Consider the following 72,089-nt stretch of genomic DNA (forward strand, 5'->3'; position numbering starts at 1 on the left):
ATTTGCTTCACAAATATCATCACCACCGAGAAGAAGGTAGTACGGGTCATGTTTTCACATTCCCGACATTTTCGGGTAATAGCACAAGCAATAGTCAGAATCTTGCTCCTGGTTCGGTCCTTTCCTAGGAGTAGGCGTTCTATATGATCCCCTCTAGCCTTCAAAACCGGAGAATCATGCAGATGTTGTTTCCGTAACTGCTGCATTTCATCTTTCATTGAAGCCATCAGATTATAGCAGTGTTTACTCTCGGTTTCAAAAGCCTTGGCTTGTTTAGCCGCCTTGCTCTCTAGGGTGATTACCTTTCTTTTTAGACCGGCAATGATCTTTTCATAATCCTTCCTCGCCTGCTATAAGTACCGTGTGCGCTCTTCGGTTCTTCTTGCCCATTGCGCCTGGAGTTGTGCTATGGTACCCTCCGATTGCTTCAAGTCATTCCGGCACTCACTGATTTCTTTTTTCAACCCTTTTATTAATCGCTCATCCGATCGACTCCTTTGTTGGTTGTCGGCATCTATCCTCATTTGTCGGATTTGGGCTTTCAGCGCCTCATTTTCTTGGGCCAATTTGTTCTTTTCTCCCTGATCGGCATCAACTTGCAGACTATTTTCAAATCCCAGGTTTTTAATCTGTTGCTTTAGCTGGCCTATTTCTGCCCTGTAACTCTCTTCTTTTGCCAACCAATCCCACTGTTCTTGCGACGCCTGGACGAACTCCTGGAGATGAGGCCTTTTGGCCGGTCTCCCAAACTTGATTTCTTTCCTAAACCAAGCAAGGTATTCCGGCGAAACTTCACCTTTGGACCGATCACGTACACATGTATTGTCCGTTAAGTATTGACACTCGCTCCAAATTTGTCGGATTGCTGCTTCAGAAAATTGTCCGTTGGGCCCGATCTCGACTACTTGGCCACTAAGATCTTCATCTCTCGGAACTATTTGGCATCTCCCCAACTGTCTCAAGACTCAATACGGGGCATAGGGCTGAATACTCCGGAGTCCCATCAAAAGGAAATGGGGCCCAGTGGCTAGTATATATATGATTTCATCCACAGGCAACCACCCTAGTGTCCACAGTATTTGGCTGGCGGTGAGGGTTCGAAAGAATGATGTCCACGTCGTAACTCCCTCGGGTAGACTGACCCCCTTGATTCTTGTGTAGAACTCTTCTATGCAAGTTTTCTTCGAAGAACCATAACTCAAAAGCTAGGAACGGTGGCAGAGATGCTCAGTCATCCATATTTGTAACAACAAGTTACACCCCTCGAAAAAGTTCCCTCTGGCTTTGCAGGCTATGAGAGCTCGGAAGATATCAGATACTATCATAGGCGCAAGAGAGTTTTTATCTTGAGTGAGCAAGGTACTGATGACCCCGGCTATTTTCAGATCAATATTTCCGTCTTTCCTTGGAAATACCAAAAGGCCCAAAAAGGTTATCATAAACGCCACTCGTCTATGTTCGTCCCATTTCTGACGGTTACTTTTGCTGCATAACTTGTTACCCGGGTTGTTGAATCCTCCGACATGACCGTATCTGTCGTATATGAAGCGCTGATTACAAAAACCTGCGGCCAAATATGAGTTATGGACCATCCTAGGTATCTTTAACGAATCTAAAAACCGATGCACAGTGATAGCTCTTGGAGCAACCAGGTATTTTTGCCTCAATGGAACTTCAGCATTTCCGATGTACCCGACTATTTCCTCCAAAGTCGGAGTAAGTTCGAAATCGAAGAAGTGGAAGACATTGTACGCCGGGTCCCAGCAGGTGACCAAAGCTCTTATGACATCCCCCGAGGCTGGATTTCCAACAAACCCGTAAGACCTTTTAGATATTTCTTGACCTCATCTTGCCCTTCACCACCTAGATCATCCCACCATAGCCGCAACTTGAAAGGGATTTTAGTCATTATTGAAAAAGGTTCATTTTGCATCGTGTTCATCCTGCACATTTATTAAGGTGATTAAGAAATAAAATTTATTTGACTCAACAAATTGACTATATTTTTTTTTATATTTTCACAGATTAAAAGGAAGATCCGGTTCTGCACACGGCTTTTCATCACTACGGGAACGAAGATTTTAAAGCTGGGTGAGTCAACCGGTCAAAAATCAAAAAATGACTAAAAGTGGTTGTTTATGCAGAGTCAGCCTTCCGGCGTCCCTTTCGGGAACATTCAGTTATTCTTGCCAAAAACGGCATCACCTGACTTATTTATGTTGACAATTAACATTTGACATTTTTTGGCTATTTTTGTAAAAGGGGAGGTTTGACCCGATGAGGGTTGCCTGCGTATCCCGCACCCTGTGAGAATCAAACCGGCGTAGTTCGGGCCGATAAAACAAACTCTTTTTGAAAAACAGACTTTTATCATTGGCAAATAAAACTATATATATATATATATATATATATATTATTTTTTATTTTTAAAAACAGGCGATTAACTCTCCTTAACCCTCATATTGCTATTTCACTTTCCTTAAAAAGTCGGTCAGCATGCAAGTTCGAAGCAAATAAATGCACAAGTAAAAGCAAGTAAGATGCATTAGGATGATCATTTTTATTTTTTTGGTACACCTGTCCTAGACAGACCCAACCCCTGTGTTGATCCTCCAAAGTCAAATGCACGTGATGCAAACAAACGTTCCTACTAGGGATCCAACATGAAGTTGAGTTATTCTAGGTTCATAACCTGGGTATTTGTTCTAGACTGTGTACCCGAGCGGACAACTCGAGTCGAGGAGGGGGCTACGTACCGGGAACCAAAAGGCCATCCGGCTTAGTAACTTGTCCGGCCTCTTTCTTATTTCAGGTATTGACACTAACAGAATAGGGAGTCTCGGCCAGCAAGCTCCTCCCCAGAGGTAAGAAGAAAAGGGTTTCGGCACAGTTTATACACAGTTCAGATAATATCAAAGCGGTAAAAGCAGCATTTAGCACATTAGGCCCAAACATGTAGCAAAATTAGATAAAGCCAAATATAACAATTTATCTAAGCTCGAATTTTGAACCCTGAACCAGAGGTTTTGGGTCCGGTCCCCAGCAGAGTCACCAGAGCTGTCACACCTCCTTTTTCAGCTACACCCCCGCAAAGGGGCGTAAAAGGGAGTTTTCCCAATTAAAGGACAATCGAAATGGGATTTATTATTTAATTTAGAGTCGCCACTTGGGAGATTTATGGTGTCCCAAGTCACCGGTTGAATCCCGAATCGAGGAAAATATTGACTCTATTTAACAGTCCGCGAACCAGAAATTCGAGTAAGGAATTCTGTTAACCCGGGAGAAGGTGTTAGGTATTCCCGCGTTCCGTGGTTTTATCACGGTCGCTCAACTGTTATATTTGGCTTAATTATCTGATTTTTATACAATTATGAACCTATGTGCAAATTTTAACTTTTGACCGCTTTTATTATTATCATTATTATTTTAACACAGAATTGCAACGTTGTGAAAATGTATCTCGAACCACATCACATCAATGTACCCGTGGTTATCGACACACTTCGACTCCGTTGAGATTTAGATTAGGGTCACATAAATGTGCACCCGAGTTTAAGAAAGTAAATTATTAAAGGCGCGCCTAAAGCGACTAGCGGATTATCATTTTGGGGAAGGCCATGAACTTTTGCTAAACAGCCCATCCCGAAGTCTAAGGAATTTTACAAAAACACTTATAGAGGGCCCCGCAACTTGTATATTTTTGTTTGTCGAGGCTCATCTCATATTTTTTAAAAGGAATTTGCAACGTCGTGGAAATGCATCTCGAACCACGTCACAATCGATGCACCCGTGATTAGCGACACATTCCGACTTCGTTGAGATTTGGATTTGGGTCACATAAATGTACACCCGAATTTAGGAAAGTAATATTATTTAAATTACGCGCCTAACAGTGACTAACGCGTTATTACTTTGGGGAAGGCCGTGAAACAAGCTAAACGGCCTATCCCCAATTCTATGCATTCATGATATCTATTTGATGAGGGCCCCGCAACTTGTGCATTTTATCTGGCGAGGCTCGTCTCACTTTTATTTAAAAGGGTAAACCTAAAGTAACTATGATTTGCTATTTTTATTGTCTCTAAAGTAAAAGGAGAAGTCCTAATTAATTACAAGCGTGCAATGTCCCAGCTTTTGTTTGTTCGAAACAACAACTTAACGGTGGCGCACCTCAACGACAATACATAACTTTTTTTTTGACAGACATGAACTCCCAAAATTCCTAAACTAATTTATCATACTCATTAACTATTACGAACTAAGGGTTTTAATGAACCGATTTAGTGTAAATGATCCTTTCTTTTCCTGACTTTTAACTGTTTTCAACACTAATCTACCAACGACATTTCAGGTTTTTCTTACTATCGAATTCAGAAACTGTTATTCAACGAAGACATCCTAATACACTGGCATGATGAATGATAAAATTACTAGCGAGTAGGGTGAATATTACTAGATCAGCTCATGAATTGGAATCTCATTACAAGTTCATTACTCTTTTAACCAGACCTTAATCTAGACCCGCCTATTACTGATGACATTCGAGTTCCTCCAAACTGATTCAACGATCCCATTTTCACAAACCTGTTGGACTGACTACACTTCATGCCATTCCAAGGATTCAATTTAACATTTTTCAATGTTATAAAATGCTTAGCAGATAACCCATCATAAAAAACAGTTTTGATTATACACATAACTACTATCTATGTAACAGGAAACCATGTAAACTAACATCAATTAAAATGCAGGCAGTCCTCAGTTGATCAATAAATATGTTCGAACATTTCCTTTCAAACTTCAACGAGCTTACATCAATGTAGTTCAGAGTAGTGTACCTGGTATTGGAATACAAGAAGAAGAAGAAAAGGATCAGCAGCAACAGTAGCAAAACAATACAGCAGAACAACACCAGTAACCAATATCTAGTATCGACTCAGGAAAACCAGTTGAAACAAAAAATTCCCAGCAAATACCAACAACAAACCAAACACCCAGTAATTGAACAAACTGAGCTCGGATAAGGTCAGAAGCAGAATCAATGGACTGCCGAATAGATTCAACAATCAAAAGAGTAAGAACCAGTGCTTGGAATCTATATTCTGCCTAGAACTCAATGGAACAATATCTTTAAACTCTCCCTTAGAACTAATTCAAAACTCAAAATGTTCCTCTCAGATTACTTTTTCCGCTCTTCAGATTTCCCTCCAGATTTTCAGAAAATCCTTTTTATCCTCTCCCAAAATCTCACCCTTTAGCTGTGTAAAAAAAACTGTATTCTGTAAAACGTGCCCTCTCCAAATTTTTAGCCTCTATCCTCTGTCAAAAACTCTGCCCCCTTCTGTCTATAAAAGACTCTATTTATATCCAAACACTGACCCTGCCCCCCTTACCTTATCAGATTTTCTGCCCATCATCTTCCCTTACAGCCCATTATCAAGTGTTTTGTCCCCCACTACACTTGTCTTTTCTTTATTTTAATTCAAATAGGTATGGGCACCTATTTCTTAATCCATTTTCTTTAAACCTTTTCCCCCACCATTATGTCTTGTTCCCCATTAGCACTAAACAATTGTATTAGTTTAATGGTATTTTAATACTTAGTGGACAGAACACTTAAACTACCCATTTCTTTCTGTTTTCAATTCCCAAATTACCCCTGAAACCCCTTAATATTATGCCCCCAATACAGTTATTCATCTGTATTTAAACTTTTAACTCTAAAATCTGTTCAAGCCAACAATTATCTAAAACTAATTCTGATTAACAGCTATAACCAACTTACTTCTGATAACTGAATGATTGAGGTTAAAATTTAATTGAAACAAATGAACTGAAATTAAATCAAAACCAAACTTAACATAATATAGAACTCAACAGAATCCTTAAAGCTGAAACTGAAAATTGAATCAAAAATGAACATGAATGTAGGTAACATAAATGCAGGTTCATTGTCAGCCTATTGACAATGCCCTGAAGCTAAATGTCCACAGATCAAGCACACACAACATTCGACCTTAAATCATTTAACGAAACTACTAATAAAACTTGACTTAATCGATGATAACTGATTAAACAATTGCCTACAACAATTGACAGCAATCAATCAGAAATAGACAATCGGGCAATTCAAATGGCATCGACATGAACATGGATTTATAATAAAACTTAACTAATCGATGAACTTATTCGAATCGACTACACAGCCTATAATTAACAACGAACAGAAACAAATTCTACCAAATAAAAAGGTCTGAGGGAGAGGAACAGAACAATCGACAAAAGAAATTGAAAAACCAATAAAGCTAAACTAAATAAATAAACAGAATAAACAAACACAAACTGGGACAAAATAGGAAATGGATAATACCTCAAAAACTCTGGACCTGAACGACCCTGATTCGAACTCAAACTCAAACTTTTTGAGGTCGAACTGACCTTAATCGAGTATTCTCAACTGAGAACACTTCGACTAAAGTCGGTTAGACCCCAAACCCTCCTTCAGTTGGGACAGATTTCAACCTCTAGTTTTCTACGGTTCTTGGGGGTCTGATTTGGGGTTCGAGTGGTTCTGGTCTGATTCGAACCAAACCCACGGTGGTTTGGTGATGAGGGAGGTCAGGGACATGTCTGGTATGAGTTTGGGACTGGTTGGGGTAGATCTAGTTCCTGCTCGAATCTTCGATTGAAGATTCGAGAAGCTGGGGGTTGATTCGAGGCAAATGGTTAACAGATCCATGATGAGGGTGATCAGGGGGTGCCCTGGTGTGGGTTTGGGGTTCATTAGATGAACTAGGGTTTTGGGTCCTGAGCTTCGATCGAAGATTCGAACAAGGCGGGGATGATTCGAGGACAACGGAGTGGGGATTCAGGTTGAGGGTGGTTAGGAGGTTCTAGGGTGTTATTTTGGTGGTCACCGGCGTTGTTGCCGCCGGCTTTCAGGCGATGGGGTACGAGGGCGGCTAGGGTTTGGTGAAGGGTCGTTTGGTCTCTGGTTCTTGTAGACGAAGGGGTGGAAATGAGGCAGGTGAGAGGGGGTTTGGGTGTTTTGATATATTGGAATCAGGTGATTAATCTGGGTCGTTGGATGATGGGAACCAACGGTCCAGATTAAGACTCTTAAACCAAACGGGGTCGTTTAGGCTTAGCTGGGGCGGGTGTGGTTCGGGGTAAGCGGGTCGGGCCGGAGACGGGTTATGGAGATTGAATCTCAGCCATTGGATCGATTTAATCCAATGACCTTGACTAAAAGTGACCAAACGACGTCGTTTTAAGACGCCTCTGGCCAGGCCACACTGGACCTGGTCCATGGGTGATTTGGGCCTGATTTTTGCCCTAAAACTGGCCCAAATTTCACTCTTTTCTTCTTTTCTTTCATTTTTTTTAATTCCTTTTCAACTAAAAATCCTAATTAAATTATAGAATTGACAATTAACTAAAACATTAACTCCTAACAATAGCTACCACACGAAATTAAACATCAAATAAAGATAAAAGTACACAATTCGGACATTAAATGCTAAAAATGCAAAGCATATATTTTTTTGTAATTTTTCTATTTTTGTAAAACAAACTTGCTTAATTAAATCCTAAATTTTAAATCCTAATTTGCAAAAAAAAAAATCCTAAATGCACACGCAGCACATATTTTTTGCATTTTTCTCATTTAAAATAGAAAATAGACAAAATACACATAAATTACAAACAACACAAAAACCATTTTATTTTGAATTTTTGGGAGTAGCTCTCATAGGGCAAAAATCACGTGCTCACATATACTATTTTCATGTTTTACCTATCCACTTTTACCTCTTGATTATTAGAAAAAATTAAAGAATATTTTTGAATAACAAGATGTCATAACCACACTACACAAGCGAATGCGTGATCGACGAAATTTATTATTTAGTCATAACGGCGCTATGCAAGCGAATCCGCAGTCATGACAGACGATTTTTAGCACATTATTTACTTTTGAAAAATTGCTGCAATTGTGTTGGAGGAAACATTAACCCTCTTTTTTTCATAAAATTTATTAAATGTCACTACCACGCTACGCAAGCAAATCCGTGATTATGACAAAAGATTTATAAATTAATTAAAACTATTGAATATGACATGAAATCGATGAATTAACTTATTAAAAGTTAAGCGTCACGCTACACAAGTGAGTCCTTGAAGTTAAAGCGCACCTACTATTTGCCTAACGTTTAAATTATGTAAGGGGAAACTAGTTAATAAAAATAGTAGAAAAATCTGATATTATTATTATTTTTTCGAGCTTTATAGTTGGGAAAAAATTATGCAAATAAATGTTGGACCAACTTTATCTATTTCAAAAGAAATGAACCAACTTCTTGTTAAAAAAAAATGGGCCAGCTTGTATGGAGCTTTTGGGCTGCTGGAATTTATTATTAAAATGGGCCAAGAAATGAATTCAATTGGCCCAATGCTATATAGAAGAAAAGGGGTAATTTTGTTGTTTAAGGTAAATGGGCCAACTTTTATCTTTGATTCAATAAGGCCCAAAGTTGATACAATCTTAGCTCTTTACTTAGTTTGAGTTCATGATCATTAACTACATAGTCACAATTGTATAAACTCCCACTTTACAAAAATAGCCATTTTTGCAAATCCGGCAAAATGGCCAGATTCACAAAGATATTATCACAGCATTCCTAGAAGCATATGTTGGCAATAAAATTTCAGCAACTAAAAGAACTCATGCTATGTGTTATACACCTAAATTCATTCATGACATACTTAGCATTGTTACTCGGATATAATAGCTTGAAAACATACTTTAAAAAATCCATAAACGACTTACATATCTCATTCAAAAACTTACAACTCAATATTCAAGTATTATGAAGGAATATATTCACTGTATCACATGCTTGATACATAACAATAACATACAAGCTCTTTTGTTGTCAAACTATTCATCACATCAAACACATTTAAATGGTGCAGCATGTTCAAGTTGTTCCCATTGCTGAAAATACGTACATTACGAGTCTTAAAAGATTACCTGGTAGCAAAAGAATAAACAGTAGTTCAGCAACTAAAACAGCATAAAAACAACAGCAAAACAGCAGCAAAACCAGCAGCAAATCCGTGTTAAAACAACCCAAAAACTTAGAGAGGGAACTCAGAAACGAACTCTAAAGAGGACTTGTACTTTTTTAAAAGTTTGCACTCTAAGATTCACTCCCAACGCACACCATTTCAGCTTACTTTTCATGTGTTCAACTGCTGAATTTTTTTGTTTTTGTGACAAAGCCATTATAAAAAAATGCCCCTGGAAGTGTGATGGAGTCCCCCCTATATATCAAAACAACCAGCTATTTCAAAAAAAATAAAAATCAATCTTTTTGACAGATTTTTCTACAAAATTTGCTCTTAAATTCAAAAGACCAGACTCTTTGGTTCAAATCTTGTCAAGTATTTCAAACAAATCTGCTCTCCACTATTCAAAGACAGACTTTTATTCAAACACTGTCCAAAGATCTACATTTTCTTACCAAACAATTTGACTTTTCAGTGTTGTACTTAAAGAGTCTTCAGCAACAAATAAACAACCCAACAAGTACCATATACTCTTAAGTATTTTTTACTACCTCACTTTTATCAATACAAAACTATTTTACTACTTCAACAAGTGCAAAAACAGAAAATTTAACATTTCAAACTTCAAAAACTAATGCTAAAATAATTAATAATAGACAAAATAGAATCTGAAAAATAAAAATAAAAATAAAAAATCAGCCGTGAAAAAGAATAGGATTTTTCCATTTTACAATTCAAGTGGCCGAAAAAATGGTGGTATGCCAAAAGAGGGTGTTCTGAGAGGTCGCCGAAATTTGGCCGGTTTTGGTCGCCGGATTTTCTGGGTGAAATTGGCATCAATAGCTAGGTCTTGAGGAGGTCTATCCATTGATGTAGGTATTGTGGGGTGGTAGTGGTTGGAGCTTCAATAATTTGGGCAAAAAGGTGACGGGAAAGTTTCCTAGATCTAAGATTCAAGGAGTTTGAGGGATTTTTGAAGGATTTGGTCTGGAGATATGGAAAGAGGAAGTTGTGGAGATTACATGGTGTGAATTTGGAGGTGTTTGGAGGTGGTCCGCCGGCGGCGGTGATTTCCGGCCGGGGGCGGTGGGGCCGCGGCAGTAGCTTAGGGGGGGAGAGAAGAGAGAGTGATGAGAGGGAAAGAAGAGAGAGGAAATAATGGGGAAATGGGGCAATTTTTTGGGGATTTTAGGCTTTAAATACCTAGGATGAAGATCAACCTAGGACCGTTGGATTAAATCAAGATGGGTGGATGAGATTGAATCTTGTCATTTAACCAAAATGACGTAGTTTCAAGACAAAACTACGTCGTTTTAAGCTCTTCTTGCCAGCCCCCTTTTGGACCGGGTTTGGGCTCAAAATTTAGGCCAATTTTGGCACAATTTTAATTAAATTACACTAGCTCAAACCCTACCCCATTTATCAAACCATTACTCAACTCTTAAAACCTATACATACACAAATAAGAACAAACACACATACACACACACACACACACACACACACATATATATATATATACACACAAACATATATATATATATATATATATAAGGCAAAAATTAGGCATTTACAGCTGCCCCTCTTTGCTCGAGAACATGAAGAGTTTTCGTGCAAAGACAAATAAATTCCATGGATAATTTTTTGCTCACATTCACTCTAGTGGAAGCATTTTGAAAAAGGTGGTGACCGAACCTTGCTTCTGAGGTTGCCTACATATCCTTGGCTATAAAGGAATCAAGTCACTGTAGTTCTGGGAAAATTTGGTAGGTGGGACTACCAGGCACTGGAGTTAAGACTGTTGTTGCTGCTGCTGTTGTTGTTACTCTTACCGTTACTGCTTCTTACATCAAAAGAAAAAGAGAAGAGCACTACATTTGTCTGCAAACTAAGTGTACAAAAATTCCTATCAACATGTCTTCTAGAGTCAAATCTTGATTCTTGACCTGCTCGCTTGTGTTGACCTTAGATTGGATCTTAATTCTTTTGAAGAAAAGATTATGACTCAATCTCGATGGCTTGCTTTCTGGATCAGAATTTGAGAAGATGAATCTTGAGAAGCTGGGCTGCTGACACATTATCAAAGCTAAACTCCGACTATCTTGTGATCGAAGGATTTCTTTCTTCTGATGAGAAACTGAAACTGCAAGCTTTAATCGTCACTTGTGCTATACGGCAGAGCCTGCAAAGCCATCAAAGACAAACAAAATTTTTTTCCCCAGTCTGGCACTAGGACAATTCTGTGAGTTATTAGAGAAATCTGAATCCCCCTAGGCGAAACGGTTCTACCTGGGTTAAGCTACGTAAAACACCCAGAGCGAAGAGTACTTCTACTCGGAAACTATGAGCTGAATCCCTATAGGAGAAATGGTTCTACCTGGGTTAATCTACGTAAAACACCTTGAGCGAAGAGTACTTCTACCCGGAAACTATGAGCTAAATCCCCATAGGAGAAATGGTTCTACCTGGGTTAAGCTACGTAAAACACCCTGAGTGAAGAGTACTTCTACCCGGAAACTATGAGCTGAATCTCCCTAGGCGAAACGGTTCTACCTGGGTTAAGCTACGTAAAACACCCTGAGTGAAGAGTACTTCTACCTGGAAACTATGAGTTGGATCCCCCTAGGCGAAACGGTTCTACCTGAGTTAAGCTTCATAAAACACCCTGAGTGAAGAGTACTTCTACCCGGAAACTATGAGCTGGATCCCCCTAGGTGAAACGGTTCTACCTGAGTTAAACTTCAGAAATAGGAGGTGTGAACAATAGTGATGCATGCTGAAAATAAAAGAAAAATGGAGATTTTAAGGATCTTACGTTTGGTGACATTCGTTCACTTAGGACCGACATTCTGCACTACTTTGTTCCTGCTTTAAACAAAGAAAAACTTGTGAGTTTTTAAAGTGGTGGTTGGTTTGTGGCCTTGATGCCCTGAGTAGCTTGATTCACGACCACTACTGTCAAAGAACCGATTCTGTCAGCGTGGTACTAAGATGTTATGCCGCTCTGTATCATTTTCTAGAGACCTTGGCTTCACAATATTGCCCCCAACTGTTTCATGCCCAGATGTACATGGTACCACTACCCTTGTCTCTAAGGCAATGCATTTTTCTCTAAAATGAAACTCAGTTGTCTTACCCCAGTATCAGTTTGTGTCTGTAGTGCTCATCAACTTTTCTCATAAAGCAGGTCTTGCTTAGGCGACCTTTTCAGCTCTTTTTAGACACTTTGTTTGTCTTATCGAATGAGATCAGAGATGGATTCGTGCCTTCGTCAATGCCATATATGCCCCAAATTGTGCTCGACATTACGGGGAATCTGTAGCCAGTTTTGCAGCCCTTTCTTTGCTTCGATTTTGATGCAGGATTAGACCGAAGGGGACTCAAAGAAAAATTATGGGTAAAAATAGAATAATAATTGGAAGCGAAAAAGAACTATGCTTAAACAAAAGGTGTCCCTTTCGGGAAAAGGAATAGTGAGACTTATCTGGAGGTATGTGCCGACTTTAATGAATCATGACATGCATTTTGGACTGGATGTCTGATCTGTCTGAGCTGTCTAATTCTCAAAATCTGCCACAAATGTTCATCTTGAATTTGTCTTGGTTGTGCTCATGCTGGAGAATCAAAGACCCTTATTCGGCTAGTAGCGCCCATTGCAGGTTTTCGCTAACTAACCTCTCTCATTTCTCTACTAACTGTCACCTTATGGTGCCCATCTGGGTTTTCACCAATAAGACTCTCTCATTTCTCTGCTCACTATCACCTTATAGTGCCTGTACGGGTTTTCACTGATAAGACTCTCTCATTTCTTTTCTTTTTTTTGACTAAGATACTATATGAGGGAGGTTATCCAATGCCTTTGGCATGGGGACTTCAATCATTCTTAAAAAACATCGATCAGAAGTTCTTGAAAGATAAAAAGGCGAAATGAACCTTGAACTGAATTACAACTTTTGGAATCATTTTTACAGAAAAAACCGTGAAATAAAACAAACTTCTGCCCCAGTTTTGGAGTATTGGGAATATGGATTTTTTTGTTCTGATGGGACCGAACCCAGGGTAAGGCTACCTACGTATCCTTTCGGAATCAGGTCGGACGTAGTTCAATGACTCAGAGATTTGTTGTTTTTTTACAAGTACACAAGTTCCAAGAAGTGAGAAACAAGGAAGACAAATACGACTCAAAAGGATTAACAAAAAGGGAGACACCTATTTGGAATAGCGAGCAAATGATAGCCTTCGCCACTTCAATCTGAGAAAATCAATGCGTGAAAATTCTACAATGGGTATATATCAGACATAATATCTTTTGACTGCATCTGCGTTAATAGTCATGTCTGGTACCTATCCTTCTTCATCTACCAAGTGCAAGGCCCCTTTTGGTAACACTTTCTTCATGATGTAGGGTCCTTGCCAGTTCGGGGCGAACTTTCCTTTAGCTTCTACCTGGTGCGAAAGGATGCATTTCAAAATTAGCTGGCCTACCTCAAACTGCCTTGGGCGCACTTTCTTATTGTAAGCGCGTGCCATTCTTTGTTGGTATAACTGGCTGAAACACACTGCTGCTAGCCGTTTTTCATCGATCAACATCAGTTGTTCTAATCGGGTCTTGACCCACTCAGTGTCTTCAATCTCTGATTCCACAATAATTCGGAGAGAGGGAATTTCGACTTCAGCGGGTATTACAGCTTCAGTTCTGTATACAAGCAGATACGGAGTTGCGCCAACAGATGTGCGAACAGTCGTACGGTATCCCAAAAGAGCAAAAGGTAATTTTTCATGCCATTGCCTGGAACCTTGGATCATCTTCCTAAGAATCTTCTTGATGTTCTTGTTTGCAGTTTCAACTGCTCCATTGGCTTTTGGCCGGTAAGGGGTAGAATGGCGATGCATGATTTTAAATTGTTCGCATACCTCCTTCATCAAATGACTATTTAGATTGACTGCATTGTTAGTGATAATGGTCTTTGGGATACCAAAGCGACAAATGATGTTGGAGTGAACAAAGTCTACCACTGCTTTCTTGGTGACTGCTTTGAAAGTGACGGCTTCCACCCACTTGGTGAAGTAATCAATTGCAACCAAAATGAATCTATGCCCATTTGAAGCCTTTGGCTCGATCAGCCCAATAACATCCATTCCCCAAGCAACGAAAGGCCAAGGAGAGGACATGGGATGCAACTCCGAAGGAGGCGAGTGAATCAGGTCACCGTGAATCTGGCACTGGTGACATTTGCGAACAAATCTGAAGCAATCTCGCTCCATGGTAAGCCAGTAATACCCTGCCCGTAGAATCTTCTTCGCCAAAACATATCCATTCATGTGAGGTCCGCATACCCCTTAATGCACTTCACTCATGATCCGCTCGGATTCTGTAGCATCTATGCATCTCAACAAGTTTAAATCTGGGGTCCTCTTGTACAGAATTTCCCCATTCAGGAAGAAACCACTGGCGAGTCGCCTTATAGTTCTTTTTTGATCTCCTTTGGCATACTCTGGATATTCTCTTGTTTTCAGGAATCATTTTATATCATGATACCATGGTTCACCATCTGGTTCTGTCTCAATTGTATTACAGTAACCGTGTTGATTCCGAACTTGGATTTCTAGTGGATCAATATGAGTGTTGCCTGGATAAGGGAGCATCGAGGCTAGAGTAGCCAATGCATCGGCTAGCTCGTTGTGAAACCGGGGAATGTACCTGAACTCGATAGATTTGAATCTTTTGCTCAAGTCTCGCACACATTGTCTGTACGGAATAAGTTTGATGTCTCGAGTCTCCCATTCGCCTTGGGCTTGCCTGATAAGCAAGTCAAAATCTCCTATAACTAATAGTTTAAGCACATCCAGATCAATGGCCATTTTCAAACCCACTTCATATTCTGCCGTATTATTAGTACAGAAGAACCGAAGTCGGGCCGTCGTAGGGTAATGGTGTCCAATAGGTGAGATGAGGATTGCCCCGATCCCAACTCCTTTGATATTGACAGCTTCATCAAAATACATTTTCCATACAGGGTGATCGTCTGGAACCACTTCCTCTATCGAGTTGACCTCTTCGTCCGGGAAGTATGTGCTAAGTGGCATGTACTCATTATCAACTGGATTCTCTGCCAAATGATCTGCCAAAGCTTGTGCTTTCATCGCGGTGCGAGTGACATAGATGATGTCAAACTCTGTGAGCAGGATTTGCCATTTTGCGAGCCTGCTAGTGGGCATTGGCATTTGGAAGATGTACTTCAAGGGATCCATTCTGGATATGAGGTAAGTAGTGTAGGCCAAACAGATAATGTCTCAACTTTTGAGCGACCCAAGTCAAGGCACAACATGTCCTTTCTAAAAGGGTGTACTTAACCTCATAATCGGTGAACTTCTTGTTCAAATAATATATTGCCTGTTCCTTTCTGCCTGTTACATCATGTTGCCCCAGAACACATCCAAAGGAATTATCCATCACTGATAGATATAAAAACAAAGGCCTACCAGGTTCAGGTGGGACCAGTATAGGGGGTTTTGATAGATAATCTTTGATCCTATCAAAAGCCTTTTGGCAATCGTCTGTCCATCTAACAGCGACATCCTTTTTCAGCAACTTAGAGATGGGCTCGCACGTGGTTGTGAGCTGAGCAATGAACCTACTGATGTAGTTCAACCTCCCGAGCAAACTCATGACCTCTTTTTGTTCTTCGGAGGTGGAAAATATCGAATGGACTTTATCTTAGATGGATCCAATTCGATGCCTCTCCGGCTGACTATAAAACCGAGGAGTTTCCCAGATGGGACCCCAAGTGCACACTTGGCTAGATTAAGCTTAAGGTCATACCTACGAAGCCGTTCGAAGAACTTTTTCAAATCACACACGTGATCGGCTTGTGTCTTTAATTTATGATGATATCGTCGACATATACTTCAATCTCTTTGTGCATCATGTCGTGAAAAATGGTGGTCATGGCCCTCATGTAAGTTGCCCCTGCATTCTTTAAACCGAATGGCGTGACCCTGTAACAATAAGTACCCTATGGCGTGGTGAAAGCGGTCTTTTCTGCATCATCCTCATCCATTAGAATTTGGTGGTACCCAGCATAGCAATCCACAAATGATTGGATCTCATGCTTTGCGCAATTATCTACAACAATGTGGATGTTTGGCAAAGGAAAATTATCCTTTGGACTTGCTTTGTTCAGGTCCCTATAGTCGACACAACCTCTGGTTTTTCCATCCTTCTTTAGCACGGGCACAACATTTTCCACCCAGGTGGTGTATCGGACAGCTCTGACCATATTGGCGCTTAGTTGCTTCATTATTTCTTCTTTGATTTTGTCGCTCATGTCTGTTTTAAATTTTCGTTGCTTTTGTTGGACTGGTAGAAAACAAGGATATGTAGGAAGCTTATGAACCACCAGATCAGCACTTAAACCCGGCATATCATCGTAAGACCAAGCAAACACATCTCTGTATTCAAATAAAAGTTGAATCAAGATATCTCCGATTTTTTGTTCAGTGTGAATGCTCATCTTCGTTTCTCTAAATTCTTCAGGACTTCCGATATTAATTGTCTCAGTTTCATTGAGGTTTGGCTTAGGCTTGTTTTCAAATTGTTCCAACTCTCTTTTTATTTCCTCAACAATCTCATCTTCCTCATATTCAACCTCTTGATGCGTTATTTCGATATTAGACAGATTTCCAGATCTGGGCATGAATTCCGCATGCATGTCATGTTATTAAAGTCGGCATTAACAAAACTGAAATGAAAATAAAATGACTGGAATTAGGAAAAGGTAAAGATAGGAAACTGAACTGCATTTTATTGAATTCGAAAGGATAGAAGGGTTAACATCAAAACAAAACAATCATCCTGAGATATTTGGATTACAACCATGAAAGTAACCCAAAATACAAAAAAGAAGCTGCAAAAGCAGACTACCAAGACTCCTTCCTTGTGGGGAGAGGAGTTGTTTCCCAGTTGGTGAGCATGGTGTCTGGGTCAATTAGTTGCACATCGGCACGACTAGTGCCTTCACCAGCCTGGATCATATTCACTTCAGAAAACATCTCGCTTAGGCCATGGCAAATTTCATCAATGTTTGCATGCGCCGAGGAATTTTAACCCTCTCGGAGTCGTGGCTTGACAAAAGTGTAGAAAATATGAGGGATAGGCTGTTGCAAGACCCATCCACTCTTTTTGCGGTGTTTGGATTTGTTTTTGTCTGTTTGTGTTTGCCTGAAGCTAAGCCAAAAGTACCCTGGTTGCCTAACGGAGAAATAGGCTCTGAAATTCCTTGCAATGATGCCCCCAAACCTTTTCCTGGCTCATAACCTTGTCTCATCATAACCGTAGCCACCATTACAGATGTGGCGGAAAGACGAGGATGCAGAATGGGCTTTCCTTCCTCGACATGGTCCACAACAACCACTTCAAAAGCTTGATAGATAATGGACTCAGACCCTTCCTTGGCCTCAATACAGGGGATTAATGGGTCTTTATAAATGGAAGACTCGTCTTCTCCGTGAACAATAATTTCTTACACGTCATGTTCGAATTTGAGCATCTGGTGCAAGGTGGATGGCACAGCTCGGGCTGTATGGATCCATGGCCTTCCAAGAAGAAAGTTATAAGAAGTGACCATGTCCACTACTTGGAAAACAATCTCAAAGTCCACTGGCCCAATCGTCATGGTGAGGTTGATTTCCCCATGGTATCTCTCGCTGAGCCATCGAAAGCCCGGATGTGAACATTGCTGGGTTGGATTCTATCCGTATTGATCTTCATGCTTTGCAAAGTAGAGAGAGGCATACATATACACTTGAGCCTCCATCAACCATGACTCTCTTTACATAATGCCCCTCATATTTGACCATCAAGTTCAAAGCCCTATTGTTCCCGGCTCCTTCCTCGGGAAGTTCATCATCGGTAAATGAGATTCTGTTTACCTCAAAAAATCTATTGGCCATCTTCTCTAACCGATTCACTGTGGTCTCCTCTGAGATATGTGCCTCGTTCAGGACCTTGATTAGTACACGGGCATGCTCTTTGGAATGTATGAGCAGAGATAGTAGAGAGATTTGGGCAGGAGTCTTTCTTAGCTGGTCAATGATTGAGTAATCCTGAGCTTTCATTTTCTTCAAAAACTCTTCTGCCTCTGCTTCAGTGACTGGCTTCTTTATTGGCAATTGGCCTCCTCTAATTTGCTTGGCCTTCATCAACTCTTTTGGAGAATAACACCACCCTGATCGAGTCAAACCTCCAGTTTCCCCCACTTCCTCTATGATTTCCTTGCCTTTGTAGGTCATCACAGTTTTGTTGTAGTTCCAAGGAATAGTTTTTGTGTTTGTCACATGGGGTTGCATGGCAGGTTTGATTATGATCGGCTCTGTTATGCCATTCGTACCGCCCCGATTCTACCTTGTGACGGGGTGGCCTCCAAAGACATACAACCTTGGGCTTGGAACATTGGAGCAAACCTCTAACCTCGAGACCTTGGGCACAAATAAAGTTACCTTTTATGAGTTCGGGGCACCTTTCACAATCAACGACACATCTCGGCTTGGTCTTACTTCCACACTTGTTCCTTCTTGAATTGCTCCCACTGTCATTTCTGTTTGGTCGACCGGCTTGTATTCTTGATCTCGACCAATCATTCCCACGAAATGAACATTGTTGTGTTCTGGAAACGGGTTGTTTGTCACATTAGGAGGATCCTCGCCATTCGTTACTACAATTAATTTTTCAGAAATGAGTCTTTCTATGGCTCCTTTCAGAGTCCAACAGTCATCGGTGCTATGCCCCGGGGCACCTGAATGATATTCACATCTAGCATTTGCTTGAACTCCATGTGAATTCGGATGCATATGGTGGGGAGCGATGGGTCCAATCACGCCCATTTGCTTCAGCTTCTGGAATAGACTAGAGTTTGATTCAACCAATAAAGTGAATTTTTCTGCCGGCCTCTACTCTCGACCATAATCTTGCCTGGGACGAGCATTGTAGGGTGCCCAAAAATTTTGTTGCTGAGGTCGGGGGCCCCTTGGAGCTGGTGCCCGTACCTGCTGATTGGGAGGCCGAGCATATGATTGAGCATTGAACACTGTATATTGTGGTGGGCCCACAGAGTATTGAGGAATTGGCGGGGGATAGTAATATTGAGGGTAGCTGGATCGCCCCTGTTGAACTTGCACATAAGGGTGCGATGCCGCTCTTTGAACTTCCCTAGATCCCGAGGTCATCATAGAACCTTCATCTCTCTTTTTCCTATTTGCAAAACTTCCCGACCTATTTTGGATCGCTTGGGTGGTGGCTTTGAGAGCAGCCTGACTTACAATTCTGCCAGTCTTTAGGCCATTTTCGACCATTTCCCCTATCTTGATTTCTTCAGCAAAAGGCCTACCCATTGCAGACATCATGTTTTGGAAATAATCAGGCTCTTGAACCTCCAAAAAGACAGTGATCAACTCATGATTATCCATGGGCGGCTTAACTCTGGCCGCTTGCTCCCTCCACTTGATGGCGTACTCCCTAAAGCTTTCCATCGGCTTTTTCTTCATATTGGATAGGGAATTGCGGTCTGGTGCAATATCAATGTTGTATTGGAATTGCTTGACGAAGGCCTGGGCCATGTCATCCCAAATATGCCAGTGAGAGATGTCTTGGTCAATGAACCATTCGGAATCTACCCCCACAAGGCTTTCCCCAAAGTAAGCCATCAGCAGCTCTTCCTTTTCTCCTGCACCCCTCAGTTGGTTGCAGTACCTTTTCAAGTGGGCAATAGGGTCACCTTGTCCATCATATTTCTCAAATTTTGGGGTTTTGAACCCTCATGGCAAATGGATATGAGGGAACATGCATAGATCACTGAATGAAACACTTTTGTGACCACCTAGTCCCTGTATGTTCTTTAAATTCTGTTCAAGACTTTTCATTTTCCTGGCCATCTCATCTGGCTCAATCGTCGTGACAGGCATTTCATTTTCCACTGGTGATTCGTATCGAGGAGTCTGATTGTATGGAGCTGAGATCCCAAAAGCCATATTCGGAGAATAGTATTGTCCATCATAAGCATGAGATGGTGGCTCATTATTTGGCCTCGTCACAGGAGGTGGTGGAGGGATTGTATATACCAGTGTGCCAGACACGACGAGAGGGGTGTTCCTGACCGGTGCGACTGGAGGTCGCATATTAGAGGTATTGGGGGCAGCATGGCGGCTGTAGTTCGGCACATACCCTGGTGGTAGAATGTGGTCGCTCATTGCATAGAGCGGTGGTTGAGTAGCCTGGGGTATGGTGTAAGTTCCCTCTGAGGGACTCTGGGGTGGAGGTCGACTGGAAACCCAAGCTTGATATACATCTGACAGTTGTTGTCTCAATTTTCTTATCTCCTCAGACTCTTGCTCAACTGACTGACCCTGCGGATTGTCACTGACCAACTCGATTTCATCACTGTTATCCATTACTACTGGTCCCTTAGATCTTGTGAAGTAATGATGTGCTGCCAGATTTACCACAAACCAACCACCTTAAACTTACTGGTTTAAGAGACAACAAACGTGTTAGGGTTAGGCATTTTATAGATATGAATTACACGTAATATGTCATGCTCCTAACATCGCCACCATTTCTAAAATGCTTTTGGAAGACTTCAATGTTTCATTCCGACCTATCAGCTTGTTGCTTATTGACACTGTTATTTCCTTCTTCTTTTTTTTCTTTTTTTTTTCTTTTTTTTTAATCGCCTTATTTGATCCCTCACTTTAGAGCCATTTTAAAATGAATACTTGATCGAACCTTTTATGGGTTGCCTACGTATCATGTTGTCGCATGAATCAGATCATTACGTAGTTCAGATATGCAAGACACTTGAGATTTTATTTTTTTTTTACAAAACAAACATCAAAAACTTTTTCATTGATTTTCGATATAATATTTTGATACAAGACTCAAAAATCAAGAGTTACATAAAGATAAACGAGACCAAACCTGACTCAAATAGTCATTTTAGAATAAAAGTCAAAACAACACCAAAAGACTCTTATAGACTTAGAAACAACAAAAGTATAATGAAAAGGACTGATAACTAAAAGAAGACTTTGATTTCTGCAGTAGAATCCACCAGCATTACTATAATCAAGGCTCTTATTCCTGCGGCTGACCCCCAACATTGCGGTATATCATCTCCAAGTCTGCAGATATATGACGAGGAACGTTCAATGATACTTCTGCAAACCGCTCGGGCGTCATGCCCTGGCAACTCCTGCATGCTCTTGAGATATATGTGGCTACCTCGAGGATCTTTCCCTTAATGTATTCCTGCGCCACGTGCATCTCTTGATTCTGCCGACCACGGGTCTCAGCTAGATCCAGCGCATCACGCTCGCGGTCCAAGGCCATATCTTTCTGGCGCCGAACTTCTAGCGACTCCGCTTTTAATTGATTGATCACCTTTTGGTAGTGTTGTCTTTCTATTTCAAACTCTGCGATCTGGCTCTCTTTGCTTGACTCAACTCCCCCTATCTGATCCCTCAAACCTTGGATTAATGGAGCGAAACCTCTATGTTCATGATCACGGACTACCCTGAACTGGGCTTCTTTCTCTTCTTGCTGCTGAGCGGTTGTGACTATGTTCTTCTTTCGAATTTGGGCTTTGAGTGCTTGCTTCTCTCGTGCCCACTGAGCCTTTTCCCTCTCAAAATCAGCTTGTTGTACGTCAATGGCTGTCTCCAGAATGCCCTTATCTTCTTGTAAAGTGTCAATACGAGATTGGAACTCTTGCGCCACTTACCTTCTAGTTTCTCTAACTCTGACCTCGATCTCTCTCTTCCAATCAACTGCGTGCCGTATGGATCTCTCTGTCCTTTGCTCGGGGATAGCCTGGTTGTGAAACCACTCAAGGTATGAGAGGCTTACCTCCCCACGTTCACGATCAGCTACCATCTCATCTAAATCGGAAAATCGACTACCAAACCAAATCTTCTGTGCATATGACTCCCTTGGAGGTTCCTCTCCCTTGAATTCCCACATGAACGGGCGCATGTCCTCAATCGGGGGCCTCTTTTGCTCTCTCCCTAACTGGCACATGACGCATAAAGGCGCGTAGGGTTGGAAACCCCTAAAACCTATGAGTATGAAGAATGGGCGATACGTCGACATATGCATGACCCTAGCAGAAAGGAACCAGTAATAGTTCCAAGTGATTCTATCAGCACTCAATGAACCAAGTAATGTCCGCCAAGCCCTCACCCCCTCTGGAAGATTACAACTCGCAGCTCTGTCTGGGTGACATCCAATGTAATTCAGCCAATCATCATTGAAATTTACTACTATTGGATGATGATAAAGGTGCTCTATGAACCACATCTGCAACAGAATGTTGCATCCCTCAAAGTAATCTTCACCTTCTTGACAACGGGTCAAAGCCCGAAAAATATCTCCCAAAATCATGGGAAGAATGGTATGATCCTCGCTACTTTGCAAATACGAGACTACCGCAACCAATCGAATTCTGATGCGCCCATCACGCTCCGGAAAGACCATGATCCCTAGAAATGATATCATGAACGCGAAGATTCTCAACTCCCTCCAAGCGTCGTAACTCAACTGGTTGACGAATTCTGTGCCCGAGAAGTTCTCAAACCCTTTCTCGTCCCCAAATCTGTCATAAAAATATTCCAACGGAACCCAACCTTCGTTTAAGCAAACCATTGGAATTCGACGAAGGCATAACTTCTTTAAAAAGTTGTTCACACCTACTTTTCTCGGACCAGCAGGCCTTTTCCCACGAAGGTCTCTCCCCAATCCGGTGAACCCACCTAGTTCTTCCAATGTGGGTGTCATTTCACAATCTTTGAACCTGAAGACATTGTTCGCGGGGTCCCAAAAACCTACTAGAGCCTCGATTAAATCTCTGTTAGGCTTAATTCTCATGAGGTTGGTGAGGAACTTGAGGTGCTTAAATACTCGATTCTGTTCCCATGTAGAAAAACTAGCCCACCAATTACAGAGACTACTCGGGGTCTTATCTCTGATCAAGAACATAGGAGGTATCTCGTCCCTTACCCTTTTCTGACTGCTTCTTTGTGGAGAACTCATGGTGATCCTAAGAATAAGATAAAAAGGGGGTTAGGACCTACCTAAACTATATGCAAATTATGATCATTCATTATTTTATTTTATTTTTTGGACAATTTAGGACTCGATCTATATTTTTTTTTAATTACAATATATATTTTGAAATTACCGGACACAAAAGTTGAGATGATAAAAGCGAAAAAAATGGCTATTATTACAAAAACGGCCCTTTAATACTTCCATAGAAGGCATAAAGGATGTCTCGGCAAAAACAGCCAAACACAGAAACAAAACAATAAAAATAGACAAAATAATAAATAAAAAAAAACTATTTTTAAGAAAATGACCCTTTGCAATATGAGTATAACCAGATAAAAATAGCTACTTTTTGCAAAAACAATCTTTTCGGAAAGGTTTAAAGTTGCTTCGACAAAAATGGCCAGACATAAGGGCAAAATGGTAAAAGGTGAATAAATATGGATAAAGTAACTATTTTTACAAAAATGGCCCTTCAGCACTTCCCAGAAAGATTTTAAGGTTGTCTTGGTAAAACAGCTGGAACATGAGGGCCAGACAGTAAAAGGTGACCAAAATAGGCCTTTTTTTTTGAAAATTTTATGCTCCCTTTTTTTTGAAACATGTGGGCTGAACCCGATGGAGGTTGCCTACGTATCTCACATCCGGTAATAATCAAACCCGCGTAGTTCAGTAAAACAGGGTACTCTCCCCTTTTATTTTTTTTTAATGAAAATTAATCTTTACAACTCACACCAGACTACTACAAAATATATATATATATTATTATTTTTAAAAAAAAAAAGTTTATTTGCACTAAACTAGGAGAATTATTCTCTCTTTTTTTATTTTTAATAATTACACTAATTGTTTTCTAAAACCAGTCGACAATGCAAGTAGGCCTTTCAAATGATGTATCAAGTAGCACATACGTGAACATGATGGTCTGAAAGAGGATACCTGTCTTATACGGACCCGGCCCTTGTGCCGAGTTTCGCTAAGTCAAATGCACGTGATGTAACTAAAGCAAACCTACTAGGGATATCCGGCATGAGGCTTGTTCTTCTAGGTTTAGATCCTATTAGAGAAGGTATCTAGACTGGCTTACTCGAGCGGACAACTTGAGCCGAGGAGGGTCAGTGTACCGGTAGCATTGCTTTCCGGCTTAACTGGTGGTGCTCCCCGCCTAAAACAGGTGTGACTAAAATCCTTCACCGAATGACGAACACCTCGGCTATCTCAAAGAAAGCGGGCTATGTCAAACAAATGCCTAATTTTTAATTTCAAAAAGACTCAGAGGGGGTGCGTGAGTAAACAGTTTATATGTACAGTTCAACAATATCAAAATGATAAAAAGCGAACAGGTAGCACATTAGGCACAAATAAATCACAATATTTACAAAATTAATAAAGCCAAATAAAAAGTCAACATGTACAAGCTCGAATTCTTATGTAATTCCCCAGCAGAGTCGTCAGAGCTGTCACACCCCTTTTCTATCCCTCAAAATAATGATAATATGTGTATGGGCCAAAGAGTTTTTCCAATTAAAGTGACAAAATTTGAATAGAGATTATTTTATTGTTCAGAGTCGCCGCTTAGAATTGACTTTCGGTGTTCCAAGTCACCATTTATTTGGATCCCTAGTCAAAGGAAGGTTTGACTCTATTTTAATCGGTCCGCGAAAGCAAAGTTCGGGTAAGGAATTCTGTTGACCGGGGAGAAGGTATAAGGCATTCCCCGAGTCCCGTGGTTCTAGCACGATCGCTTTATTGACTTAAACTTGGCTTGAATTAATTTTGGACAAACTGTGATTTATATATTTTTCATGTTTTACCTATCCTCTTTTATTTCTTGATTATTAGAAAAAATTAAAGAATATTTTTGAATAATAAGATGTCATAACCACACTACGCAAGCTAATGCGTGATCGATGAAATTTATTGTTTAGTCATAACGGCGCTACGCAAGCGAATCCGCAGTCATGATAGACGATTGTTAGCACGTTATTTACTTTTGAAAAATTGCTGCAATTGTGTTGGAGGAAACATTAACCCTCTTTTTTCAGAAAATTTATTAAATGTCACTACCACGCTACGCAAGCGAATCCGTGATTATGACAAAAGATTTATAAATTAATTAAAACTATTGAATATGACATGAAATTGATGAATTAACTTATTAAAAGTTAAGCGTCACGCTACACAAGTGAGTCCGTGAAGTTAAAGCGCACCTACTATTTGCCTAACGTTTAAATTATGTAAGGGGAAACTAGTTAATAAAAATAGTAGAAAAATCTGATATTATTATTATTTTTTCGAGCTTTATAGTTGGGAAAAATTATGCAAATAAATGTTGGACCAACTTTATCTATTTCAAAAGAAATGAGCCAACTTCTTGTTAAAAAAAAAATGGGCCAGCTTGTATGGAGCTTTTGGGCTGCTGGAATTTATTATTAAAATGGGCCAAGAAATGAATTTCAATTGGCCCAATGCTATATAGAAGAAAAGGGGTAATTTTGTTGTTTAAAGGTAAATGAGCCAACTTTTATCTTTGATTCAATAAGGCCCAAAATTGATACAATCTTAGCTCTTTACTTAGTTTGAATTCATGACCATTAACTACATAGTCACAATTGTATAAACGCTCACTTTACAAAAATAGTCATTTTTGCAAATCCGGCAAAATGGCCAGATTCACAAAGATATTATCACAGCATTCCTAGAAGCATATGTTGGCAGTGAAATTTCAGCAACTAAAACGAACTCATGCTATGTGTTATACACCTAAAGTCATTCATGGCATAATTAGCATTGTTACTCGAATATAATAGCTGAAAAACATGCTTAAAAAATCCATAAACGACTTACATATCTCATTCAAAAACTTACAACTCAATATTCAAGTATTATGAAGGACTATATTCACATTATCATATGCTTGATACATAACAATAACATACAAGCTCTTTTGTTGTCAAACTATTCATCACATCAAACACATTTAAATGGTGCAGCATGTTCAAGTTGTTCCCATTGCTAAAAATACGTATATTACGAGTCTTAAAAGATTACCTGGTAGCAAAAGAATAAACAGTAGTTCATCAACTAAAGCAGCATAAAAATAGCAGCAAAACCAGCAGCAAATCCGTGTTAAAACAACCTGAAAACTTAGAGAGGGGATCCAGAAACGAACTCTAAAGAGGACTTATACTTTTTTAAAATTTTGCACTCTAAGATTCACTCCCAAAGCTCACCATTTCAGCTTAATTTTCATGTGTTCAACTGCTGATTTTTTTTTTGTTTTTGTGACAAAGCCATTATAAAAAATGCCCTCTGGAAGTGTGATGGAGTCCCCCCTATATATCAAAACAACCAGCTATTTCAAAAAATTAAAAATCAATCTTTTTGACAGATTTTTCTACAAAATCTACTCTTAAATTCAAAAGGCCAGACTTTTTGGTTCAAATCTTGTCAAGTATTTCAAACAAATCTGCTCTCCACTATTCAAAGACAGACTTTTATTCAAACACTGTCCAAAGATCTACATTTTCTTACCAAACAATTTGACTTTTGAGTGTTGTACTCAAAGAGTCTTCAACAGCAAATAAACAACCCAATAAGTACCATATACTCTTAAGTATTTTTCACTACCTCACTTTTATCAATGCAAAACTATTTTACTACTTCAACAAGTGCAAAAATAGAAAATTTAACATTTCAAACTTCAAAAACTAATGCTAAAATAATTAATAATAGACAAAACAAAATCTGAAAAATAAAAATAAAAATAAAAAATCAGCCATGAAAAAGAATAGGATTTTACCATTTTACAATTCAAATGGCCGAAAAAATGGTGGTATGCCAAAAGAGGGTGTTCGGGGAGGTCACCGGAATTTGGCCGGATTTTGGTCGCCGAATTTTCAGGGTGAAATTGGCATCAATAGCTAGGTCTTGAGGAGCTCTATCCATTGATGTAGGTATTGTGGGGTGGTAGTGGTTGGAGCTTCAATAATTTGGGCAAAAAAGTGACGGGAAAGTTTCCTAGATCTAAGATTCAAGGAGTTTGAGGGATTTTTGAAGGATTTGGTTTAGAGATATGGAAAGAGGAAGTTGTGGAAATTACATGGTGTGAATTTGGAGGTGGTCCGGCGGTGGCGGCGATTTCTGGCCGGCAACGGTAGGGCGGCGGCAACGGCTTGGGGGGTGAGAGAAGAGAGAGTGATGAGAGGGAAAGAAGAGAGAGGAAATAATGGGGAAATGAGGCAAATTTTTGGGAATTTTAGGCTTTAAATACCTAGGATGAAGATCAAACTATGACTATTGGATTAAATCAAGATGGGTGGATGAGATTGAATCTTGTCACTTAACCAAAACGACGTAGTTTCAAGACAAAACTACATCGTTTTAAGCTCTTCTTGCCAACCCCCTTTTGGACCGGGTTTGGGCTCAAATTTTGGGCCAATTTTAGCACAATTTTAATTAAATTACACTAGCCCAAACCCTAACCCATTTATAAAACCATTACTCAACTCTTAAAACTTATACATACACAAATAAGAACAAACACACACACATACATATTATATATATATATAAAAGGAAAAAATTAGGCATTTACATCTTCTACTCTAATTTATGTAACATCACTTGTTTGGAAATAAAAATTTATTTATGATAGAAGTAAAAACAGAAGATAATATTACATAGCACGAAAAGTAAGACTAAATGGTGTGTATAGATTACTATTTCTCTTTACAAAATTAGTTGTACAGAGGTCAAATTAACTATTTTTTGACTGAAAAATTTATACATAGTATATATCATGTTACTATACGAAAAATTATAACTTGTTCTTTGTGAACATTAAAAGTGGATAATTTCCGAGAGAAATTAGCGAGTACAGTGATTTGTGAACAATGAAAGAGCAAGTGGCAAATCTCACATCACAAAACGAAAAACTAAGCACCAATTACTTATACTTGGCGAAAGAGTAATTTAGAAGAAATTAAAAAAGAAAAAAGGAGAAAGATAGAAAAGTAGTAAGTACGGTACAATTGTAGAAATCTTTCAATGATGTGGGTAAGATGAGAGAAATGGTGGAAGAGGGGCTCAAGTCCAGCAAGATCATGAGCTATTCTGCTATAAAGGCAACCACCTAGGCAATTCAGAGTGGTACCGGAAGTTTGCTAGGCAAGAAGAAGAAGGACGATGTCGCCATGGTTGTCACTGGACCATGGCATGGCCAAAGGGGTTCACCTTACCAGTACACCTATCCTCGACCCCGACCTCAAACCTACGCCCAAGCTCCATATAATCCACCCCAACATTACTTTCCCCCGCCAAACCCTCAATACTCAGCCAGTCCATCCCAATACCATGTTCACCATGCCCAGTCATACACTCAACCTCCTTCTTACCCACAATGCCATGCCCCAGCCATACAAAATACCTACTCAGCTCCACAAAATACCTATCCACCTCCACAACCCTACCAAAACCCCAATGGTTCAAATTTTCAACCAAGGCCAGAGTATAGAAGAGAGAGGGAGCAACAGAAATAAACTTTTACCCCGCTTGGAGAGTCCTATGCTAGTCTGTTTCAAAGGTTAAGACAGTTGGACGTCTTGAGGCCGATTGAGTCAAAGATACCAAATCCCCCTCCAAAGAACCTCGATTATTCCCTAAGATGTGTCTATTGTACTGATGCTCCAGGGCATGACATAGAGAAGTGTTGGCATCTGAAAATGGCAATCCAAGAGCTCATTGACACAAACCAAATTGTAGTCCAAAGCCCAGACATGCCAAACATTAACCAAAACTCTTTGTCAGCCCATGCAGTGACACGTATGATTGAAATAGTTCACAAGGATGGGGAGCCCAAGAAGTTTTCTTAGTCCGTCATGATGATTCGGGCCAGTGAAGGTACTTTGGTTAAAGCTCTAGACTCTACCAAAGCAAAGCCCTTGACAGTTGAAGGGACAATAGGAGATCCGAGCTTGCTCAATTTGAAACCCCCAGTGTTGGTCGTGAAAGGGCCTTCGAAAAATATTGGGGCATGTCCGGAAAGTTCAAAAGTGGTAGTGTCAGGGATTCCATGTAAGCCTGTCATAGTTGTGAAGGGGGATCCTATCACCCATATCATCATTAAACCAGTGACCCAGCTGCTAGTGGTTGATGCCAAGGTTGTTCCGTGGAATTACAAACAAGTGATAGTGACATACAAAGGAAAAGAAATAAAGGAAGAAGTTAATAAAATTGGAGGATTGACTCATTCTGGGAGATGTTTCACCCCAGAAGAATTAAAGAAAGCCAAGCCATTCAAGGATAGCCAAATGCTAGTAAAGAAATCGGTCACCGAAGAAGAGGCTGAGGAGTTCCTAAAAAAGATGAAAGCGTAGGATTATTCCATTGTGGAGCAGTTAAGGAAAATACCAGCTCAGATTTCTCTTTTGTCTTTGCTGATACATTCAGATGAACATCGCTGGGTCTTGATGGAGATTTTGAATGAGGCACATGTTCCTGATAAGATCACAGTGAATCAATTGGAAAAGATAGCTAGCAAGATCTTCGAAGTAAACAGGATCACTTTCTCAGACGATGAACTTCCTATAGAGGGTACAGAACACAACCGAGCTTTTTATCTCAGGTGAAGTGTGAAGATTTTGTCGTCTCAAGGGTTTTGGTTGACAATGGCTCTAGTGAGAATATTTGTCCCCTGTCTACTCTGCAAAAATTAAAGATTGGCACCGAATGAATCCATATGAACAGTGTGTGTGTTCGAGGTTTTGATGGGGGAAGTAAAGATTCTGTTGGAGATATAATGCTCGAATTGTCGATAGGGCCAGTTGAGTTCACCATGGAATTCCAAGTGTTAGATGTTGTTGTCTCCTACAATCTATTGTTGGGCAGGCCCTGGATACATGCTACTAAGTCAGCCCCGTCTTCTCTACACCAAATGGTGAAGTTCGAATGGGATAGGCAGGAAATAGTTGTGCACGGTAATGAGGACCTGTCAGCTTATAATGACACAATTGTTCCCTTTATCGAAGCTAAAGATGATAAAGGACCTTGGGTCTATCAAACTTTCTAAACAGTGTCTGTTGAGAAGATTCCTGAAGGAAAATGCATTCCGGGTCCTAAGTTATCCTCCGCGTCTTTCATGGTAGCGAATGAAATGTTGAAGAATGATTTTGTGTCGGGCAAGGATCTGGGCTCATCTTTGCAGGGTATTATGCGCCCCAGTGGGAATCTTGGTACGTTTGGTTTGGGATTCATGCCCACAGAGAAGGACGTGAAAAGGGTTAAAACATGAAACAAAAGGTATGGTCACTTCCCAAGCCTGTCCCACACATCTCTAAGTCTTTTGTCAAGCCAGGGGCTGAAAAACCTCCAACCTCCTCAATCCCAAAACTTGTGGTCGATGTTGATGAAGAGCTGATCAAGAGGTTCCAGGGTTTGTTCGATGAGGTCTATATGGTAGAAGTTGGTGAAGGTTCTAGTAAAGCAGATGTGCAGCTCATTGGGCCAAATGTGAAGCTTAGCAATTGTGAAGCTACTCCTCTCCCCACCAGGAAGGAGTTTTAGTAGTTTGCTTTGTTTTCCTTCCTATTATCTGGGTTATTCCAGGGTTGTAATCCAGATTTTTAGTTTTTACTTGTTTTGATGTTCAAACCCTTCTATCCTTTTATTTTCAATGAAATTCAATTTTCCGTTTTCTGTTATTCCTAAAAGTGTTTTATTTTGTTCTTTTTTCTTTTGTACAGTTCTTTTATGTTGGTTGCAATGATATGATATGCATGAAGAATTTTTAGCCGAGTCTTAAAAGCCAATCTAATTCTGAAATAACAATCTTAGAAGTAGAATATGATGATGAAATAGAATATGATGAAGAAGCAGCATTTGAGGAAATCAGTAAGGAACTAAAACAATTTGAAGAAAAACCAAAGCCTAATTTGAGTAAAACTGAAACAATCAATTTAGGGGACCAGTATAATGTTAGGGAAACCAAGATAAGTGTGCATTTAGAACCGCAAGTTAAGGAGGAAATAATCAAAACATTGTTTGAGTACAAAGATGTCTTTGCATGGTCATATGACGATATGCCGGGCCTGAGCACTGATCTAGTAGTTCATAAATTGCCAACTGATCCAGCATTCCCTCTTGTCAAGCAAAAGTTGTGAAAGTTCAAGACTGATATGAGTGTGAAGATCAAAGAAGAAATCACAAAGCATCTTACTGCAAGGGTCATTCGGGTCACTCGATATCCCACTTGGTTAGCCAATATTATGCCAGTACCAAAGAAGGATGGTAAAACCAGGGCATGTGTTGATTACCATGATCTTAACCAAGCAAGCCCAAATGATGATTTTCCATTGCCGAACATTCGCATTCTGATCGATAATTGTGCCAAGCATGATATTGGGTCTTTTGTGGATTGTTACGCGGGATATCACCAGATCTTGATGGATGAGGAAGATGCAGAAAAGACAGCATTCATCACGCCATGGGGAACATATTGTTATCGGGTAATGCCATTTGGTTTGAAGAATGCTAGGGCAACTTACATTTGGATCCGTCAACGATCAAAGCCATTCAAGAGCTACCACCGCCCAAGAACAAAACTGAGGTGATGAGTTTGCTTGGAAGGTTAAATTACATCAGCAGGTTCATTGCTCAGCTCACGATAACCTGTGAGACCATCTTTAAGCTATTCAAGAAGAATGTTGCAGTCAAGTGGAGTGACGAGTGTCAAGAAGCTTTTGATAAGATTAAGAGGTACCTATCAAACCCACCTGTGCTGGTCCCACCAGAGCCTCGGAGACCTTTAATTCTCTATCTAATAGTCTTGGATAATTCTTTTGGCTGTGTATTGGGTCAACATGAAGGAGCAAACAATCTATTATCTCAGTAAGAAGTTCATTCCCTATGAGGTTAAGTACACTCTGCTTGAGAGGACATGTTGCGCCCTGACTTGGGTGGCACAAAAGTTGAAGTATTATCTGTCGTCCTACACTACTTACCTCATTTCTCGCATGGATCCCCTGAAGTATATCTTTTAGAAGCCTATGCCTACGGGAAGACTTGCAAAGTGGTAGATTTTACTTACAGAGTTTGACATCATCTATGTGACTCGGACCGCGATGAAAGCCCAAGCCTTGGACAACCACTTAGCCGAGAACCCGGTGGATGCTAAATATGAGCTACTAAAGAATTATTTTCCTGATAAATAGGTCATGTGTGTTGACGAGGTTGACCGTGATGAAAAGCCAAGATGGAAACCTCTTCTTTGATGGAGCTGCTAACATGAAAGGTGTCGGAATATGGGCTGTACTTATCTCTGAAAAAGGGCAACACTACCCTATAACAGCCCAGCTTCGATTTTATTGCACCAACAACATGGCCGAGTACGAAGCATGCATTCTGGGTTTGAGGTTAGCTGTAGACATGGGAGTCCAGGAAATACTTATTCTGGGAGATTCAAATTTGTTGGTTCATCAGATTCAAGGAAAATGGGAGACTCGGGACTTGAAGCTTATACCGTACCGACAGTGTCTGCATGATCTTTGTCAACGATTCAGGTCGGTAGAATTTAGACATATTCCCAGGATTCACAATGAGATTTCTGATGCTTTGGCTACTCTGTCATCAATGTTACATCATCCGAACAAGGCTTATGTCGACCCCGTGCATATCCAAGTTCGTGATCAACATGCTTATTGTAATGTGGTTGAAGAGGAAATTGATGGCGAACCTTGGTTCCATGATATCAAGGAATACATCAAGTCGGGGATATATCCAGTACATGCCATAGGTGATCAAAAGAGAACCATCCGGCGTCTGGCTAGTGGAATTTTCCTGAGTGGGGGAATCTTGTACAAGAGGACTCCAGATTTGGGACTGTTGAGGTGCATAGATGTTAAAGAAGCTTCAACTATCATGGCCGAAGTACATTCTGGAGTTTGCGGGCCGCATATGAATGGGTATGTCTTGGCAAAGAAGATACTTCGAGCAAGTTATTATTGGCTCACCATGGAACGAGATTATATCAGTTTTGTTCGCAAGTGTCATCAATGCCAGGTACACGGTGATTTGATTCATTCTCCCCCATATGAGTTACATACAATGTCTGCACCTTGGCCCTTTATTGCTTGGGGCATGGATGTCATTGGACCAATTGAGCCGGCAGCGTCAAACAGGCATAGGTTTATTCTGGTGGCCATTGATTACTTTACCAAGTAGGTCAAAGTTGTAACTTTCAAGTCCGTGACCAAGAAGGTAATGGTGGATTTTATTCATTCAAATATCATTTGTTGGTTCGGAATTTCCAAGGTGATCATCACAGATAATGCCGCCAACCTCAATCACTTGATGAAAGAGGTATGCCAACAGTTCAAGATCATGCATCGTAACTCCATTCCGTATCGCCCCAAGGAAAATGGAGTTGTTGAGGCTACTAACAAGAACATAAAGAAGATACTTCGTAAGATGGTTCAAGGTTCTAGGCAGTGGCATGAAAAGTTGCCTTTTGCTTTATTGGGTTATCGCACTACTGTTCGCACTTCAGTAGGTGCAACTCCTTATTTGCTGGTATATGGAACTAAGGCAGTTGTACCTGCGGAAGTTGAGATTCCATCCCTTCGGATCATTGCAGAAGCTGAAATTGATGATGATGAGTGGGTTAAAACCCGGCTAGAGCAGTTGAGTTTGATTGATGAGAAAAGATTGGATGCGGTATGTCATGGTCAATTGTATTAGAAGAGAATGGCAAGAACATACAACAAAAAGGTACGTCCTCGGAAATTTGAAGTGGGCTAGATGGTATTGAAACGCATCCTTCCTCATCACGCTGAAGCTAAAGGCAAGTTCGCCCCAAACTGGCAAGGGCCGTTCATAGTGACAAGAGTGTTGCCCAATGGTGCTTTGTATTTAACAGACATAAAAGGCAAATGTGCAGATATGTCAGTCAATTTTGATGCGGTCAAGAGGTACTATGTATTAGTTCTTTGCTTATTTTCAGTTGTAATTTGTACTTGGCATGTTCAAAGTTGAAATGACGAAGGCATTTTGTTCCGCTACCTAAATACTTTTATCCTTCGGTACCCCTTTTGAGCCTTATTTATTTTCTTTCATACCCCTTTTTTGGAATCAGTAGCAGAATTAGACAATGAAAAAAAATGAATGAATGAATGAAAAAATAAAAAAATGATGAAAAAAAAAGAAAGAAGAAAAGAAAAAGGAAAAAAGGAGAGAAAAGAAAAAAGAAAGAAAGAAAAAAGAAGAAAAGAAAAGCAACAAAAACAAACAACTTTCTTTCGAACTACGTTCGACCTGATTCCTTTTAAGGATACGTAGGCAGCTTTATGGTTCGGTCCCATCAAAATAAAAATTAAAAATTCCCAGACCTAAAGAAACTAGGGCAGCAGTTTTGGTTTTGAAAAAGATCTGATTCCAAAAGTTGCAATTTTGACCCTTTTCATCTTAAATTATTTTGAGCCTTCAACTGTCAAGGGCTTTGCTTTGGGTAGGCAAACCTTTAGAATGCTCGTGTTTTAGCTTTCTTTCTGAGGCGAGAGGTCCCCCCTTAGTTAAATTTATCGGGGAATGCCCCGAAGAATTTGTATATATTTTATTCTGGAGTATGCCCCGAAGTATTTGTACTTGGAGGTCGATAATAGAACTCGTAGTATTTTTATTTTTATTTTTATTTTTATTTTATTAGGTGGGGATGACCTCGAGCCTCGTGTGTATGTTTATTTTGCTTTTCTGTGCTTTCTAACTCAATTGAATATTTTAAAAGCCAACTTGATCATGTACGCAACTGTACTAGTTACGGGACTTTGGGAGTGCCTAACACCTTCTCCCCGAGTCAAATGAACCCCCTTACTCGAATCTCTGGTGCAAGCTTAGTTTTGGAGTTCAAAGTGTTTTAAAAGGAAAATTATTTTTAAAACGGTGACCTGGCACACCGAAACCAATGTCAGGTGGCGACTATGAGTTATTTCCTTTTGAACGCCAGTTTTGTCACTTTCTAATTGGAAAACCCTTTTTGAGCTTTACAAAAAAAAAAAAAATTTGAGAGGGTTTAGTGAAGTTTGTAAAAAAAAGGCATGACAGCAATAATATCTATGCCTCAATTCAGAGCTAGCTAGGATCAACTGTTTGAATTCTCATCTCATTATCAATTTGAATTTCTGAATTATAAAGATTTATCATGTTTTAACTTTTACGTTTAATCTATTACACTACTCCTCCTTTGTTCGATGTTAGAAACGATAGTACGAGCAAGCTCACACGCCAGAGTTAGTAAGCTTAAGTAAATTTATAATTAAAAAAAAAAAAAAAAAAAAAAAAAAAGGGAGCAAAGCACCCTAACTACCCTTCATGTTAGGATAGGTGGGAGCATCACCAAACCTATTTTACATTATACTATGATTTGATACGAATATTGACCCTACCCCTTAGCTTTTCCCAGGCAGGAAAATGGGAAACGAAAGATGTCTACAGAATCCAAATAAAGGTACTTTAGTACTCAAGGCAACATACATAGAAGACCCAATATGTATCACTCAATCCCCAACAAGCTCATCAGCTTCCACATGACAGTACTATATATTACCATTTGACCAATTGATCATATCTTCTATTGCAATAATGGTGATGGAATCTCTTTTCTTTCTGAATTGTAGTCTTAAAATAAAGATAAAGTTATTTGGTGTGACCTATAGGTCACGCGTTCGAGTCTTGGAAGCAATCACTAATGCTTGTATTTGCGTAGTTGTCTATATTACACCTCTAAAAAGGTAACTTTTCCCCGGACCTTGTATGAATGTGAAATACTTAGTGCACCGAACTGCGAATTCTTTTTTTTCTTTTTGTAAGGGAATAAAATCATTTCACGAAAAAAAAAAAAGACTAAGAGGTACAGTAAGGTGATTGAAATCTATCCATTCTTAATAAGAGGCAATGGCTCATACAAGATTTATGTAAGAAGTTTCGATTTATATCACAACTTGAGTGGTATGCTGGTTTGAGTTTGGGCTGTGGCTTAGCTTGTGGGATTCAAGATATTTACTTCATGTCTCAAATTAATATTTACTTTATATATCTTCAAAGGAATGGTATATTGTATATAAATATATTACTTTCTTTGTCTCACTTTATGTCACACATTTTTATTCTTAGTCTAAAGAGCAAATATCATCTTTCTATATATTTAGGAGCAATTTAATTTTAAAAATTTTCTCTTTATCTTTCGTGACACGATTTTATAGCAATAAAAACTTTTAAGACATATTTTAGGTTAAAATTTTTAAAAATTTATCTTTTTTTCTTAAATTATATGCCTAGTCAAATACTGTCACAGAAATTGAGCAAATAAGTGAATATTATTTTAAATTTTATTATTTACATAATGAAATAGTAAAGTTTTTCGATGAAGGGGTCATGTCAAATGATATTTCTAGGTATAAACAGTCTTCGACACTAATAAGAGATTTCGGGTTTCTACCTTGAAAATAAAAAATATAATTTCATGATAGGGAATATTTTATTCTTTAATAAGTCTATCTCGTATAAATCTAAATAAGTTGAGCAAGTAAATTCGGATGACTAATGCTTTCAACAAAAGAAAAAAGGCTCGCACAAAAAGACACCATGTTACCCCACAAGATAAGTTCGATCGAGAACTAGCTAAGTTCTACTACTAGAGCATTTTTCTTTTTCGGAATATTATTCAAGTCCTCCGTTGCAACAAAGTTTTATATTGGTAGCAGAAAAGATTGGGAATATATATATAAGGTAGGTGATGGACGGTTAGGAAGCCGTATTTTAGATAGATTTTATACTCTAATTGCTATACTTTAATCGTATTTGAGCATAATTTTTAGTATTTTGTGCTTATTTCATGTGTTATGCTGTGTATGATGTGATTTCGTGTTGAGAAGCGAGTTTAGAGCTAAAATGGATGAATTGGAGTTTTGACCTCTAAGTAAAAGCCCAAAGAATTAACTCGGAATCGTGTTCGGGGTTCGAGGACCAAGTCAGAATATCAAAAATTGAAGAAAAATTCAAAGCGCGAAAAAATGCACTAATATGGCGCCGCATGGCGTGCCACACTAGTGCAAATTTTGTGCAGAGTGAAAAAATTATACCCACTGATAAATCCCACGTGCGCGGCGCATGGTACACCGCACGGGGCGGTGCGCTAGTACAAACTAGTGCCCAACTTTTCCCACTTCGACTTGAAAATGGTAGTTCCATCTGGACCCGTTCCTACATGGTATAATTATACCAAAAATACGTTTCTAGAGAACTTTTGACCTAAAAATGTTTGAGAGAGAATTGGAGGCTTCAAGACACAAGATTTCATCTTCCTTCTACCAATTCAATATGCTAACGTTGGATTAATATTTTCTTATTCTGTAAACTTATTTGTAATAATTTCCTCCATGATTATGGAGTAGTTACCTTAGGGTTTGATATGATTTGGTGAATTGATTATTATCTATGGATTTGACTATTGTTTGTATTTGTTGGAGGAGCTTTAATTCTAGTTGTGATTTTATTCATTATCGTGATTAATCAGAAGAGGAGCATAATATTGAATAGTGTTGTAACGCATGCCTTAATTTATTTTAGTACTTCTTTAAAGTAATCGAAAGAACTTTGGGATCTACCATTTGAATAAAGATTGAGAAATATTCGCGAGAAGTTTCTTTTAAATCATTCCTACTAATAGATTCTTGCAAATTTCACCGCACTTCATATCAGCTTCTTTGAACGATTTAGGTTTAATCAAGAAAGGAACCTGATTCAAAATAATAGAATAATAACTTGTTAAAGTCTTGAGAATCAATAGAACATTAAGAGTGAAATTTATCAGTGTCAAATCCAGGATAATATCCTTGCACCTATCATGTCATGACTCTTATTTCTCACACTAATAATAGATCAATTCTGCTAATCTCTAGTTATTCGTGATCAATTGTTATTTGCTTTAATTTTAGTTTATTAGTTGTAGTATTAATCATTCTGGATGACATTTAACTAGAAATTACTTGAACATTGTTTAGTCCAATCCTTGTGGTTATACTATCTTTGATGCAACACGAGCTTATTTTTATAATGTGGTTTACGCTCGTTAGTAGGTGTAAGAATACTCAATACTATATCATCGATCTTTTGAGAAAAACCGTGCGAGCCGTGCAAGCTTGAAGCAAAGCGAACTCTAACTATGTGCGAGCTTGCCAACGCATGCAAACTTATCCCTTGATCAACTCGAAGTCTTGTTGTCATGGGAAGTTTTTTGCTGGAGATTTTAGGGTAGAAGAGAGAGAGAGAGAATCGTTTGTTAGGTTATACACCAGAAATGATAGTGATATGTGGATAAGAATTGAGGGTACAAAAGGACCAATTATATATTCTTGTGACATTGATAGTACAGCACAAAGTTTTAGAGATGAAAGAGTAGGGCATATATACTACAAAATTAAAGCTGTAAGTCCATGCAGTGAGGATATATAGTGAGGGGACCTTGGTTTGAAGAGGAGAGTTGTAATTTGCCAGTGCATTTGATAAGAACCATTAATTTGTCCAGTATTGAGTACGAATGATTCTCATGTTTCCTTAAGCCAATGCAATACTAGTATTACTTATCTTTTTCAGATGTTTACTACGTACTACTATATACTCCTATTTCATTGTGTACACCTTCATTCTTGAGTAAAATAGTACTCTATAATAGGCTTGGTATACGTGGTCTTCCAAAAAGAAATCAAACTCATTTAAATCAACAACAACAACTCCGGCCCAGTAAAACCTCATTAATGGGGTCTGGGAAGGGTAGTGTGTACACAGACCTTACCCCTATCCCGAAAGAGTAGAGAAGTTGTTTCCGAAAGACCCTCGGCTCAAGAAAACAAAAAGACAAAAGGACAAAAGGAGACAATATTAGTATTACCACAAAAATCATAGGAAAAATAGGAATAACATGAAATCGAGAAGAAAGATGCAAAGCAAAAGCGATAGCTAGTAAATAGGTCCTGTACTGAAAAGCGAAATAGTAAGACACAACATTGCCACTAGCTATCTTAGACAAAAACCCTACCTGACTAGTCCTACAATGATATGAAGTAAGGCAAGACTCAACTACCTCATAACCTACAACCCTAATACTTGACCTCCACATCTTCCTATCAAGTGTCATGTCCTCGAAAATCTGAATTCTCGCCATATCCCGCCTGATCACCTCTCCCCAATACTTCTTAGGCCGCCCTCTTCCTCTTCTTGTGCCCTCCACGTTAACCAGCCGCACGTACCTCCTTACCGGAGCATCTGGGCTTCTCCTCTGAACATGTTCGATCCATCTAAACCTCGCCTTCCCGCATCATGTCATCAATGGGAGCCACGTGCACCTTCTCTCGAATATCATCATTCCTAATCTTATTTATCCTAGTGTGCACACACATCCACCTCAACATCCTAATTTCTACTACTTTCATCTTCTGGATATATGAGTTCTTAACAGGCCAACGCTCAGCCCCATATATCATGCCTGGTCTAACCACCGCTTTATAGAACTTACCTTTGAGTATCGATGGCATTCTCTTGTCACACAGGACTCCAGATGCTAACCTCCACTTCATCCATCCTACCCCAATACGATGTGTGACATCCTCGTCGATCTCCCCTCCCCCTGGATAATCGAACCAAGGTATTTGAAGCTTCCTCTACTTGGGAAGACCTGTGATTCAAGCCTCACATCCACGTCCACTTCCCCCGGCTCAGCGCTGAACTTACACTCCAGGTATTCGGTCTTCGTCCTGCTCAGCTTGAAACCCTTAGACTCAAGAGCATGTCTCCAAACCTCCAGCCTCTCGTTAACACCGGCTCACGACTCATCAATTAGAATATTTAAATCCTTGATCATATTACATCATATACTACGGGATTGTTTCGTTTGCAAACAAGTTATAATATTCTTTCTTTTTTGCATGAAATAAATCCCTTCGAATTTACGTTGTAGGTGGTTTTCAAAATTTCGAAATATCATATCACATATAGACTATATTAACATTCGAATTGTTACTTTTACTTTTCAAAGTAATTAACAATACAATATTTAAAGAGATTGTTAGACTTTTGAATATGTAAAAATGACATGCAAATATTCTTTAAATAAAATTTACTAATTGAAGTAAAATTTTAATACCAGCATTAATACATGTAGCTTAACGAATCAAACATCTTTAAAATTTGAAGTTCTACAAAGAAAATATTCCGTTAAGCAAATAGGTTTTGAAAATCAAAAGAAAACGTAAAGGAGAAGAAAAAAGATTTATACAAGGCTATTGGTTGAAATTTTTTAACTATTGCAAAAAGTACTTACTCCTTGTGTTTTAAAAAATATTAACACTATTTTCTTATTAGTCTGTTCTAAAAAATTGACACCTTTCAATTTTTTTTAATAAGAAACATTTATAGCCAAACAAATACTATGACAGGTTTCAGACCGCAGGTTTTAAAAGTTCATTGTCATACAAATGTTATGGTTTATTAAAGACCACATATCTCAAAAGTCTTCCCTTCTTTATTAAAGCTTGTAACCAAAAAGTGAAATTTCAGTCAAAGCTTTAGTTTAAAAGAACACAGGTTACTGATAATCAAAACTGAATAAAGGAAAGTGATTTTGCTAACAATAAGATAGACAGAAGAAAATAAAGTAAACCAATGTATTCAGATAGTATTTCGTGTCCTTACAAATCATCCATTCTCTTCCTTTTATAGCTATCTCCAAGTTATACGTTATGCCTTTGTCATAATAAGGCCATTATAGACAATTAAAGACATTAAATGCTACGTTACATAATCATTGTGATTCAATACAGATTCCCTAACGTTTTTAGTATTTAATGCTTATTAAATACTGTATCTGTACTCTCTTATGCTGTCAGATTCATTCTCCTTGATTTTTGGATTAAATAGGTACGAGCGTTGAGTCTTCTGAATAACCGCTCGTGCCTCTTCACGTGCCTCTGCTCGTATCTGTTGCAACTCGTGCCTCTTTGCTAATCATCATTCTTTGACCAGCCTTCATGTCATGACAAGTCATCTTTCAAACACTTCAATATGTAAACTCAATTTTTTCCAATACAAATAATTTCCCCCACTTGCCATTTATTCATCAATTGAATATTTGGGAAGTGGAATTCATTAAAGCGGGAATTTTGTCACCATTAATGCTATGACAGAATCGACGCTTCAATTGTCACTTCCATTTAATGCTCTTCACACGTGGCACCCTTTTACTAGTTCTGCAACTTTGCAATGCTTTTTAGGGCTTTTTCCACAGCTTCATTAATCACAAAGCGTCAGTTCTCATTATGACCTTTCCATCATTGTACCATTTCCTTTGATGGTTGCTTCTTAGTATAAATATAGTTTTCTTCTTTGTCTTTACCACATAAAGTTCTCTGAATATCCAATTCTCGAATCTTTCTTTGCTTCTTCCTCGTACTATTATGTCTTCATCAAACCCTAACCCTAAAAGGGTCTCCATAGTTGATAGCTTCTCTAATGCCCCAGTAGGAGTAGAAGAAGGGGTAGGATTTAGGATCTTCATCTCTGTGTGGTTCTTTTCTTCCTTCGTCTGGTTCCAGTCCTACTTTTAGAACCAGAGGTTCTTTTTCTGAAAGATCTTCTTCTAAAGGAAAAGAACCCTCTGAGCATGTTCGGGAACCCACAGTGGATGAAATAGTTCCTGTTGAACTATCTTTCTATAATGATAGGGAGTCCTTGAGAAATCAAGTGTCCTCTTTAGTTCGTGTTGATATCTATCCAACTCAGATCACAGAAGGTCTAATTTCTCTAGTTCGTAATGATTGTCATTGGAGTCATGACTTTCCTATCATTATTCCAAATCCAAATCAAAGAATCACCTCCTACTTAACCGGATTTTCCTTTGTCTATACGTACCCTTTCACATTAGGATTCAAACCTACTATTGATCATGTTATTCTCGAGTTTTGTCATATCTTCGATGTTTGCTTAAGTCAAATTGGCCTAATCGTATGGAGGGTTGTTGCCTGTTTGAGGCATTTGAGCAATATGGCCAGTGTTCCTTTTACTTTCTCCCATCTAATTCATATTTACTCCCCCAGACTCTTTCGCAATGGTGTTTTTATACTAATAGCAAGGAGAAAAAGAGTTCTGGTTAGCCCCGAAGATGACAGAGACCGTGGCTGGTATGCCAGGTTTGTTGCTGCCCCCACTGTTGGTTTAGTGGGTGATGAAAATGTTCCCTTCCCTGAGAAGTGAAATTTTGCACGTGAGTCTTCTTTTCAGTAACTGTCTCGTACCTTTTTCCTCAGTTTTGAAGATTATTATTCTAATTTTGCTTTTCTTTTCCAGCAACCATGGGAATTGTTGAAGAAATTTCTAATTTCCGCGATTGGGTAGGAAAGTTGCTGAATGTGGCCCCAGTGGAGGGTAGATCTTGGAAAAATCTTTCTCACCGCTTTGGTTGGAAAGTAAAAACTCATGGTAAGGAAAAATTCTGTTACTAAGAGTTTTTATTTAACTCCTCAGTGTCTTTTTCCTGAACTGATTTTAATCCTTCTTTCTATCAGGATTTGCAGTTCGAGGGATTTGTCACGACCCGGATTTCCCACCATCGAATGTCGTGATGGCACCTACTATCGGAGCTAGGCAAGCCAAATATTTAAAATACCTTTCCTGCTTTCTTTCAAAAAATATAATAAACGAGACAAAATCTAAGCGGAAGACTTTAAATCTAAAGCAACTGAAAACCAAAAGTGCGGAAGTTTGAACCAAAATGCTACCTAGAGTCTGGTGTCACTAGTTCACGGACTACTATAGAATACTACAATCAATGTCTGAAGGGAAAATACATCATGTTTGTCTGATACAAGATAAACAAACAAAAAAACATGGAAAGGGACTTCGGACTGCGAACGCCAGCTAGGCTACCTCGAGAGTCCCTGGACTGAAGATAGCTCCCAGAAGTCCTACTGCTGCGGTCCGTAAGCTGCTCCCTGATCTGTGCACCAAAAATGCACAGAGTGTAGCATCAGCACAACCGACCCCATGTGCTGGTAAGTGCCTGGCCTAACCCCGGCGAAGTAGTGACGAGGCTAGACAGTACCTACCACAATTAACCTGTACAGATATATATACAACAAGTGCAAGAAAACAATAACAAGATAATACAAAGTAAAACTGGGAGGGGACATGCTATCGGGGAGTAACAGATAAAAATGAAATATCGGAAATAAATAGAAGAAACTCCGGTTTCCATGAGATATATATATATATATAGTGGACGGCGTGCCACACGATCCCATAATATCATATATAAGTGGACGGCGTGCCACACGATCCCATAATATCATATATAAGTGGACGGCGTGCCACACGATCCCATAATATCATATATAAGTGGACGGCGTGCCACACGATCCCATAATATCATATATAAGTGGACGGCGTGCCACACGATCCCATAATATCATATATAAGTGGACGGCGTGCCACACGATCCCATAATATCATATATAAGTGGACGGCGTGCCACACGATCCCATAATATAGATCGTAATATCTGACTTCATATAGTAGACCCCTTCAGGGGAGAATAACAACTCAATACCTTTAACCCGACAAGGGTACAGCTAACAGCCCAAAATATCCCGACAAGGGAGAATATATATATCAGTCTACACATCCCGGCAAGGGAGTATTCACAACACATTCTCCTTTTAAATCATTCTTCCTCAACCGTTCACATTATATGAAACTTATCAAATAAACAAGGAGCTTGTGTCACATTATTCGAATTAAAAGCAATCAAGACTCACGGTCATGCTAGACTCCGGTGCATAGATAACCGTCACCATGCCTATACACCGTACTCCACATTAGCAAGTAGCAAATATCATCCTAATCCTATTCCCTCAAGCCAAAGTTAGAACAAACACTTACCTCGAATGCTCCAAACTCAACTCACGCTTCTAGTATAGCTTTACCTCTTGATTCCACCACCAATCCGCTCGAATCTAGTCATAAGTTACTTAATCACATTAATAATTACTAAATGAATCATCCCCAATGCATGAAAATAGATTTTTTTTTAAAGGTTTTTCCCAAAAAGGTCAAAAATACCCCCGGACCCACGTGGTCGAAACTCGAGGTTCGGACCAAAACCCGGTTACCCATTCCCCCATGAATCCCAATATATGATTTGTTTTTAAATCGGACCCCAAATTGAGGTCCAACTTCTCAATTTGTAGAAAACCTAGGTTCTACCCAAAACACCCAATTTTCCCCATGAAAATCTTTGATTTGAAGTTGAAATTATGTTAAAAGATGTTAAGGAATAAAGAAATTAAGTTAGAAATCACTTACCAATCGTTTTGGAGAAGAAAAGTTGTTTGGAAAATCGCCTCTTAGGTTTTGGGTTTTTGAAAAGTGAAAAATGACTGAGATTTTCCGAACTTGTATACCTTTCTGAGGACCTGGCGCGGACCGCACAAAAATGTGTTGCGGCCGCGCCGAGTGGGAGAAAAATTGGGGCTTCTCTGAACCCTTCCAGCGCGGACCGCACTGTTTTGGTGCGCGGCCGCACTGGTTGACTTGAAACCCTAGCCCTCAGACTCAGCTACGCGGACCGCACAGAAAGGCATCGCGACCGCGTGGCTCCAGCGCGGACCGCGCGGAAATGACCGCGGCCGCACTGGTGTCTGCAACACCTGAACCTGCATTTTCTTAAGTCCAAGACCTCCCGGGCCCCATTCAAAACTCACCCGAGCCCTCGGGGCTCCAAACCAAACATGCACACAACCTTAAAAACATCTTACGGACTTACTCGTGCGATCAAATCGCCAAAATAACATCATATACATAGGATCAAGCCTCAAACACATGATTTTCTTTCTTCAACTTTCATAACTCAAATTCTCCATTTTTAGTCCGAAACACGTCATATGACGTCCGTTTTTAGCCAAACTTTACAGATAGTGCTTAACACATATTTAAGACTTGTACCGGGCGTCGGAACCAAAATACGAGCCCGATACCTATATTTTCTAACCCCTTTTTCATTTCAAATTTTCATATCAAATTTCAGAAAAACAATTTCTTTCAAAAATTCATTTCTCGGGCTTGGGACCTCAGAATTTGATTCCGGGCACACGCCCAAGTCCTATATTTTTCTACGGACCCTCCAGGACCGTCGAATCACAGGCCCGGGTCCGTTTACCCAAAATGTTGACCGAAGTCAACATTATGCATATTAATACCAAAATTCATCAAATGTTTCGCATAATTCACATATTCTAACATCAAAACTTTCCGGCTATGCGCCCGAACTGCACACGCCAATCGAGGCAACTAAAAGCAATGTTTTCAAGGCCTCGAATGCGCGGAATAAGGAAGAACTACGGTGATGACCCTTCGGGTCGTCACATTCTCCACCTCTAAAACAATCGTTCGTCCTCGAACGGACAAAAGAAAGAAGTACCTGAGTCGGGAAATAAATGAGGATAAAGGCTCCGCATATCGGACTCGGACTCCCAGCTCGATGCCTCACGAGGCTGACCTCTCCACTGAACACGTACCAAAGGAAAACTCTTCGACCTCAACTGTCGAACCTGCCGGTCTAGAATAGCCACCGGCTCCTCCTCATATGACAGATCCTTGTCCAATTGGACAGTGCTGAAATCCAACACGTGCGATGGATCTCCGCGATACTTCCGGAGCATAGATACATGAAACACGGGATGCACAGCTGACAAGCTAGGTGGCAAGGCAAGTCTATAAGCCACCTCTCCCACACGATCAAGAATCTCAAATGGACCGATGAACCTAGGGCTGAGCTTGCCCTTCTTCCCAAATCTCATCACGCCCTTCATAGGCGATACACGGAGCAATACCCGCTCACCAACCATGAAAGCAACATCTCTGACCTTGCGGTCTGCATAACTCTTCTGTCTGGACTGAGCTGTACGAAGTCTATCCTGAATAATCCTGACCTTGTCCAAGGCCTCCTGAACCAGATCCGTACCCAATAATCGAGCCTCTCCCGGCTCGAACCATCCAACTGGAGACCGACATCGCCTACCATACAACGCCTCATACGAAGCCATCTGAATGCTGGGCTGGTAGCTATTGTTGCAGGCGAACTCTGCTAAAGGCAAAAACTGGTCCCACGAGCCTCTAAAATCAATGACACGGGCTCGGAGCATGTCCTCAAGAATCTGAACAGTCCTCTCGGACTGACCGTCCGTCTGGGGATGAAATGTTGTACTCAACTCAACCTGGGTGCCCAACTCTCGCTGAACCGCTCTCCAAAAATGCGAGGTAAACTGCGTACCCCGATCCGAAATGATAGATAGCGGCACCCCATGAAGGCGAACAATCTCTCTGATATAAATCTTGGCTAACCTTTCGGACGAATAGGTGGCTGCAACAGGAACAAAATGTGCTGACTTGGTCAGCCTATCAACAATGACCCAAACTGCATCAAACTTTTTCCGAGTCATCGGAAGTCCGGTAACGAAATCCATCGTAATCCTCTCCCACTTCCACTCGGGAAGTGCAATCCTCTGAAATAGACCACCGGGTGATGCTCGTACTTAACCTGCTGACAATTTAGACATCGAGCCACGTGCGCAATGATGTCTTTCTTCATCTTACGCCACCAATAGTGCTGCCTCAGATCCTGATACATCTTCGTGGCGCCCGGGTGAATAGAATACCGAGAACTGTGGGCCTCCGCTAAGATCAACTCTCGAATCCCATCAACATTAGGCACACAAACTCGCCCCTACAATCTCAATACACCATCATCATCTAAGGTTACTTTCTTGGCACCTCCACGCTGCACCGTGTCTCTCAAGACGCACAAATGGGGATCCTCCAACTGCCGCTCGCGGATACACTCTAATAGTGAGGAACGAGCAACCGTGCAAGCTAACACTCTGCTAGGCTCAGAAATATCCAACCTCACAAGACGATTGGCCAAGGCCTGAACATCCAAAGCAAGCGATCTCTGGCTGACTGGAATATAAGCAAGACTACCCATGCTGGCGGACTTCCTGCTCAATGCATCGGCCACCACATTGGCCTTCCCCGGGTGGTATAAGATAGTAACATCATAATCCTTTAGCAACTCTAACCACCTCCTCTGCCTCAAATTCAACTCTTTCTGCTTGAACAGATACTGAAGACTCTTGTGATCAGTGTAAACCTCACACGTCACGCCATATAAGTAATGCCTCCAGATCTTCAAGGCATGAACAATGGCTGCCAACTCGAGATCATGAACCGGATAATTCTTCTCGTGGATCTTCAACTGCCTCGAAGCATAAGCAATGACTTTGCCTTCCTGCATCAAACTGCACCAAGCCCAATACGAGACGCATCACAATAGACCGTATATGGCCCTGAACCTGTGGGCAAAACCAATACTGGTGCCGTAGTCAGAGCCGTCTTGAGCTTCTGAAAGCTCGCCTCACACTCGTCCGACCACCTGAACTGGACACCCTTCTGGGTCAATCTGGTCATAGGGGCTGCAATGGATGAAAACCCCTCCACGAACCGACGGTAGTAACCTGTTAACCCCAGGAAACTCCGAATATCCGTAGCTGAAGCTGGTCGAGGCCAGTTCTTGACTGCCTCTATCTTCTTCGGGTCTACCTGAATACCTGCTGCTGATACGACATGACCCAGGAATGCGACCGAACTCAACCAAAACTCGCACTTTGAGAACTTAGCATACAACTGACTATCCTTTAGGGTCTGAAGGACCACTCTGAGGTGCTGCTCATGCTCCTCCTGACTGCGGGAGTATATAAGAATATCGTCAATGAAGACTATCACGAACAAGTCCAAATAAGGTCTGAACACTCGGTTCATCAACTCCATGAACGCTGCTAGGGCATTAGTCAATCCAAATGACATGACCAAAAACTATAGTGCCCATACCGAGTGCGAAATGCTGTCTTGGGGACATCAGATGCCCTAATCCTTAGCTAGTGGTAGCCAGATCTCAAATCTATCTTTGAAAACACCCTCGCACCCTGAAGCTGGTCGATAAATCGTCGATCCTCGGCAGTGGATACTTATTCTTAATTGTAACCTTGTTCAATTGCCGGTAATCGATGCACATTTTCATCGAACCATCCTTTTTCTTAACAAACAACACCGGCGCACCCTAAGGTGAAACACTGGGTCTAATGAAACCTTTCTCAAGCAAATCCTGCAGATGTTCCTTTAACTCTTTCAACTTCGGCGGGGCCATACGATATGGCGGGATAGAAATGGGCTGAGTGCCCGGGGCCAAATCAATACAAAAGTCGATATCCCTGTCGGGCGGCATACCCGGCAAGTCTGAAGGGAAAACTTCAGGAAACTCCCGAACAACGGGCACAGAATCAATAGAAGGGGCCTCCGCACTAGAATCGCGAACATACGCCAAGTATGCTAAACATCCCTTCTTGACCATACGCCGAGCTTTCACATACGAGATAACACTGTGGGTACAATGACCAGAAGTCCCCCTCCACTCTAAACGGGGTAAATCCGGTAAGGCTAAGGTTACAGTCTTGGCATGGAAATCCAAGATAGCATGGTACGGGGATAACCAATCCATCCCCAATATAACATCGAAGTCGACCATGTCCAAAAGCAACAAATCAACACGGGTCTCAAGACACCCAAACACTATGATACAAGAACGATGAACTTGGTCGACCACAATAGAATCACCCACCGGTGTTGACACATAAACAGGAATACTCAACGAGTCACTAGGCATAACCGAATAGGGTGCAAAATAGGACGACACATATGAATACGTAGATCCGGGATCAAATAGCACAGAAGCATCCCTATCATCGACCAGAATGGTACCTGTAATCACAGCATCTTATGACTCAGCCTCTGGCCTGGCTGGAAAAGCATAACAACGGGGCTGGGACCCACCTCCCTGAATCATATCCCTGGGACGATCTGCTGTTGGCTGACCCCTACCTCTAGCGGTCTGAGCTCCACCTCTAAGACCTCTACCTCCACCTCTATGTCCTCTACCCCCACCTCTAGCCGGCTGGGCAGGTGGTGGGGCAACTGGTGCCTGGATCATCGGGCGAGAACCCTATTGCTGCGAGCTGCTGGAAGCTCGAGGGCAATATCTGGCAATGTGACTCACATCACCGCAAGTATAACAAGCCCTCGGCTGCTGAGAAAAACGAAGTGGTGGTGCACTGATAGGTGCTGATGGTGAACTGAAGAGTTGCTGGTCAGAATACTACGGCTGAGAACCACGACCACCTGGTGTACCGTGAGAAGCCTGGAGAGCTGACTGAAAGGGAATCGAAGGATGGCCTCTACCATAAGAATCCCTACCTCCAGAAGAGGTACCACTGAATCTACCAGAATGACGGGGCCTCTTATCACACCCATGACCACCTCCCTGAGCAAGTGCCATCTCTATCTGGCGGGCACCATCTGCCGCCTCCTGAAATAAAATCTCACTACCGGCACTCATGGCCATCTGAACATGGATCGGCTAGGCCAACCCATCAATAAACCTTCGCACCCTCTCTCTATCGGTGGGGAGTATCACAATGGCATGACGAGCAAGATCAATGAACCGGGTCTCATACTAGGTGACCGTTATAGGACCCTGCTGGAGACGCTCAAACTGCCTGCGAAGAGCATCTCGCTGAGTAACTGGAAGAAACTTCCCCAGAAATAACTCTGAAAACTGATCCCAGGTCAATGATGGCGACCCTGCTGGCCTGGATAAACAGAAATCCCTCCACCTAGTCTTGGCGGATCCTGCCAGGCAAAAAGTGGCGAAGACGACCCCATTGGTCTCTACAATGCCCATAGTCCGTAGAACCTCATGATAGTTGAATATGAAATCCTGAGCATCCTCTGAGGGGGTGCCACTATATGTGGTTGTGAAGAGCTTGGTGAAACGATCAAGCCTCCACAAAGCATCTACGGACATAGCCGCACCATCGCTGGACTGAGCCACAATACCTGGCTGGGCTGCCACAGCTATATCAACTGCCACGGCTGGCTGAACTGCTGGAACCTAAGCCTGAGGAGCTACCGGCTTTGGAGTACGAGTATCGGGAGTCTGAACTCCTTCCCCAGCCTGAGATGTGGCTGGAGCTACGGGAAGCAAACCCGCTCTAGAAATGCCCTCCATAAGGACTACCAGTCGGACCAAAGCGTCTTGAAGCACTGGAGTGGCTATGAAACCCTCTAGGACCTGAGCTGGGCCCACTGGAACAGCTGGGGCCGGAACCTCCTCCTCAAAATCGACCTGAGGCTCCGTCGCTGGAAATGCTGCTCGGGGTTGAGCTCTGCCCCGGCCTCGGCCTCTGGCAAGGACTCGGCCTCGCCCTCTGCCCCTAATAGAGGCTGTTGCTGGGGGCTCAGGCTGTTGCGCGGTAGAAGAGGAAGCACGTGTCCTCGCCATATGCGAAAGAACAGAGTGGAAAGACAATCAGTACTTGAGAAACAGAATCGCACGACAAGAATGAACAAGGTGAAGTTTTCCTAACTCAGTAGCCTCTGCGGGATAAATATAGACGTCTCCGTACCGATCCCTCAGACTCTACTGAGCTTGTCCGTGAGTTGTGAGACCTAAGTAACCTAGGGCTCTGATACCAGCTTGTCACGACCCGGATTTCCCACCATCGGGTGTCGTGATGGCGCCTACTATCGGAGCTAGGCAAGCCAAATATTTAAAACACCTTTCCTACTTTCTTTCAAACAATATAATAAACGAGATAAAATCTAAGCGGAAGACTTTTAATCTAAAGCAACTGAAAACCAAAAGTGCGGAAGTTTGAACCAAAATGCTACCCAGTGTCTGGTGTCACTAGCTCACGGACTACTACAGAATAATACAATCAATGTCTAAAGGGAAAATACATCATGTTTGTCTGATACAAGATAAACAAATAAAAAAACATGGAAAGGGACTTCGGCCTGCGAACGCCAGCTAGGCTACCTCGAGAGTCCCTGGACTGAAGATAGCTCCCAGAAGTCCTACTATTGCGGTCCGTAAGCTGCTCCCTGATCTGTGCACCAAAAATGCACAGAGTGTAGCATCAGCACAACCGACCCCATGTGCTGGTAAGTGCCTGGCCTAACCCCAGCGAAGTAGTGACGAGGCTAGACAGTACCTACCACAATTAACCTGTACAGATATATATACAACAAGTGCAAGAAAACAATAACAAGATAATACAAAGTAAAACTGGGAGGGGACATGCTATCAGGGAGTAACAGATAAAAATGAAATATCGGAAATAAATAGAAGAAACTCCGGTTTCCATGATATATATATATATATATATATATATATATATATATAGTGGACAGCGTGCCACACGATCCCATAATATCATGTATAAGTGGACGACGTGCCACACGATCCCATAATATCATATATAAGTGGATGGCGTGCCACACGATCCCATAATATCATATATAATTGGACGGCGTGCCACACGATCCCATAATATCATATATAAGTGGACGTCGTACCACACGATCCCATAATATCATATATAAGTGGACGGCGTGTCACACGATCCCATAATATCATATATAAGTGGACGGCGTGCCACATGATCCCATATGTGGACGGCGTGCCACACGATCCCATAATATCATATATAAGTGGACGGCGTGCCACACGATCCCATAATATAGATCGTAATATCTGACTTTCATATAGTAGACCCCTTCAGGGGAGAATAACAACTCAATACCTTTAACCCGGCAAGGGTACAGCTAACAGCCCAAAATATCCCGACAAGGGAGAATATATATATATCAGTCTACACATCCCGGCAAGGGAGTATTCACAACACATTCTCCTTTTAAATCATTCTTCCTCAACCGTTCACATCATATGAAACTTATCAAATAAACAAGGAGCTTGTGTCATATTATTCGAATTAAAAGCAATCAAGACTCACGGTCATGCTTGACTCCGGTGCATAGATAACCGTCACCATGCCTATACATCGTACTCCACATTAGCAAGTAGCAAATATCATCCTAATCATATTCCCTCAAGCCAAAGTTAGAACAAACACTTACCTCGAATGCTCCAAACTCAACTCACGCTTCTAGTATAGCTTTACCTCTTGATTCCACCACCAATCCGCTCGAATCTAGTCATAAGTTACTTAATCACATTAATAATTACTAAATGAATCATCCCCAATGCATGAAAATAGATTTTTCAAGGTTTTTCCCAAAAAGGTCAAAAATACCCCCGGACCCACGTGGTCGAAACTCGAGGTTCGGACCAAAACCCGGTTACCCATTCCCCCATGAATCCCAATATATGATTTGTTTTTAAATCGGACCCCAAATTGAGGTCCAACTTCTCAATTTGTAGAAAACCTAGGTTCTACCCAAAACACCCAATTTTCCCCATGAAAATCTTTGATTTGAAGTTGAAATTATGTTAAAAGATGTTAAGGAATAAAGAAATTAAGTTAGAAATCACTTACCAATCGTTTTGGAGAAAAAAAGTTGTTTGGAAAATCGCCTCTTAGGTTTTGGGTTTTTGAAAAGTGAAAAATGACTGAGATTTTCCGAACTTGTATACCTTTCTGAGGACCTGGCGCGGACCGCACAAAAATGTGTTGCGGCCGCGCCGAGTGGGAGAAAAATTGGGGCTTCATTGAACCATTCCAGCGCGGACCGCACTGTTTTGGTGCGCGGACCGCACTGTTTTGGTGCGCGGCCTCGCTGGTTGACCTGAAACCCTAGCCCTCAGACTCAGCTACGCGGACCGCACAGAAAGGCATCGCGGCCGCGTGGCTCCCGCGCGGAAATGACCGCAGCCGCGCTGGTGTCTGCAACACCTGAACCTGCATTTTCTTAAGTCCAAGACCTCCCGGGCCCCATTCAAAATTCACCCGAGCCCTCGGGGCTCCAAACCAAACATGCACACAACCTTAAAAACATCTTACGGACTTACTCGTGCGATCAAATCGCCAAAATAACATCATATACATAGGATCAAGCCTCAAACACATGATTTTCTTTCTTCAACTTTCATAACTCAAATTCTCCATTTTTAGTCCGAAACACGTCATATGACGTCCGTTTTTAGCCAAACTTTACAGATAGTGCTTAACACATATTTAAGACTTGTACCGGGCGTCGGAACCAAAATACGAGCCCGATACCTATATTTTCTAACCCCTTTTTCATTTCAAATTTTCATATCAAATTTCAGAAAAACAATTTCTTTCAAAAATTCATTTCTCGGGCTTGGGACCTCAGAATTTGATTCCGGGCACATGCCCAAGTCCCATATTTTTCTACGGACCCTCCGGGACCGTTGAATCACAGGCCCGGTTACCCAAAATGTTGACCGAAGTCAACATTATGCATATTAATACCAAAATTCATCAAATGTTTCGCATAATTCACATATTCTAACATCAAAACTTTCCGGCTATACGCCCGAACTGCGCACGCCAATCGAGGCAACTAAAAATGAGGTTTTCAAGGCCTCAAAAGCGCGGAACAAGGAATAACTACGGTGATGACCCTTCGGGTCGTCACAGGATTAGTGCCGAGGCGGTCACGGCTTCTCGTATTTCTTTGGAAAGGGCCCAAGAAATAATTTTGGGCTCTTCATCAAAAAGAAAAGCCATTGATGACCAAAACTATGAAGAAGATAAAGACGGGGGTTCCTTGATAACAAGGCCACGGGCTCGTAGACGTATTATTTCCGATGATGAAGCAGAAGCATCTCCCCGTCGTTCTATTCCTCTTACCGAGTTTGTTAAAGCCCCGGTAGTGATCCCTGGTAATGTTGCCACTGCTGCTCATGGTTTAGGTCCAATTTCTGATGAAGCACCCCTGGCTTCTTTTTCTATTCCCATTACTGTGACTCCTTCCTTGCCGCTCGTGGCTGTTTTTGTTCCTCCCTAGGCTATTTTTACTGCTTCTACTATTCTTTCTTCAACAATTCCCCCTCCACCCGTTCATCATACTGAGGTTGGTTCCTCAAGTAGGAGTGGTGCTATGAGGCAAGTTACTATTGAAGTCCCCGCTGAGGGTAACCTTTTAAGGAAATCAGGTCAAGCTGACGTGTGCCTAAAACCTTTAATTGGTCATATTGAGAGAACTAAGCTAGACAGTCATAGTTCTTTGACCTTGATGAATGACATAGTGCATACTTCTCCCGCGTACCCTTGTTGAAGCTAGCCAAGAGAATTTTAACTTGGAATCTGAGTTAGCAAGATCAAAGAGACTATTGAGAAGGCTCAGCAAAACCAAGATTTTTCTTCTCCCGTAGCTGAAGCTTCTGAAAATGTTGAAATTGATACGGGTATCCCCACTCCTCAAGCCAGGTTGAGCCCGCTGCTATTGAGGTCCCTGCTTCAGTCCCTTCATCAAATCAGTGAAAAGTTTATTTGAACTCCTTTGTGTTGTGTTTTTTTTTCTTTTTGGTGAAATGTGGTTATAACCCTTGGTCTCATTTGAGGTTTTGTTTTGGAAACTTAAGTCCCCAGACCTTTTATGGGGCAATATGTATAAACAATCTTTGGTTTATGACTAAGTTTATAATTAGTCTAAACTTTCTAATATTAAGAAATTTACGTTACTATTTGAACTTCTGTTTTGTTTATTTTTGCCTTTATTTCTAAGGACTTACTGAATAACTTGTATTTTTATTCTTCAAAAATGCTTCTGTTAACTTCATGAATACTTAAATTAATCATGAATTTTATAAAAGAGGGCCCTTTTATATTCGACACTTAATGAAGAAGACGTCTCAACTTCATAATGGTGTTAATATACGATAAAAGAAATAGGAATACACATGTTTCTTGAAATAACTTTGACAAGTTTTTACTTGAACTTTGTCTAGTTTTGAATAACACTTTACATGTATTTGAATTACATCTATAACTTTCTCGTAATTGTTTTTCTTATAACAGACTAAAAAGAAAAATAGACACAAGGTTTTTATTTATAACCTGTTTCAGTACATTGCCTTTACCCTAACTATGGTAAGGTTTTTCTTTGGCCTTAGCTCGTGACTTTGCTCTGCACTTGACTTATTCAATGAGTGAACTTTTCAGGCTTTGATCTTTGATTATTTCCCAATCTTCTTTGCCTTCTTTATACATATGCCTATGTATATTATATAGTCCCTCAAGTGTTTGAGCGTTGAAGTATGAAGCCTCGAGCACTTGATTGTTCCTCTCATTTGGTCCTTTCCCTGAAAAGGAAAAACATACGGGACTCGGAGGTGCGATTATAGATGAAGACTGCTTAATCCATTTGAATTTCTATCAAAATAATTGTTACCCTAGACCGGAAAGTTTAATTTATTCCACGCGCCTTGCAGGTCGTGACTCATCATTTAGTACGGGCTAGCTTTTTGCCTATCAACTAAAATCGTTAGTAAAATTTTAACAATTCAAAAATAAAATTTTAAAATATGGATATCTGACCGTGGGTATTCCTTAGAAATAGTATCTCTTCAGGTGAATGACATTCCAGTGCGAAGGTAGTATCTTGCCATCTATCGTTTCCATCTCGTATGCTCCTTTTCCTGCAATACCATGAATCCTGTAGGGTCCTTCCCAGGTTGGACTCAATTTTCCCGCATTGGCTGCCTTCGTAGATTGAAAAACCTTTTTGAGCATGAAGTCCCCAATCTTGAAGAATCTTAGGTGTGCTTTTTGATTGTAGTATCGTTCTATGACCTGTTTTTGTGCTGCCATTCTTATTAACGCAACTTCTCTTTTTCCTTCAAGTAGATCAAGATTTATGTGCATTTCTTCTCCATTAGACTCTTCTGACGCTTGTGTAAACCTTGTGCTTGGCTCTCCTATCTCAACTGGAATTAAAACTTCAGCTCTATAAACCAATAAAAATGGTGTTTCTCCCGTACTTATTTTTGTTGTTGTGTGGTATGCCCATAAAACACCAGGTAACAATTCTGGCCAATTACCTTTGGATTCCTCCAAACGCTTCTTTAAATTGTTGATAATGACTTTGTTTGTTCACTCAGCTTGTCCATTACTCACCGGATTATAAGGTGTGGATGTAATTTGTTTGATCTTCCAACTTCGAAAAAACTCTGTAATTTGTGCGCCTATAAATTGAGGGCCAATATCACACACGATTTCCTTTGGCACACCGAACCGTCATATGATATTCCGCCAAATGAAATCTCTAACTTCTTTTTCTCGTACCTGTTTGAATACTCCTGCCTCCACCCATTTAGTAAAGTAGTCAGTTAGTACGAGCAAGAACTTTACCTGTCCTTTTGCTTGTGGTAGCGGACCCACGATATCTATCCCCCATTTCATAAATGGCCACGGTACAATAACCGGATGTAACAACTCCGCAGGTCTATGCATGTTATTACCATACCTTTGGCATTTATCACAGTTAGCCACAAAATTTTCCGCTTCTTCTTCCATTTTAGGCCAGTAATAACCTGCCCTAATCTTGGTTCTTACCAGTGATCTTCCTCCGGTGTGATTTCCACAATGCCCCTCGAGTATCTCTCTCATTACATATTCCGTCTTTGAAGGCTCGAGGCACCTTGCTAAGGGTCCACCGAACGTTTTTCGATAAAGATTGCCTTGCTTTAAACATTATCGAATAGCCTTTTTCCGAAGTGTGTGAGCTTTTTTCTTGTCTTCAGGGACGGTTCCATACTGCAAAAAAGCAACAATCTCGTTCCTCCAATCCCAGGTTAAGTTATTAAAATTTACCTCATTTTTGTCTGGATCGAGCACTGAATGAAACAAATGAAATACAAAAGCATTTTCATTGCTTGCCACGTCTGCTGCAGATGCGAGATTGGCTAGGGCGTCCGCCTCGATATTTATATCTCTTGATATTTACATAACTTTCCAGGTTTGGAATTGCCTGATCAGATCCCGTACCTTCTCTAAGTACTGCTGCATTCGTGCTTCCCTAGTCGTATAAGTCCCCAACATTTGATTAACTACGAGCTGCGAATCTCTTTTGATCACAATCTGATTAATGCCGAGTTCTCGTGCTGGTTCTAAACCTGCAACCACGGCCTCATACTCTGCCTCATTGTTAGTTATAGAATGACATTTAATGGTTTGTCGAATGATTTCACCCGTAGGTGGTATCAAAATAATTCTCAAGCCTGCACCCTTCACATTAGAGAAACCATCAGTGAATAACGTCCAAATTCCCGAATTAGAGCCGTTGGACACTTGCAATTCTTTTTCTGCTTCCAATTGCATTCCTTGGCTAAAATCAGCCACAAAATCTGCTAACACTTGAGATTTTATCGCGGTTCTAGGCTGGTATGCGATGTCATATTCACTTAATTCTATAGCCCATTTGGCTAACCTACCTGACAACTCATGCTTATGTAATATATTTCATAATGGATAAGCAGTTACTACAACTATAGGATGATACTGAAAATAAGGCCTTAATTTTCTAGATGCCATGATTAATGCAAGTGCTAGCTTTTCTAACTGAGAATACCGTGTCTCCGTATTTAATAAAGATTTGCTGACATAATAGATCGGAGATTGTTTACCTTGGTCTTCACGGACTAAAACAGCACTTACCGCTACTTCTGAGACAGCAAGGTAGATGAGCAGTCTTTCCGCAGCCTTTGGTTTTGCAAGTAACGATGGATTTGACAGGTATGCCTTCAAATTTTTGAGTGCCTGCTGACATTCCTCAGTCCATTCGAATTGATCTTGCTTTTTAAGAGTTGAAAAGAACTTAAAGCATTTTCTGATGATTTAGAAATGAATCTCCCAAAGCTGCAATTCTTCTTGTCAACCTATGCACTTCTTTTCTACTTGTAAGCATGTCAGGAATTTCTTCAATGGCCTTAATCTGTGTGGAATTCACTTCAATACCACGGTTAGAAACAAGAAAACCTAAAAACTTACCTGATGCAACACCGAATGCACATTTCTCAGGATTTAATTTCATGTTAAATTTTTGCAAAATCTGAAATGTATCAGACAGGTGTGATATATGATCTCCTGAATGCTGAGTTTTAACGAGCATATCGTCTATATAAACCTCCATGGTTTTTCCCAAATGTTCTTGAAACATTTTGGTCACCAGTCTTTGATATGTTGCGCCAGCGTTTTTAAGACCAAATGACATTACTTTATAATAGTAAGTCCCCCCTGTCTGTTATAAATGAAGTTTTTTCTTCATCCACAGGATCCATTTTGATCTGATTATATCCTGAATACGCATCTAAAAAGCTTAACAACTCATGCCCTGTAGTAGCATCATTTAGTTGATCTATATGTGGTAATGGAAAAGAATCTTCAGGACAAGCTTTATTAAGGTCTATGTAATCTACACAAACTCACCACTTATCATTCTTCTTCGGTACCATAACAGTATTGGCTAACCAATTAAGATACTTTACCTCACGGATAGACCCGATCTTTAATAATTTTTGAACATCATCTTGAATCACCTGATTTTTGAAAGTTCCTTGCTTTCTTTTCTTTTGTTTGACAGGGGATACGATGGGTCTTTATTTAATTTGTGAGTCATTACCTCAGGTGGTATTCCTGCCATATCAGAGTGGGACCAAGCAAAACAATCCACGTTAGTTTTTAAAAATTCAATCAACTTACCTTTTATGCCTTGGCTTAGATTGGCCCCTACGTAGACTTTCCTTTCAGGCCATTGTGCAAATAATATTACAGATTCGAGTTCTTCAATTGTTGTTTTGATATTTTCATTTTCTTCTGGTTCTTGAATGACATCTGGCCTTGAGTCCACGTCTGTTCGTCCTTGTTCAGTTAAGGTTGTGTTGTGTACCCTCAACTGGATTTTGTAATTGCTATTTTTCTTCGTTTCCCGTACTTGAATCTGCTACAGAATTGATGCTTCTGGATGTATGTTGATCCCCACGGATTTGACATATTCCCCATGGTGATGGAAATTTAATAACTTGGTGCAAGATTAACGGAACGACATCCATCTCGTGGATCCATGGTCTCCCGAAGATAATATTGTAAGCTATCTCCATATCTACCACCTGAAATTTTGTATCCTTGACAACTCCTTCTGCGAATGTTGTAAGTATTACCTCCCTTTTCGTCACTACGCTGGAATTATCAAATCCAGACAGAGTATGTGCCTTTGGTATTAATTTATCTTCGGCTTGCATCTCACGTAGCACTCTTAGCAAAATAATATTCACGGAACTACCTGTATCAATCAAAACTCGTTTCACATTAGTATCATGTACAAGTAAAGATATTACCAGTGCATCGTTATGTGGGGATAATACGACATCCGCATCTGCATCATCGAACATAATGCTTTCTTCCTCTAAGACATGTCGCACCCGCTTCCCTTGGGTAATTGTAACTTTAGAAATTTTATTGGCTGCTGTGTATATCACACAATTGATGTTTTCACCCCCGCTTATGACATTAACGGTCCTTTTGGGAGAAGGTGGCTTTGGAGGCTCCTGCCTATTCTTCATGTATGCTTGCTTGCCTCTCTCACTGAATAATTCAGTGAGATACCCTTACTTTAATAAATGATCAACTTCCCCTTGTAGTAACCTGCAATCTACCGTTTTATGCCCGTGATCGTTATGAAACTCGCACCAATGATCAGGGTTGTGCCTGTTCGGATTTGATCTCATCTCTTTTGGCCATCGTACCTTGTCGCCCATGCTTCTTAAAACAGCTACGAGTTCAGAAGTGCTTACATTAAAATTATAACAAATTTGGATTTTTCTTTTCATTCTATGATTGTCGAAATCAGCGTATTTCGTTACTAATAATCTTACTTTCTAAAAGCTTTGAGATAAGTTTTATTCCAAACAAATAAGAAGGAATGTCAAGGTATACTACCAAGATTCAAGGTTACAAAATACAGCCACGAAAGGTGGGAGATAAAAGATATGGGTGTAAGAAAGGTGAAATCAAAAGTGGATCAGCAAAGTCAGAAGAGACATATGATTACAGTTAAAAGGGTTTGAAGGAAAACATACAAAGGAGAATCCTATAGTCAAGGATCAATTACAAGGATAAAACAGTCTTTTCAACCATTCTAAGGCAATAAAGAGAGACGAAGAGAAGCATCACCATCGGCAAGAATACCCCAGTCAACCACCCTGCTTTAAACTAACGAAGTTTTCTTTGATTTAAAACAGGGGCAAGTACAATATTTGTGTCAGGAAATACCTGGTAAAAAATTAAAGAAGTCAGGCGTCCACATGGAGAATGAGGATGAGAATTGAAGAAGTCAGGCGTCCACCTGGAGAATGAGGATGAGAATTAAAGAAGTCAGGCGTCCACCTGGAGAATGACGACGAAGAAAAGAAGAAGTCAGACGTCCACCTGGAGAATGAGGATGAGAAAATAAGAAGTCAGGCGTCCACCTAGAGAATGAGGATGAAGAAAAGAAGAAGTCAGGCGTCCACCTGGAGAATGAGGATGAGAAAAGAAGAAGTCAGGCGTCCACCTGGAGAATGAGGATGAAGAATTAAAGAAGTCAGGCGTCCACCTGGAGAATGAGGATGAGAATTAAAGAAGTCAGGCGTCCACCTGGAGAATGAGGATGAGAAAAGAAGAAGTCAGGCGTCCACCTGGAGAATGAGGATGAAGAATTAAAGAAGTCAGGCGTCCACCTGGAGAATGAGGATGAGAATTAAAGAAGTCAGGCGTCCACCTGGAGAATGAGGATGAGAAAAGAAGAAGTCAGGCGTCCACCTGGAGAATGAGGATGAAGAATTAAAGAAGTCAGGCATCCACCTGGAGAATGAGGATGAGCATTAAAGAAGTCAGGCGTCCACCTGGAGAATGAGGATGAGAAAAAGAAGTCAGGCGTCCACCTGGAGAATGAGGATGAGAAAAAGAAGAAGTCAGGCATCCACCTGGAGAATGAGGATGAGAAAAGAAGAAGTCAGGCGTCCACCTGGAGAATGAGGATGAGAAAAGAAGAAGTCAGGCGTCCACCTGGAGAATGAGGATGAAGAAAAGAAGAAGTCAGGCGTCCACCTGGAGAATGAGGATGAGAAAAGAAGAAGTCAGGCGTCCACCTGGAGAATGAGGATGAAGAATTAAAGAAGTCAGGCGTCCACCTGGAGAATGAGGATGAGAATTAAAGAAGTCAGGCGTCCACCTGGAGAATGAGGATGAGAAAAGAAGAAGTCAGGCGTCCACCTGGAGAATGAGGATGAAGAATTAAAGAAGTCAGGCGTCCACCTGGAGAATGAGGATGAGAATTAAAGAAGTCAGGCGTCCACCTGGAGAATGAGGATGAGAAAAGAAGAAGTCAGGCGTCCACCTGGAGAATGAGGATGAAGAAGAGAAGAAGTCAGGCGTCCACCTGGAGAATGAGGATGAGAAAAGAAGAAGTCAGGCGTCCACCTGAAGAATGAGGATGAAGAAAAGAAGAAGTCAGGCGTCCACCTGGAGAATGAGGATGAGAATTAAAGAAGTCAGGCGTCCACCTGGAGAATGAGGACAAAGGGAAAAATAAGTCAGGCGTCCACCTGGAGAATGAGGATGAGAATTAAAGAAGTCAGGCGTCCACCTGGATAATGAGGATGAGAAAAGAAGAAGTCAGGCGTCCACCTGGAGAATGAGGATGAAGAAAAGAAGAAGTCAGGCGTCCACCTGGATAATGAGGATGAGAATTAAAGAAGTCAGGCGTCCACCTAGATAATGAGGATGAGAAAAGAAGAAGTCAGGCGTCCACCTGGAGAATGAGGATGAAGAAAAGAAGAAGTCAGGCGTCCACCTGGAGAACGAGGATGAAGAAGTTAAAAAGAAGTCAGGCGTCCACCTGGAGAACGAGGATGAGAAAAAGAAGTCAGGCGTCCACCTGGAGAATGAGGATGAAGAAAGAAAAGAAGCAGTCAGGCACCCACCTGGAGAACGAGGGAATGCAATTGAAGTGTTGAAATCAAAAGCCCGATCATATGATAAAGGAGCACACTTAGAATCAATAAAGCGGAGGAGTCCAACCAAATCCTCAGCAAGAAACAACAAGAGTCCCAAAAGAAAATACGGGACACAATGAAAAGGAATACGGAATAAGCCAAATGCCCAAAAGTCACCAAGATATCAAGACAACAAGAAACGCAAGGGCATGACCTAGATAAGATTTTTTTTTATAATTCCTGTAACATAGTCTAGTTTAGCTTTTTGTATTACCTTTGAAGTAAGGTGTAATAAGGAGGTCAGCAAGCAGTAAAAAACAGCATAAAGCAGCAGTAACATCGTAGTCCCACGGTAGTCCCAGCTACCAAAAACTCCCGAACTACATTGACCTGATTCCTTTATAGCCAAGGATATGTAGGAAACCTTTGAAGCAGAGGTTCGGTCAAATCTTTCAAAAATGCTTCCCACGGAGTATTTGAACGGGCAAAAATCGCTCGTATCCGCTCACTTTATCTTTGCACGAAAACTCTTCGAGTTTCCGCACAAAGAGGGACAGCTATGAGCACGTGATTTTTGCCTTACGAAAATTACTCCAAAATAAATCAAAAAAATAAAATAAATTTCTTTTACTGTGTAATTTTTGAATTTGCGTGGTGTTAAATACTTGTGTTATGTCCGTAAGTGTTTACTTTGTCATAATAAAATAAAAAATAAAATAAAATACATATTGCATGCATATAGGATTTAATTATGCATTTAAAAGATAATTTAAATAAAATCACAAAAAATATGCAATAGTTCTATTTTAAATATTCCACTGTGTGATTGATGTCTTGTCTATGTGTTAAGTAATTGTTATAGAGTAATTAATATATTTTTGTGAAGTTAAAATTGTTTTATAATTCAAATTAGAAATTTAAATTAGAAAAATGAAATGGTTGAAAAAGAAAAAAAAATATAAAAAATAATCGGACCTGGATTTAAATCCAGGCCCAAACCAAATTACCCCCTTTAGCCCAGGTCCGGTCCAAACCAGACGAACCAAAACGACAGCATTTGGTCGTGGCTTCTCAGGAACCGTTGGATCAAATCCAACCAACGGTTAAGATCTCATCCCCTTACCCGTAACCCGTAACCCGACCCATTGACCCGATTCAGTCCGACCCCAACGATAAACCAAACGACGTCGTTTGATTAAGTGAGATGATCATGACCGTGAATCTTACTTGATCGGACGGACAAGATCAATCCACCCCTCCCCTATATAAGTTCCAGACCCCTACCCCGGCCCCCTAACTAAACCCCCCCTCTCTACTGTTCATCATCACCTTCCTCAGACCCCCCCCCCCTAACCCTAGCCGCCCTAGGATCCCACCGCCTGAAACCCGGCGGCATCAACGCCGCCGGTCACCAAAATAACACCCTAGAATCCCCTGAACATCCTCTACACAGATCCAACCTTAGTTTCCTTCGAATCAGACCCCAACTCTTCGAATATTAAATCGAAGGTGGGTCTGAAAACTCCAACCTTTCCAATGGCTTCCAAAATAACACCATAGTACCCCCTAGCATGCCTTGTTACGGATCTGAAGTTTGTTTGGCTCGAATCAGTTCCGAGCTTCTCGAATCTTCTTTTGAAGATTCGGACCAAACAAGAACAAACTCAAATCCGTTTTAAGCTGACACCAAATGACCCCTAGGCTACCCTCACCCTTGTATCATATTTGGTTCTCCTCGAATCTGACCAGAAATGGTTAAGTCCCAAATCGAATTTTCAAGAACCCTAAAAATACCAAACTTTTGGATTCTTTTCAGATTGAATAAAGATTGAGGTTTAATCGACCTTAGTCGAGGTATTTTCAGTGGAAAATACTTCGACTAAGGTCTGTTTGATTTCAAACAAAATTCGAAGCCGAGTTGAGTTCGAGTCTGATTAAAATTCAGAGGTACTTTTCTATTTCTGTTTGTATATTCTGTATGTATTTTTGTTTGTTTTAATAACTCGTTGATTTTTCATATTTTTGTTTTGATTAAATTCTGTCATCTTTGTCTCATGCCCGTCTATATGATCAAAATATGAAACTATTTCTGTTGGTTGTGATTATTCACAATGTAAGTAATCGACTCGATTAAGTTCGTCGATTAGTTATATTATGAATTCTCATTTATGATAATGCTAATTGAAACAGTCTGTTTTTATTGTTTTAGACTAATTATGGACAAATGTTATAAGTAATCAACTGATTAATACTCGTCAATTAAATCATGTTTGTTTGCGAATCAGTGAATTCAAATGTGTGTTGTATATATCATTTTCTGAACAGGGCATTGTCAGTATACTAACAATGCCCCTGTGTTTGTTTAACTTTAGTCCAATGTTGAAATTCAGTTTGATTGCTATGTTGAATTCACTATAATTGATTGTGATGTTAAGTTTGAATTCAAGTTTACAAGTGTTAGTTAAATACAATTGTACTAGGAATTTAATCCTAGGACTGGTTATAACTGTTAAAGCAGACTTTAAAATCTGTTTTGCAACATATTCTGATTTTAGTTTAAAGGTTGTAATTACAGAAGGATTTCAGGTTTATTTTGAAATGAAACAGTAGGGTAATGTGTTAGTGTGCTTTCAATGGAATGTTGGTTGGCTATAATTTAAGATACTAATGGGAAACAAGGGATAATGGGGCTGCTGATAAGAGCACTTAGTTTTAAATTATTCAAAAGCAGTTTTAATGGAAACTTTCTGATTTAAAAAAAAAAGGGTCCAAGAAGCACTTAAAAAGTATAGGACCGGCCCTGTATAAATACAAGAGCTGGACATTTTAATGGAAAGGAGTTTTTCAGACAGAGAGAGATTTTAAGAGCTTTAGAGAGGAGGAAAAAATTTGAAGAAAATCAGTTTTCAGACGGAGAAGGGAATTGAGAGGGATTTTAGGAGAAGAGAAGAAGAAAAATCTGATTTAGGAACCTTTTCAAACAGAAAAGAAACGAAAGAGAACAGTCACACACACACACACAGATACAGCAGCAGAAACAAAAAATAAAAAAAATGGGAATTTGAAACTGAAAAGAAACTGAAATCTGAAATATTGTTCTTTTGTTGAATCTGTTCAACTTTATTTGATTCCACTGCTCAGTTAAAATCTGAAGTGTCTTTAAAAATACTGTATTGTGCATCTGGTTTCCTCGGGTCGTATTATTGCTCAAATCTGTGGAAATACTGCTATTCTGCTGAATTTGTTACTGCTGCAACTGCTGAAATTTACTCCTTCTACCTTCATTTTCAGGTACATGTCTTTTAAATTTTATGTTGGAAAGAGATTCCACATGACTAATCAATGAAGTTTGAATTGCAATTCTGTTTTCCATTTGTCCAAGTTCATCAATTTAAATTTCATTTTTTGTTTCATGTTAGTTAATTAGTAGTAAATTCAATTTGATAGCTATGAGTTAATTATCTTACTTTGAAATTCGTATAAAGCTTTGTAATAATGTTAGCCCTTCATCTCATTAGTTTAGTCATGTTTGAACTGTCAAGGTAGGAAACATGACATAAAGTTGGCCATTAATTAGGCCTTGTGAAGTTGTTAGTTGAATAAAGAATAGCGCGAAAAATGTCAAAACCATATTGCTAGTTTATTCTGATAATCTGATTTAGTTGTGGAAGGAATGATATAAGTTGTACGTTCTTATGTGGCATTATAACAGGTATCTATAGAACCATTAGTGGATGGTAAGTTGATTTGTTATAGCTCGTTATAGTGTTAAGAATATTATGAATGTTTAGACGCTCAATTATGTTGTATGTAATACAATTTTATTGAATCAATTCGAATAATAACTTCTTTCTCATTAATTTGATTATTTAGCGTTATAAATAAACTAAGCAATTATAATTTTGGATTAAAAACAAGTATGTGAGAATGAGATGATATGTATAAGAACAAATTGCAACAATTTATGTCAATGATAATTAGAAATAGAATTTGCACTAAGTACATAATGAAAATTCTTGGAAAATATTTCCTCCCTTTATGAATCATTCATTTTCAGTTTCATATGCAATTTATTCTGTGGCATATATATATATATATATATGTCATATTTGTTAAAAAAATAGTATTAATCATATTTTTATTCTGTTCTTTGAATTTGAATAGTTGGAATGAATATAATTTATACTCAGAAATTATAATCGACAGGCAACCTTTAATAGATTGTAAATTCTTTTCAAAGAATTTATAGGCCTCTAAAATGGGAGTTTCTCATGATTTTCACATAAAAAATATATGAATATAATAAAAAATTTGTGGAAAATCCCTAATATCATTACAAATATTTTGCGCAATTAGGGATACGTTCGCGTACCCTGATTATATTTTTAAAAGCAAATTCGGATTATGCGTACGCGCAATTTCGAGCGAATATTTAAGAAAAGGATTTTTCCAAAGGCGTTAAATCAATTTCATAAAAAACCGAGATGTGCGGTTCACTATTTAAGAAAAACAAATTTTTCTTGATTCGACACAAATTTCAAAAAAATGATTGTTTATTAAGTATATTATCAAAAGTTATCGTGTACACGTACGCGTGACACAATTCCGCATTTTTAAATTTATAACACGAATATACGTACGCGTAATTCGATTCAAAGAAGGGTCCTTAATCACAATAAGTAAAAGCGGTAGAAAAATCACGTAACAAAAAGTATTTAATAAAAATCAAGATAATTAAGCCAATAATAAAAACAGTTAAGCGACCGTGCTAGAACCACGGAATTCGGAAATGCCTAACACCTTCTTCCGGATTAACAGAATTCCTTACTCAGGATTTCTGGTTCGCAGAATAATAAACAGAGTCATATTCTCCTCGATTCAGGGATTAAAATTGGTGACTTGGGACGCCTTAAAATTCCCAGGTGGCGACTCTTAAATAATTAAATAAATCCCGTTTCGACTGTCCTTTAATTGGAGAAAACTCTCTCACGCGCCCACGCGGGTGCGGTAAAAAGGAGGTGCGACACATAGCTCAGTCCAGACAGAAGAGCTACGCGGATCAGAAGGCCCGTGATGTATCATTCATGGTTGGAGAGAAGGTCCTCTTGATAGTCTTGCCAATAAAGGGCGTTATGAGATTCGAGAAGAAAGGCAAGCTGAGACCAAGGTTTATTGGCCCATTTGAGGTGTTAAGGCAAGTTGGGAAGGTTGCTTACAAGCTTACTTTACCTCCCCAACTTATTGGGAGTTCATCCGATTTTTCATGTATCGATGCTTCATAAGTATCATGCCGACCTGTCCTATATGTTAGACTTCAGTATATGAGGAGGAGCCAGTTGCCATTATTGATAGACAGGATCGCCAGTTGAGGTCTAAGAGAATTTCTGCAGTGAGGGTCCAGTGGAGGGGCCAACTAGTCGAGGAGGCAACCTGGGAGTCCGAGGAGGACATGCGGAGCAGATATCCACATTTATTCAGCAGCTCAGGTACTTTTCTATGTCCGTTCGAGGACGAACGTTTGTTTAAGAGGTGGAGAATGTAACGACCCGACTGGTCGTTTTGCCTTTTAGAACCCCGTTCCCTTAAATAAAACTTCCCGCACTTGCTTTAACTAATTTACGACTTGCGGGGATGGTGGGTTCGGGATTTGGAAGAGTTTGGAGTGAAATATGCCCATTTGATTCCTTAGAATTTTCTTAAAAGGCTAAGTTTGACTTTGGTCAACATTTTGAGCGAACGGACCTGGATTCGTAATTTGACGGTCCTGGAGGGTCCGTAGGAAAATATAGGACCTGGGCGTATGCCCGGAATCGAATTCCGAGGTCCCTAGCCTGAGTAATGAATTTTTATTAGAAATTGTTAATATGAAATTTTAAAGATTTAAAGAAACTAATTAATGATTGATTCCATGGGTATCATGCCCGTATGTTGGTTCCGAACCTAGTACAGGTCCGAAATATCATTTAAGACTTAACTGCAAAATTTGGTGTCAATTCGAGTAGTTTTAGGGCATTTTGGCTCGTTAGAGGAAAATGAAGAACTTGAAGTTCATAAATTTGATTCATTTGGTTTTAGGGGGTGATTTTTAGATTTTGCGTTGTTTCGGGCGTTCCGAAGGCTCGAGTAGGTTTGTCTGGTGATTTGAGACTTGTCGGTATGTTCGGGCGAGGCCCGGGATCCCCGAGCGTCAATCGGACGAGGCTCGAGTGAAGTTAAAATTTTTGAGAAGTGCTGAAGTTGTTGCTTCTGTCAAAACCGCACCTGCGGTTGGGGGACCGCAGGTGCGAGACCGCATATGTGGTTCATCTATCATAGATGCGGCCAAGGGAAGGCCAGGCCAAACCGCAGAAACGGCCTCAATACTGCAGAAGCGGCCTCAGCCCTTTTAGCCCATTTCGCAGATGCGGTCCTTTCTCGCAGATGCAGCCCCCTGACTGCAGAAGCGGAAATCGCAGAAGCAGTGGGCTTCATTTAATACGGGTTCTAAGTCATTTTTGACACTTTTCACTCCTCCATTGGCGATTTTGGGAGCTTTGGAAGAGGGCTTCTACTTGGCATCTTGAGGTAAGCTTACCCCACCTATTCTTAGTTTAACACTTGTGTTTAGGGTAGATTAAACACTAGGATTAAGGTAAAATCATGAGGTTAGAGCTAGACTTAGGGTTTTAATAAAACTTAGATTTTACCACTAAATTAGTTATGAAATGAATTAGAAATCATATATTATTGATCCTTAGGTTATAGAGAACAACTTCCTTCGAAAAAAATACGGAATTCGGGCATGTGGGCCCGGGGTCGAATTTTAGAAAACTCGTGTTAAAAGTTGGAAAATTGCTTAAATAGTTAGAATACGATTGTAGACACCGGATTTTTGACCCTCCCCGAGAATTTTCACATTTTTTAGCATAAATATGTAATTTAGGTCTAATATACCTATTTTGACTATTTTTGCTTTATTTCATTACAAAAAGAAAAATTACAAAAAATATATGTATATAAATTTTAGTTTATGTATTTATCATAAACTTGAAAAATACAAAATTGCACTTTATTTTTGTACTTTATATAATTTCGAAAATTACCAAAAAATATAGTTCTATTAATGTTTTGTAGTCATTTTAATTTTTGAAAAATACAAAAAAAATATTACTTTATATTTTATCCTTATATAAAAACGAAAATTACAAAAAAAATAGTTTTATTAATATTTTGTAGCTATTTTAAATCTTGAAAAATATACTTAAAAAGATATAATTTTGTTTAAATATATTAGTCTTATTTTGTTAGTTATTTTGCTTACATAGGACTAGTTGAGCAACGTCGTGTTCCTGTTTCTCGGGTCCGGGTAAAAGAATAATATTCGGGTTCAAACTACCTGTTTTAGGCCTAATTTCGGACCTAGCCCATAATAAACCGAGTCCGTGACACATGGGGAAACCCACCACGCGTGGGGAACACAAGCCTCGAACCCCACCACGCGTGGGGCTCATTTGTCTTGGCCAAAGCCACAAATACACGGACAGACTTGAAAAAATTAGAGGGGACTGGGGGGAAAAAATTTGAACTTGTACTGTAGAGCTTCTTCCTCCTAAAGAAGAAGAAGAAAAAAACCCTAGAAAACAATAACAGACCTCCGTTCAGCTGCCCTCCGAACGCCAAAACCACTGCCCAAAACCAGTCGCGCCCCCCGTCGCCACCCGCTTCCGACCAGCCCCGCGACCAGCTCGGTCTTCGCCTAAAACCACCACCCTCAACCCTATTGCCCAAAACCACCATCGACAACGACCACCACCTCCGACCAGCTCCCTCGCACGCCTGAGCCGCCGATAAACAACCACTCGTCACCCCAGCTGCCTCACGACCACCAAACAGAGACCAGTCACAAACCCCCCCATGCCTGGACCACCAACGAACACCACCGTGAAACCACCATTGTTACTCGCTTCTGCCTCCTCCATCACCACCTTCAACAAACCACCCAAAACCCTACGAGTCCCTACTCCCTCTCGTCCAAACAACACCTCTAAACACCACCCCCGTTAACCATCGTCAATTACCCAAACGACCCCTCATGCTGCAGCTTCACGTACCAAGTGCTGCGCAGAAAAATACAGCAGCAACCAAACAGTCCCTGGTTGTTGACAGCTGTGGGTCCGAGCTTTCTATTTCCATCGAGGTCGTCTTTGGTTCGTCGAGGTCCGGTACGTCGAGGTGTTTGTCCGAGGTTTCATCATTGTTCCTCGTCGAGTGAGGTCCGGTTCGAGTTCCGTAGGAGGCACTGTTTGTCGTTCTAGGATTGTCGAGGTTCGAAGGTTGGTGTTCTTCGTCCTTTGTTTCATTTCATTCGTTTTGCATATTATGGTTCAAGGCAAAAAATGAGAATATTCGATATTTATGAATGTCAATAATGCAATTTTTGTTGTTGTGTTAAAAATGTTTATTCTATGTTTAGTTACTGCATGCTTAAAGTAAATGTGAGCATATGAACGAGGTTATTCTATTTTTTCATTTTTACCAGGGATATTATTACCTGTTAGAATCGTTTTTTTTTGTTTAACCTCGGATGATTTCATTGGTAGAAAATTGTAGTTGCCTTAAGTTTGCCTTCAAATAGTAAAAACGAGACGAGCTTCGCCACATAAAAATGTACAAATTGCGGAGCCCTCGCAAAATATATGTATTAAATACTTAGATTCCGGGACGGACCGTTTAGTAAATTTCACGACCCTACCCCAAAATAATAATGCGCTAGTTGCTTTAGGCGCGCCTTTAATAATGTTATCTCCCTAAACTCGGGTGCACATTTACGTGACCCAAATCCAAATCTCAACAAAATCGAAATGTGTCTCTAATCACGGGTACATTGACTGTGACGTGGTCTGAGATGCATTTCCATGACGTTGCAAATTCATTTTTAAAATAATAAATGGGACGAGCCTCGACAAACAAAAAATGCAAATTGCGGGGCCCTCAGTAAATACTCGTTTTAAATTTACTTAGAATTCAGGAGGGCCGCTTAGCGAATTTCGTGGCCTTCCCAAAATAATAACACGATAGTCTCTTTAGGCGCGTGTTTAATAATCTACTTTCTTAAAACTTGGGTGTGCATTTCATGCGACCCAGATCCAAATCCCAAAACATCAAATAAAATATGTTCCGGATTGTGGGTGCATTTCATGTGACGCAGTCCAAAGACATGTTTTAAGCGATGTTCACATTCTTTTAAAATAATAATAATAAAGCGGTAAAAAGTTAAAATTGGCACATTGGTTCATAATTGTATTTAAAATCAGATAAATAAGCCAAATATAACAGTTGAGCGACCGTGCTAGAACCACGGAACTCGGGAATGCCTAACACCTTCTCCCGGGTTAACAGAATTCCTTATCCGGATTTCTGGTACGCAGACTGTAATATGGAGTCATTCTTTTCCTCGATTCGGGATCAAAATTGGTGACTTGGGACACCCTAAATCTCCCAAGTGGCGACTCTGAAATAAATAAACCAATCCCGTTTCGATTGTCCTTTAATTGGAAAAACTCCCTTGCACCCTCGCGGGTGCGGAAAAAGGAGGTGTGACAGCTCTGGCGACTCTGCTGGGGATTCCTGCCCAGAACCACTGGTTCAGGGTTAAGAATTCGAGCTTAGAATAATTGTTATTATTTGGCTTTATTTATTATATGATTTTATTACATGTTTGAGCCTAATGTGCTAAATGCTGCTTTTACCGCTTTGATATTATTTGAACTGTATATAAATTGTGCCGAAACCTTTCTCTTCTTACCTCCGGGGATGTGCTTACTGGTTGAGACTCCCTATTCTGTTAGTGTCATACCCTGAATAAAAGAGGCTCGGAAAGTTTCTAAGCCGGCTGGCCTTTTGGTTCCCGGAAAGGAGCTCCTTCCTCAGCTCGAGTTGTCCGCTCGGGTACACTGTCTAGAACACCGACCCAGGTTTTTGAACATAGAATAACGTGACTTC

The 72,089-nt window shown here is 40.2% G+C and overlaps 1 protein-coding gene and 1 long non-coding RNA gene across 2 annotated transcripts; both read right to left on the minus strand.

Moving 5' to 3' along the window:
• Nucleotides 1-14,589: 14,589 nt before the first annotated feature.
• Nucleotides 14,590-15,213, minus strand: LOC138869529 (uncharacterized). The gene has a single exon (XM_070147154.1). It carries the CDS (start codon nucleotides 15,211-15,213, stop codon nucleotides 14,590-14,592), a length of 624 nt encoding a protein of 207 aa, XP_070003255.1.
• Nucleotides 15,214-25,988: 10,775 nt separating this feature from the next.
• LOC104226671 (uncharacterized) lies at nucleotides 25,989-27,401 on the minus strand. The gene is made up of 2 exons (XR_710893.2): nucleotides 26,967-27,401; nucleotides 25,989-26,215 (listed from the first exon to the last, which is right to left on the minus strand). It is a non-coding gene; the product is annotated as an uncharacterized lncRNA (long non-coding RNA).
• Nucleotides 27,402-72,089: the final 44,688 nt, after the last annotated feature.

Source organism: Nicotiana sylvestris, chromosome 5 (assembly GCF_000393655.2).
Source record: "Nicotiana sylvestris chromosome 5, ASM39365v2, whole genome shotgun sequence".
Classification (NCBI taxonomy): domain Eukaryota; kingdom Viridiplantae; phylum Streptophyta; class Magnoliopsida; order Solanales; family Solanaceae; genus Nicotiana; species Nicotiana sylvestris.

Bases quoted from the DNA above. Each gene is read 5' to 3' on its own strand.
- LOC138869529 (XM_070147154.1), bottom strand. From the start codon at position 15,213: ATGAAAGCACAAGCTTTGGCAGATCATTTGGCAGAGAATCCAGTTGAT.